Here is a 72089-nt window from a genome sequence, read left to right as displayed (position 1 = left end):
TGGAGGGAGGGGGCTGCGATGCCCCAGACAAAGGGAATTTTAAGGAGGGGGCAGAGGTGTGAGTTAGGGATGGAGAAGGGCCAGCACTGGGAGTCCTGTGACTTCGTCAGGGCTCCACCACCCTCCTCGTGATTATTACCCCATCGTTACAGCCGGGGAGAGGTGCCAGTGCAGCAGGGCCTTCCAGAGACCCCAGTTCCACAGGGTGCAGCCCCGGCAGGTGGAGCTCTTTCACTTCCACTCAGTCACATGTTTCCTTCCTGCCTGTCCCCCTCCTTACCCTCCTCACACTCCTGAGTTCCTGAGTTAGTCCTGCTCACCCAGGAGGAAGCCAGGCCCTTCTCTGCTGCATCCTGGTCCCTGGTCGAGGAGCCAAAGGTGTTTGCTGCTTTCCTTCTCCTTCCTCCCCTTCCCTCTCCTCCCTCTGGTCTGGCTGAGAGGAAGGTCCCGAGCTGGCTGCAGCGAGGGAAGGAAGTCCCAGGGCTGGCCGCCTGCCCGGCCGTTGCATATCCAGCTTCCACAGGCCAGAGGCCAAGTGCAGCGGTGAGCCAGCAAATGTGTGACAGGCGCTTGGGGCAAAAAGCCCTTGGTTGATAGAATTTATTGATTCCTGTGGTGTCAATATTCCCGCTGTGACCAATTTCAAGCTACCAACATGACGTCACCGAATGCAGACTTGGGACGAGACGTGTAAGTAACACACTCTCATGTAACATTCCCGCTGGATAGACACAATAGGTGTGGACAGCTTCAAGAGTGTGTGATCACAAAGGGTGGCAAATTAATTAGGAAGTGATGAAGTTTGAGTGTTTATTGCTTTTTAAGAGTATAACTTACTTTCTTGTAAGTATTTATAATGTAACTTTTAAAATAATGGCTGTTTAGGGGTGCCTGGGTGGCTCAGTTGTTTCAGCATCTGACTTCGGCTCAGGTGGTGATCGCACGGTTTGTGAGTTCAAGCCCCGCGTCGGGCTCTGTGCTGACAGCTCAGAGCCTGGAGCCTGTTTCAGATTCTGTGTCTCCCTCTCTCTCTGCCCCTCCCCCGTTCATGCTCTGTCTCTCTCTGTCTCAAAAATAAATAAACGTTAAAAAAATAATAATAAAAAAATAATAATAAAGTAATGTCTAACAACCACTTTGCCAAATTCTTGAACGTTTAACAATAAGCTTTGCAAGTAGTACAGATTGGCTCCAGCAACCACTAAATGCCACCGGGGCCATGAGAAAAGGGGGAGACTCCAAACCCCAAATTCTAGGGGGTGACATTTCCATGGATGTGGATCTCCTCTGGCATTCTTTCCCTGTCCAGGCTGTGGGCAATGTCAGTCTGGATGGCAGGAGGTGGGCAGTGAGCCTCAGCGTCCCTGTTTACAGTAAGACCCAGAGGAGCAGAGCCCGGCCATGGGCACCCCTCCTGCCTGCAGACTTGTGCTTTCCTGGCCTGGATCCCTGGACCCTGTGTCTGCCCAGGTCCCAGCCTCTGGACACCTACCCTGGCAGCCCGGAGCCAGGAAATTTGAGTGGAGCCATGCCCTTCTCCTTTGAATGTGTGAAATCTTGTGAGGGTTGGAACTTCCACACTGGGGATGATTGGGCAAGACTGCTTTCTGAGCAATGACAAAAACAAAAGAGGACAGAGACTCTATTTCTTTACTCTGGGCTGCAATGCAATTGGGATAGTGCTGGGTGTGAACAAACAAGGGATAGAGGAGAGCTTCAGGGCTGCAACTCAACCCAGGCTCATTGAGAATGAAAAGCACTGATGAGTCTACTTGACACATTCTGAATGTGCCAGAGTTTGCACTAGGTCTTGGCGATGTCAAAGGTGGTGACACAGCGGCGAAAACTTTGTCTTGGCTACCCCAGGAAATGAGTTGGGTCTCTGGCTTGATGCTCCTGTGTTCCTGTCAATGACCATTGTGAAGGCTGGAGGAAAGAGGTCACCTTCCCACCACATCCCAAATATGCCTCAGGCCCTGGTTCATGTCTGTCCCTCATCTGAAGGTGCCTTCCCCTTGTCCATAACCGTAGCCCATCACAAGACAACCTATCACACCAGGCTTCCTCCTAGCTCCCTCTCAGATGAGCTGCCTCTACTTGTAGAGCTTCTGCATTCTCCCTTGGGTCTTCCTTTGGGTGTGGGGTTTATGTGCTCTGATTTCTAAGATCAGGAAGGCTGGGACCTTGTCATTCGCTCATTCATTCATTCTCATTCGTTCAGTGGGGAGCAGGGCTGGGGAGGAGAAGGAGGATAAAGGTCTGTCCAATACTAAGTGAGGGTCCAGCTCGAGGGGAGCATCCATTCTGAATGGAGGGACAAAGAGGGGCAGAGTGGGCAGGCTGCTCATCACCAACGGGGCCTCAGGGTTCAAACATGTTCACTCTTAGACACCATTTCCATCACAGCGGGTGGGCTGGTTTCCCTCGAGGTTTCTGAGACCCACCAAGTCAGTTTTAAGCAATCATAAACTATAACTAATAAAAGACAAAACAAAAAGGAATAATGAAGAGGAGGTGGAAAAACACCTATAACCCCCTGACAAATCCCTGTTCTGCTGTCATTTCAGACCCTGTGCTGGTACTTATTCTCTTTTTTATCTGCCTGCAGGTTACTCTCAGAGGGTGTTTCCATGGATTCTGCTTGGTGCCCGCCTGCCTGAGGACAGCCCCACCCCTGCCTTTCTGCTTTGTGGTAAAGACCTTTTCTATTCCTTTTTTCTGAGCAAAAAAGATTAATGTGTTGTTTCCTCCAAGAAACAAAGTTCCATCTGTATTCTGTGTAACTGCATAGTGGTTTAAATTTTCTCTTTCATTTCTCTCTCTTTAATATTGCTTACTTGTAAAATGCAATTTGGGGAGATTTAGCGGAAATTCAGGCAGTCGGCGGAAGGCTCAGGTGTGAGACTCGGGCGCCATCTGCTGGTCACTTCTGAGTATGACAAAATTGAATTTGCCTTGAGCCTCTGGTGTGTACAGGTGAAAATGAGTTGATTTGAAACTTAAAGATGGAAAAGGTGTGTGCAACAACACGTGTAACCAACAAAGCGTTTGTGTCAGAATCCGTAAAGAACTCTTAAAAGTTAACATAAAGAATGCAATAAATAGAGGGGCGCCTGGGTGCTCAATGAGTTGAGCCCCTGACTCTGATTTCTGCTTGGGTCATGATCCCAAGGTTGTGGGATCAAGCTCTGTGTCTGGCTCAGCGCTGAGCATGGAACCTGCTTAAGATTCTGTCTCCCTCTGCCCCTCTACCTTCTAGCGTTCATCGTCTCTCTCTCTCTCTCTCTCTCTCTCTCTCTCTCTCTCTCAGAAAAAAAAAAAGAATGCAATAGAAAAAGGAGCAAGAGTCTTGTAAAGAGGCACTTAGTAAAAAAGGATATCCCATGGACAGTGAATTTATGAAAAATGGTCAACTTCTTATTCTTAGACTCTTGGAGGAGGAAGAGAGGTGGAGAAAGGCCAAGGTATGGTGGAAGCCTGAAAACTAAAATAAAACAAAACAAAACAAAAAACCCCAGTCTCCCAAGTCATTCAGATTTTACCCACTAGGAAGAAAAAACTTCACCTCAGTTTAATTTGCATTAGGGAAGATGGAAAATCTTTTGCTGTGAACGTAAAACTGCTCTAGGAAAAAATAAAGCCTTAAGAAAAACCCTTGCCCATTCAGTGAAGAGTCAGCTAAACAAAAGCCTGAGGGAGTGCTAGGCTTGCCGGCCTGAAAAATCAGTGAACAGAGAGCACTGTGTGTGCTCTGCAGGGTGGGGAGACAAATCGGGGAGTAGGTTCTGGAAGAAGACACCCAAGGAGCTAAAACAGGTGGTTACTGATTGGGGGGAGACAGATATTTGCCGTGTGTCTTTCTATCTGGCTTTAATGTTTGAAGCATATGCCGGTTTATGTATTGAAAATAAAGAGAAAGCTTGAAACCTAGTAACTTAAAAGGCTGAAATATGTTCAGTGGTGATGTCACTTGAAAGAGCACTGGTGACCTTGGGGGATAGATTTGGTCAAGAGGGGGCAGTAAAATCCAAAGTCTAATAAGTTTGGGCAAAAAGGAGAAGAAGCGGGGACAGACTCCCCACACTTGCCTGATTTTGCTTGCGAGGGAGGGAAGGAGGGCAGCAGCCAGACTTGGGGCCAGGATCCAAAAGGAGGCTTACTTTGTTTCTCAGGAGAGAGATGTGAGGTATTCACTGAGGGCAAAGGGGTGAAAGAGAAGGCGTCCCAGGGGAGGGAAGGTGAAGGCCAGGAGGCCGGTGGAGCACAGTGGATGGAATGAAGAGCTTGGTGAGAACCGCCCTGGGGCTAAGCACGTTGCAGGGCGAGCCCCGTGTACTTGCGAGGCCACAGGAACAGTCCAGGAATTTTGCAGCAGCTTTATGGTCTGGTGGCGGGTTGTGCAGATGGCTTCTGAGGCCCCCACGCATCCGATTTTCTTATTCCAGAGCAGCGCCGTGCAACAGACTTTCTGCATGGAAAGTTCTGTCTGTTTGCTGTCCAGTGAGGTAGCCATAAGCCACATAAAGCTATTGAGTGCTTGAAATGTGGCCAAAGTGACTTAGGAACTGAATTTTAGTTTTATTGAAGTTTTTTTAACACTCGATTTTAATTGAGATATAATTGACAATGTCCTCTGCACATGTTTAAAAAGTACAACCGAATAATATTTGGTATGTGTATACACCTGTGCAACAATCACCACAGCTGAGACAGGGAGCCTCTCTCTCAGCCCAGGGTTTCCTCATGTGCCTTTGTAATCCTTCCCTCTCACCCTTCCCTCTTCCCACACAGAAAACCACTGATCTGCTTTCAGTCAGTATTTCAGTCACTATAGATTAGTTTGAATTTTATACAAGTGGAATTACACAATATTATTTTTTGTCTATGTTATTTGCTCAGCAGAGTTATTTAGAGATTCCTCCATGTTGTGTGTATCAATAGTTCATTCCTTTTTGTCACTCAGTAGTATTTCATTGTATGGATATACCACACTTGTTTTTATCCCTTCATCTGTGGATGAACATTTGCTTCTTTTCTCCAGTTTTTAGCCAATACACATAAAGTTGCTATGAAGATCATTATACAAATCTCTGTGTGGATCTATGCTTCCATTTTTCTTAGGTATATATCTAGGAATGCTGTGGCTGGAATATATGGTAGTTGTAACTTTACAGTGTTATTTAATTTTTTTTAAATATAATTTATTGTCGGGATGCCTGGGTGGCTCAGTCGGTTGGACGTCCGACTTCGGCTCAGGTCGTGATCTCGCGGTCCATGAGTTCGAGCCCTGCGTCGGGCTCTCTGCTGACAGCTCAGAGCCTGGAGCCTGTTCCAGATTCTGTGTCTCCCTCTCTCTGACCCTCCCCCATTCATGCTCTGTCTCTCTCTGTCTCAAAAATAAATAAACGTTAAAAAAAATTTAAAAAAATATAATTTATTGTCAAATTGGCTAACATACAGTGTATGAAGTGTGCTCTTGGTTTTTTGGGTAGATTCCCGTGGGTCATCGCTTATGTGTAACACCCAGTGCTCATCCCAACAGGTGCTTTCCGCAATGCCCATCACCTATTTTCCCTCTCCCCCACCCTCCCATCCACCCTCAGTTTGTTCTCCGTATTTAAGGGTCTCTTATGGTTTGGCTCCCTCCCTCCTCTGTAACTATTTTTTCCCCTTCCCTTCCCCCATGGTCTTCTGTTCAGTTTCTCAAGATCCACATATGAATGAAAACATATGATACCTGTCTTTCTCTGACTGACTTACTTCACTCAGCATGATACCTTCCAGTTCCATCCACATTGCTGCAAATGGCATGATTTCATTCTTTCTCATCATCAAATAGTATTCTTTTGTATGTATAAATCACGTCTTCTTTATCCATTCATCCATTGATGGACATTTAGGCTCTTTCCATAATTTGGCTATTGTTGAGAGTGCTGCTATAAACATTCAAGTGCTATGAATCAGCACTCCTGGATCCTTTGGATAAATTCCTACTAGTCCTATTGCTGGGTCATAGGGTAGTTCTATTTTTAATTTTTTGAGGAACCTCCACACTGTTTTCCAGAGCGGCTACACCAGTTTGCATTCCCGCCAACAGTGCAAGAGGGTTCCTGTTTCTCTGCATCCTCGCCAGCATCTGTAGTTTCCTGAGTTGTTCGTTTTAGCCGCTCTGACTGGTGTGAGGTGGTATCTCAGTGTGGCTGTGATTTGTGTTTCCCTGATGATGAGTGATGTTGAGCATCATTTCATTTGTTGGCCATCTGGATGTCTTCTTTGGAAAAGGGTCTATTCATGTCTTCTGCCCATTTCTTCCCTGGATTATTTGTTTTTTGGGTGTTGAGTTTGGTGAGTTCTTTATAGATTTTGGATACTAGCCCTTTGTCTAAGATGTCATTTGCAAATATCTTTTCCAATTCCATCGGTTGCCTTTTAGTTTTGTTGATTGTTTCCTTTGCAGTGCAGAAGCTTTTTATCTGGATGAGGTCCCAAAAGTTCATTTTTGCTTTTAATTCCCTTGCCTTTGGAGATGTGTCAAACAAGAAATTGCCGTGGCCAAGGTCAAAGAGGTTGTTGCCTGCTTTCTTTTCTAGGGTTTTGATGGTTTCCTGTCTCACGTTTAGGTCTTTCATCCCTTTTGAGTTTATTTTTGTGAGTTAATTTTGTTTATTTAATTTTAATTAATATTAATTAAAATTTAGGGGAACCTGGATGGCTCAGTCGGTTAAGTGTCCAACTCTTGATTTCAGCTCAGCTCATGATCCCAGGGTTGTGAAATTGAGCTCCAAATCGGGATCTGAGCTGACAGTGCGGACCCTGCTTAGGATTCTCTCTCTTCCTCTCTCTCTGCCCCTCCCCCACTCACGCTCGCATACATGCGTGCTCTCTCTCTCTCTCTCAAAATAAACATTAAAAAATATAGTAATTAAATTTAAATGGCCAAATGTAGCTAGTGGCTCCCATATTGGGCAGCACAGTTCTAGAATGTATTTATTACTCCAGTGATTTTGTACCAGGGAGAGACTTTCACTCCTGCTCTAATCTCGGAATATATTCATTCCTCATTCATTCAGTGAAGATCTATTGAGACTCACTTTGTGCCGCTCATTTTGCTAGACACTAAGGATGGGATGGGGCAAAATGGATACAGACCCTGCCCTTAAGATACTTACATTCTAGTGGACTCAGTCTGGTTGCCTATGGGTGTACTAAGTCCACTGGGGAATGAGAGGACGAATCCAGTGTGATTATACAGTAGAGTAGTTCAAGTCTGTGTAGGTGTTGGGATGGCCCCAGGAGTGGTATGGGCTTAGGGTGAGGGATGAAGCCTCTCCCTCTCCTAGTGATATAACCTGTGAAAATAAGAACCAGGTACAGAGATGGTGGTATGTTTAGAGAATAGAGGTGCAGTTGGTGAATTTGGTGTTTCAGGCAGTTTTTTTTGGGGGGGGAGGACATTTGCTGTGAAGGGGAGGGAGAAGGAGACACATGCTGTGTTAGGACTAGTTGTGCCTGTCCCAGGAACGTGGTGGGTGCACCATGCTCATTGGAACTCCCCAGAGTCTAAGCCCTCACTCGGTCACTGTGACAGTATACACACATCTCTACTTATGTTTCCCTCTGGAGAAAAACTAGTTTAGGCCCTGAGTTAGTGGCTGTGGGTGTACTGAGCCAAGAATCTTCCTAAGAATTTTTAGGTCGTTCTGCTCATGACTCACAGATTCTGCCTGTGGATACTTTGCCAGAAGCAGCCCCCAGCCCAGGACGTTGGTGGAAGGAAGTGCAAGCATAGTAAGATGTCATCTTTGCACTGACAGCATGACCTGTGCTGGGGTGGTTATGAATGAGTCATTTGGGGAGCAGGTCCTGCCCCTCAATTGTGTATTTAAGTTATGACGTTGGTGTTCTTTTCAGGGTGTCAGGAAAGCTTCTAGTGAGGCCAGGGAAGCTCAGGAAACCAAAATGGGAATAATGGCAGCTGCAGCCACCACTCAGGAGCACCTGGCATGCACCAGGCACTTGGCATGCATCACCTCGTGTAATCCTCCCAACAGTCCTGGGGTCAGGTGACATTTATGACCCCCATTTTACCGGTGAAAGAACTGAGCCCAAAGAGGTCAAATAATTTACCTTAGTTCATACCGACAGAACCTGAACATACACTTAGGGGTCACTTCTGCCCCAGTGAGAAGAAGCTGATAGGTTTGAAATGACTTGACATAAAATCTCAGATGTTAGTTTCTTTCCATCCTTCCGTTACTCCTTGGTATAAGAGGCTTCCTGAATTATACAAGTAGATAGGTCCAGTGGCGACACTTGCGATTTCTCAGTCACGGAGTGGGGAGCGGGAGGAGGAGATGACAATGTATTGATCTGCAAGCACCACACTAGACATTTTATGGACATCATGGTAGTTCACCCCTAAAGCAAACCTGTGACATCCAGGGTGTTACCTTGTGCAGCTGAGAGGGCTAGGTGCAGGCTCAGATCACCCAGCTATTAAGTTCATAGAGCCGAATTTGAGCCCTCACAGGTTGGATCCAAACTTTCTCCTCATCACATCATACTGCCTGTCTTTAGTGTCTCAACAACAAAACACATAAGAGAAGAGGCTGTAAGAGCATAGCCCCTCGGGGTCTTTATTGACAAAAAATGTCAGTAAGCCTCAGGCAGTTCTGGGAGAGATGAGGTCAGAGTTAAGGTAACCTGTCCATCCAGTTGGGCAATTATTATTTTTTTAATGTTTATTTATTTTCAGAGAGACCGAGAGAGAGAATGTGCATGTGTGTGCATGAGCAGGGTATGGGCCGAGAGAGAGAGAGAATCCCAAGCAGGCTCCGCACTGTCATTGTAGAGCCCGAAGTGGGGCTTGATCTCACAAACCAAGAGATCAAGACCTGAGCTGAGATCAAGAGTCAGACGCTTAACCCACTGGGCCACCCAGGCGCCCCTCCTGAGAAGCCTTTAGAACACTGCTCGGCATGTACAGGGCTAAGCATTCAATCAATGTTTTATTATTATTAACTATACAGACAGCCAGGCTGAGTCCCGGCAAAACAGAGTAACTTGTCCAATGAGACACACCTAGCAAAGCTGAGACCAGAATCGGTTCTTCTGCCTCCTACTCCAGGGTACATCTGTCTGTTTGGTATTATGTTTTAGCCGTGAGAATAAAGGGTGATTAGGTTGCTGGAGGGGTTGTGGCTGGGGGGAGGGGCTAAATGGGCAAGGGGCATTAAGGAAGACACTTGGTGGGATGAGCACTGGGTGTTACATGTAGGGGATAAGTTACTGGAATCTTCTCCTGACATCATGATTGCACCACATAACTGAGTTAGTTACATACTAAGTAACTTGGATGTAAATTAAAAAGAAAAAAATTAATTAGTTTTAAAAAAATGAGTGATTTAGGGGTGCCTGGGTGTCTCAGTCACTTAAGCATCTGACTCCATTCAGGTCAGGTCATGATCTCATGATTTGAGTTCGAGCCCTGCGTCGGGCTCTGTGCTGACAGCTCAGATCCTGGAGCCTGCTTGTGATTCTGTGTCTCCCTCTCTCTGCCCCTCCCCTGCTTACACTCTGTCTCTTTCTAAATAAATAAATAAATAAATAAATAAATAAATAAATAAAACATTAGATATAAAATCTTTCTTTGAGGTTTATTTATTTTGAGAGAGTGCAAGCAGGGGAGGGGCAAGAAGAGAGGGGGACAGAGGATCTGAAGTGGGCCCTGGGGCACCTGGGTGGCTCAGTTGGTTAAGCAACTCACTTCAGCTCAGGTCATGATCTTGCAGTTTGTGGGTTCGAGCCCTGTGCTGACAGCTCAGAGCCTGGAGCCTGCTTCGGATTCTGTGTCTCCCTCTCTCTCTCTCTCTGCCCCTGCTCTGCTTGTGCTCTGTCTCTGTCTCTCAAAAAATGAATAAACATTAAAAAATATATATATTTAAAAAATGAGTGATTTCAACTCCATCAGTACTTTCAAAGTAGTGTAAGCTGTCCCCCAGCTTCAAGCTGAAAATAGTTACTATTCATCTTCTAAAAATAAAGTGTCTTTTGTAAAACAAACAAGCTGTTATCAGCAAGATAGGAATTGACAAGCACTAGCTTGGTGCTACTAAGGAGGGGCTCCGGGAGAGATTATCAGGTTCTGTAAGTGATAATAGCTACTGGCTGTTAATACCAATTTAGTTGCAATTAATTGTGTAATTGTCTGGGATGTTTCAGAAATGGGTCTAATTTCTGTTGTAATCTTTTTAAAGAGATACAGAAAATAACCAGAAATTCTTGAATAGCTATACTATAATTACACATACCCAAGTATAAAAAAACCCAATTCTTTGTTATTGGGAGATAGCCAATCTGGAACATTTTTTCAGAGAAGCAATTTTATGATAGGGTTTCAGTTACATTATGGAAAAGAGATTACAGCATTGACAGTGAGGATTCTTAGGGCTCCTTAAAAAATTTCCATGCAAAAATAGATATTTAGTGGGGCACCTGGGTGGCTCAGTTGGGTACGCGGCTGACTGGCTCAGGTCATGATGTCACGGTTTGTGAGTCACACCTCAGGCTCTGCACTGACAGCTCGGAGCCTGGAGCCTTCTTCGGATTCTGTGTCTACTTCTGTTCCTCCCCCACTCATGCTCACTCTCTCTCTCTCTCTCTCTCTCACTCTCTCGCTCTCTCAAAAACAAACATTAAAAAAAAGATATTTAGTGTATGTATGGTTTCTAACTGTGGGAATATTCACACAGCCCTTCTGTGTCTCTAACACTAGATATTCAAAGAAAACACCTAGGTCCCTCCCCCAAGGGCTTGTGGGTAATCAGACAGTGGTGGCTCCCACAGTGACCAAATGAGGGAGGGAGGTAGGCACAGAAGAAGGGCTCCTAATTCACATAGGGAGGGAAAGGAAGGCTTTTTGGAGGAGATGATACCTGAGGAGAATCTTTAAGGATGACTTGGTTTTTATGAGGTAAAGAAGCTGGGGAAATGATTTTCCAGATAAAGAAGGGGCAAAGGAGCAGAGGATAAGAAAATTTGCCTCGTTCTGGGAGCTATAAGACTGGCACTGCTCAATTAGCCAAGTAAAAAAATAATAGGCAGTGCCTTTGTGAAGAAATTAACTTGTAGTAATAATGACGTGTTCCCAGCACTTTCTTTATGTAGCTCATTTAATCCTCATAAAAGTCACATGAGGCAGGAACAGTTAATATTTTTATTTTGTGGACAGAGAAACCGAGCACAGAGAAGTTCAAAAAGTTTCCCCAAATCTCAATGTTAGAAAGGGAGGGGAGGGCCAGGATGGAAACCTAGGCAGTCTGCTCTGAGTCCATACCTCTGTGTGAGCTCACAATGAAAGCATCTATTTGGTTTGGAGCTACCTAGTAACTAACCCAGATATCTACTACATCTTACCCACTCCCAACCAAGATGAGATCAGCTTTAACCCATAATTCCATGGCTTGTGGGAAGTTCATTGACTTCCTGGAAATATCTATGAATTACTGGAGGCTTGTGTTTTTTGTTTCCCATGGGTTCACAGTCTGTATGTAATATTTCTGAGCTGTTTCTTTGTCTTGATCCTGTCTTGGTAAGGATTCAATGGTGGGCACAACCCTTTCTGCTTGTTTTAGCCACCTTTCCCTCCCCTCCCCCACCCCCAAGCAATGTAAACATTGACTTAAGATTTGGGGGATTGTTGGGGCACCTGGGTGGCTCAGTCGGTTGAGCGTCCGACTTCAGCCCGGGTCACGATCTCGTGGTCCGTGAGTTCGAGCCCCGCGTCAGGCTCTGGGCTGATGGCTCAGAGCCTGAAGCCTGCTTCCGATTCTGTGTCTCCCTCTCTCTCTTCCCCTCCCCTGTTCATGCTCTGTCTCTCTCTGTCTCAAGAATAAATAAACGTTAAAAAAAAATTAAAAAAAAAAAAAAAAAAGATTTGGGGGATTGTTGTGCCCGGGGGTCCCATGGTATGTTGACTGTAACGTGGACTAGCCCCTCCCCTTCACAAACAAGACCAGTTGTGGGCACAGAAGTGCATTGTCCTGAGAGCAAAGCAGTGGCTGGCTATTGAAGAAATGGCAGAAGGAGCCTGGCCCTTGTGGCTTGGGTCCCAACGCTTCCCAGTCATGGCTATGAGGACTGAGGAATGAAGAAAGGAAAGGCTAGTGAGAACATGCTGAAACCTGATTTAGCACTATCCTGGTGCCTCAAAAAACAAGAACTCAATTAAGAAATAGAGTAAACTTTTGGCTACTTTTTTGCTAAGCATGTATATAAATTATGGAAAGTTGTGTCTTCCTAAACTATTATACTTCCATTATTTGTATACATCTATGGTCTAATGGTTGTGATTTTGACTACAGTAGTCTACACTGGATCCCTTTTATATTGTTTACTAGTTATAACTATATTTAAGAAATGTCTGTGACCTTCTCTTTCTACATGACTACCTATGTGACTTTCAGCACGGCAGTTAACTTCTCCTGGTCTCAGTTTCTTCATTTGTAAAGTGAAGATTATAATATTTATCAAAATACCATCATGAGAATTACACAATTAAGTATATAGCAGTGTCTGAAAGGCAGTAAAGGTTCAATAAATGTTAGCAATTATTTCCCCCGTTAACCAAAATTGGACTGTGGTTTGGTATGGCTGAAGCATGGGAGATAGGATAGTGGTTGTAGAAAGGGTGGAATTGTGGGTGGAGAAGTGAGCAGTCACCAAACCAGAAGGATTTTGTACGTCGTTACCGAGAGGATGGACTTTATCCTACAGGCCAGTTTCTCAAGCCATCTGTAATGGGAGTGTGATCTTCTATTTGTAGGAGTGAGGGTATGACCCAAGACGCTCTCCAAAAACATAATCATTTCCTGTTTAATTTTTAAAAATACACAGGAATTTTTTGTTCTAGTCCACAACATATTCAGTGGTAGGGAGGTGGCCTTCACAGATCATTTCTTGGTTAAATGATTGTAAAATGAATTCACATCTGGAGGTAGTCTCAATATACCTTATTAAAGTCCAACCTACTGAACCAATTCTTTGAGATGTCCCAATTTCAGTATTATGGTATCTTAAAGATGAGAATGCTTCTCAAACCAAGTATGTAGATCTCAATGGCTAAAACACTGAATTATATAATATTTCTTAGAATTTTAACAAATATGCAGGACTTTGGAAAATATTCTTACACAAAAAAGCAAAGCAACAATGGTACAGGCTTGTGTTCAGATACTGCTGAAACTTCAGTCAGACCGTAAAGTGATTAAGAGCCTGTTGGAACTAGGATTTGCCAGTAGCCTTCACAGGGAACTGATTTAACGAATGGAAGTCCAGGAAACTCTCCTCTTCACCCCACTTCTTCATTCCTTGACTAGGCCAGATATCCACTACAATCACTGTCCTGAGGCAAGTGTCCCTGTAACCATTTATGTTGTTAGGATTCCTCTGGGGAGGAAGTAGAAGAAAGAATAATGAGGGAGGGTGGGAGCAGATCTTCAATCCTAGGAAAGTCAAGGGAACAGAGGTGGTCTGTCTTGCTTTCAGGTTGGCTTTGCGTTCATGGGGTCTCTGAAAATTTCCATTAAAAAAAAAAATCCTACTTTCTTCCCAAGAAATAGTTCAGTATATTTTGTAGAAAAACCAACTCACACACATTTTCCCCATGGCGCCAGCATTTTGTTAAAGTTAACAAAAGTGTTAAAAAAACAAAAAACAAAAAACACCAAAACCCAAAACACACCAAAACCCCACAAACCAATATGCAGAAGCTGGCAAGTAAAACAAACGGGAATTTCAAGTCAAACCAGAACAAATTTTTGAAAAGTTCACAGAAGGAATTTGGTAACTTACAAAGTATCATCTTCATGTTTATTGGCCAAACTTTATGTTCTGTAAAAGTCACATAGAGCCTTAAACCAGAATTCTGCCTGAAAATTTCACTGAGGCTGGATTTTTAAAGCTCCTAATCTTAAACACATGATTTACGTAAAGATGATATTTAGTCAGAAGGCTTCATACTTCCTATTTATGCTTAGGTATATTCTAGCTTAAAGAAAATTACTATATCATAGCTGGAATTATAACCAAAAATATTATCCAACTAATACATAAAATAAAATGGGAAGTTTGGCATAAGTAAGAGTTTGTAAGTCTAATTTATAATTTATTATAAAGTAAATTCGAATTCATTTTGGCATCTGACAAAGACGAAAAAAATGACACATCAAAATAGATATACAGCTAGGTAAGTAATCAAATTATATGTTAACATCTCACTACTATAACTTACCTAAAACTATATTTTATTACTATTTTCAAAAATAGAGGAGTCTTTCTCTAGGTGACTGGGAAACTTTAAAGAACATGTTACTTTTATTTTTATTTATTTTTTTAAATTTTTTTTAACGTTTTTATTTATTTTTGAGACAGAGAGAGACAGAGCATGAATGGGGGAGGGGCAGAGAGAGAAGGAGACACAGAATCGGAAGCAGGCTCCAGGCTCTGAGCCATCAGCCCAGAGCCCAACGCGGGGCTTGAACTCACAGACCGTGAGATCGTGACCTGAGCCGAAGTCGGATGCTTAACCTACTGAGCCACCCAGGCGCCCCAAGAACATGTTATTTTTAAAGCCCAATAACCAAATTTCGTCTTAGCAGATAAAATGGTATTTTTCATTCGTGAGCGCCCATTTGGCACAAGCTGCATAGGGTACTCAACACACATAGGGTACTTTAACGCATGTTTGTTAAAGTTCTAAGAAATATTATATAATTCAGTGTTTTAGCCACTGAGATCTACATACTTGGTTTGAGAAGCATTCTCATCTTTAAGATACCATAATACTGAAATTGGGACATCTCAGAGAATTGGTTCAGTAGGTTGGACATTTTCTTTATTTTTTGTCATAACTTAAGTGAAAATTAAAAAATCCAGTAAACCTGTATATTGAAAAGTATTCTGAAATGATCCTGGTGTTAGGGGGTAGAAAACTGCTTTGCTAGTAAACTTAGAGAGTATATGGCACATAGACGGTGTTTGAAATCCTGCTCCTCTTCTCCTCTATCTCTGCCTCAAACTTCCGAGGAAGACAGACAAAAGAAAAAAAGGTAAGGGAGGGGAAGAAGCTTTGACAGCGCAGGTGGCCTTCAGACTGGCCAGTCACAGAAACTTCCGAGCAGGCTCCAGAAAAGCCTGCCGCATCCATCTGCGCTGTTAAGAGCCTTGAAACCATACGACAGTGTATACCAAGGGCGGGCAAACTTCGCCTACAAATGGTCAGACAGTAAATATTTTATATCTGTCCCAACTACTCAACTCTGCCACCGTGGCACGAAAGCAGCCACAGGTAACCATACGTGATGAAATGAGTGTGGCTGTGTTTGAGGAATACTTTATTTACACTGAAGTTTAAAGTTCAACGTAATTTTCACATATCATTCTTCTGATTTTTTTTTTTTAACCATTAAAAAATACAAAAACCATTTTCAGCTCCATGGGCAACGCAAAACGGGCTGCAGGCCAGACTCGGCCCATGAGGCACAGTGTGCTGACCCCCCCCTGTCTGTACCATCGGAGGGTCACCAGGTCATTCCTCTCAGACTTCACAAAGGCCCTCACCAATCTTACTTTCACGGGAGCATCTCTTTCCTTTCTGCCATTGTTGCTGGGCCTGCAGGAATATTAAAAGCGACTTGTAGAAAAAGTTATAGATTCTTTTAATAGCTCTTTTTTTCTTTATCTGGAAGGTTTTTCCCAGGTTTAGTTCTTAAACACCTTAAACAGGGCATTACAGTCTGAGTTTATAAAACTAGGTTATCATCTATTTTCCAATGCTTTTTAAGATTATTACTATGTTTTAAGGTCTGCTATTGCTCAATAAAGCAGCCCAGAAATTTCAGGATTATATATTTTCATTTTTTAATAAACCACACGGCAAAACAATACTTTATTTAATAAATGTATAGGAAATTACAATTTGAAAATTGCAAATACAGTACATATACATATACTATACCTTGATCTTAAATTATATGGAGAAACACCAGCTTCAAAATCTTCCTAAAATCAATCGTATGCAAAATACTTGGTTTCTGAAAGGGCAAATGGAAAAGTATATACAATTTCTTAAACTGTGATATGGCTTAATAACATATATTTTTAGAGAAGCATAAGCTTTCCAAATATAAGGTATCTTCCAGGTGCAAAGCTGACATACTGGCCATTTCAATTTTTCAGAATATACTTAACTTCAATATTTAAATTGATGCTGTCATAGATGTAATTGGGAAAGTCTCCGTAAATGTTTTCCAGTCTTACCAAAAATCAGAAAATATTGGTCTTTACAATACGATCGGAAGAATAACGTAACAGAGTAAACCCTTTGTAAGCAGGAATTCAAGGATTGGATGGCCTGAACGCACATACACAATTCAATACTGAGGAATTCCCACGACAATTTCTTCTAATTTGCGGGCTCCTACGAACGTAACAAAAAATATCCCTGATTGGTGAGCTGTAAAACAAATCTGATGTCCTTTCCAGCAAGATTCCCGTGGCAGATCTGTAGTTAGAGTTTGCAAATCACGTTTTGGTTAGAGACAAAAAAAACTTAATCATTTGGAAATCAGACTCACCTCCCCTCAACACAGCATATAGCAAGGTGTCACTATTCTTTGGGACTAATACTCAACTGGCTCATGAGCTAAGCTTGGTTTAAAAAGAAACCAAGCCAAAGGAACTAATCTTACATCTATTAACACATTCTGTAACTTTAAATTTACTATATGTAAGGTAGAGTCAACAGGAAAATTGCCTAAAATCTTATTCCAACGGGGCTCAGATTCTGTAAAAACACACCTTATTCATTATGGTGAACCAATTCACATAAATTCATAAAAAGAAAATAAATTTACCTCATTGTGCTTGTTTCAAAAGTGAATGACTATCTCTTCTAAAGTGGTGAGAGTAGTTGTTTAAGAAACACAATCCAGTCTTATTAGAGAGAATCTTCATTTATGGTTGTATAGTGTAGTCTATTTCTATCATACTTATACTGTAAAGTTCAGTGTCCAAGAGAAATCTGGATCAAGAACAATCAGCTGTTTAAAAAAAGGGTTCTTCCTCACGAAGAAAAAGTTTATAAGTGGTGCTTTGTTTCTGAAAGATGGTTTTCCTCACATTTAAACAAAAGGGAAGCTCATGTATCTGATCTTGCCTGTGTCTATTCTGGGAAAATTCTACTAAAAACAAACACTGTCAGTGAGGACACCTGGGTTCAAGACACAGAACCAGAACACTGAGACTTTTAAGAGCAGGAAACTTAGTTTTAGAAAATGGAAATAAAGTACCCAAACTTGAAACGAAAACAGTAAAATAAGAGAGCCTGTGATTTGGCAAACAATACTGACAGGAGCTGCAAGCTGCGAAAATCTGGGCTCACATTACACAAGGCACAGCTAATGGGAAGTGTATGTGGGAATTCTATTTGAAATGGTTCTACATTTCAAAGCTCTCTGAAAGATGCCCTATTCAACTATATTCCTCACATTAGGTTTGTAAGGCAGCATGGTCGTTAATGAAAAATAGGTCTTTTCCTAAAATAAATCAAAATGCTGCCTCTGGCCAGAGTTTTGACAGGTTTATATATACAAGTAACTCTGATTATTTGCAAATGTTAATTAAAATACATCAAACTGGGGGCACCTGGGTGCATGAGTTGATTAACTGTCCAATTCTTGATGTCAGCTCAGGTCTCGATCTCAGGGATGGGAGTTCAAGCCTGGCACTGGGCTCCATGCTTTGTGGAGCTTACTTAAAAAAAACAAACAAAAAAAACATCACACTGAAGAACTGCCCAGTTTTTAGGTTGTGATCTGTTTTCTCAGTGCAAAATTAACAATGCAAAGTGTTTATCCAAAATTACCCAGTGCCTGTGTCAGGACAGTGGAGAACTCTTCCTGTGAGAGCTGAGGGGTGTGACTCAGGGTTGCAGCTCAGCAGGGTAGGGACAGACCCAAGGCTCTGTGGCTTCCGTCGTTGTGCAGTCCCTGGCCCTAACTGCTAAGTTCAAGTTCACATCGTCCTGTGTGGGTTTTGTCAAGTTACAAAAAGTGAAATCTATCAATTTTCAATCTCAGCCCCAGGAAAGCACAAGTACAAAATGTGTAGTCCTTGCTACAAAAGACAAAGCACAGGGAATTTCATGTGTACCTCACTTAAACAAAGCACACTCACTAAAATTTACAAAAGTTTTCACTGTTTCTGCATTTTACAAAAAATCCTTTTCAATCCTCAAATGAATTTCAGACTGTTTTATCACATAACTTTTTCAAGGAACAGGTTGATATGAAAAGTAAGATATGCCTATTTAGGATAAAGGAAAGTTTACAAGAAACAAGCTCAGTGGACACATGGGAAACACCTGCAAATACAGGGAAAGCCATTAGCATACAATGCATGTTCTTTTCCTTTCTCTTGCTAGGTACCCAAAGTCCGTAATGCCAAGATGTCCACTGAAATGCTTCTCATTTATTCTTATTTGCCTTCCACATTTAAGAGAATTTTGACTTAAACTATGTATGTACTACTCAAATTTTTGAAAAATTCAAATCATTTTAAATGGATTCACAGCAAGAACCGCATAAGGTTAATTTTCAATTCAATAAACACTGGGTTTTACTAGATACCATTAACCCTCATCAACCCTTTTTTGGGGGATACCATCAACTCTTAATCATCTTTTAGGGAACTTCAGGTTTTATCTTAGGTTTACTTACAGTGAGGTACTTGGTAGAAACACGAAATCTGTTTCCTCTCCTTCTTTGATATTGTAAGTCATCTGCATGTTTATCTAGGCTTCTAATTCACAACTTGCCTAGTAATTGTACTCTGATTCTCTGAGAACCTCAAGAACCATATCCATTCTTGGTTAAGAAACTGTCCCTGTGAAAATAGACTTCTAAAGTGCATAAAGATAATCACAAAACCAACAGTTGCAAAATGAAACCTGATTATTCACAGCTACCCCTTTAACACAACTGGTACCAATTAGGTTGCATTTGGTTTGGAAAGTTTCAGGTTTAGCCTCCCTACAACACAGATTGAATGTCCATCCCAATTCCTGTGTTTCAAACAACACAAATACAAGGTCAAAAACCCTTGATGTTTTCTTTCTTTTTAAATGTCTTCTCCCTATCTCTCTGGGCATTTCTGCTATGGTATTATTGGAAAACCTCAAAATTATATCTTAGGGTTTCTGGAGTCCGTGGAGAATCCCTAACCCATATCATCAAACAAATTCTCTCTGGAGGAATGTGGTTAATCTACATGTGAAAGATAGGCATTACAAACTGAACCACAGCTCTCCAGAGTTTTACCCTGAAGGGGCACAGACTAACTGGTATGGAGGCAGGAAGCAAGGTACCAAGCACACTTTCAGTTCTTACAAGGACAGAGGATCATTGTTTACATTTTGCAGTCTCCTGCTATTCTTAAGATAATTCCATGAAGAATAAAAGTGACTGCAGGAAGACTTAAATCTGACATTCCACACTCCATCCTCACTCCTATATTTTAAATCACCATATAGTAATTTAAGATTAACTTCTGCCATTTAGAATAGTATTGAAAATATTTCCTAAATATTCCTAATGACAGTGACCACCACAACATGTAAAGATTTGGTTCTGATTAAGATTACAAATAACCAAAATGATAACTTTGAGATTCAAAACCCTGTAACATCTGGAAAAAGTTGTTTATAAAGTATAACTATAACAATAACATTATTTGTGAAATAAAACATTTCTGAAACACTTAGGAATACATGCTTATTCCACTATCTGGATAATTTCTAGTATTCTCTGAAATCTGTTGAGAAATAATTTCTGTAAAAACATAACTGGGTGTCAAATTCCAGAAGCTGGCTGTCAAGATTACCTAATAAAAAAAAAAATCAGTTTTCCAGCACTAGCTTGATAAAAAATGGTCCTTAAAAAGGATTTTTAAATGCAAATACTGAATTCTTGATGCTCCCTTTAAGACATGTACTCTGTCACAGTTAGTGAAATGTGGTCTTGGATTGTCTTCTTTGAGGTATCCGTAGAGTCACGTCTCATTCTATAAATAGTGTTTTGGAAACATCTTCATCTGAAAACCATGGTGAAGTCTCCTTTTACCATTAAACAGAAAGTAGCACTCTCAGGCTAGAGTGATTGTTTTGAGAGACAGGTGCTTGATATGGACACAGCTGTCAGGGATTCCATTTTCTCTTTCAGGTGTGCACATTTATTGCTCTCAGGTCTGTGACTGCAGGATAAATAAGGCAGTGGTCCCCAAAACATATAAAATTAGGAACTGGAACTCTGACAATGTGCACAAGTTCTGTCCACTTCTTGCCTGTAACTCTGAAGCTGAATAGTACATTTATACATGCCAAATGTGTTCAATAACACATGCTTTGCTTTGGACTGTACTTCTTCCCATTTAGATGAACTTCCAGGAACTGCAATGTCAAGAAAATATCATTACTATTCATTGTACAAAGTTACAATGACACAGGGAAATAACAAATTTCATATACAGTGAACCTATTTTTATTAGTTTGATTTCTCCCCTCTTGAAGCTCCTCTCTTGGAGAAGCACACCGGCTTAAAAAGCCAGGATGGCTTGTCATTATTCCAATCCCTCTAGTCCACTCTCAGAGAAAGAATACTGGACATCAGTTGCAAGTCTTCTGTACTTTTAAAAAAAATAAACCACATGCATGTATTATTTTGGTAAACAAAAAGCATCAATCTGTGAAATGACCTAAAGAAATAAAAACAGATCCAGCTTTTCTTATGTAGAAATACAGCATGGTAGAGACACTTCATGCTTTAATCTGAAAGCAAAAATCAATTTGTAATGTCTCATCTTAAAGAGATTGAAAATTATTGCTCGGCTGCCATTATTGATCTGCAACTCACCTTTTGAAAAGTCTGAACCCTCCCTTAAAGCAAATCTTTCCAGCAGAAACAATTTTCCTACTTATTTAAAAGCAAAAATGTTAAATTCAATTCCAAAGACAAAGTCCACCAATCCCAGGATTTACCGTCAGCAACATACTTAGCTGTATGTGTACTATGGCAGTAGGTTTTCCTGAAGTGAGAGACCAGATATTTAAATCTTCCACTGAATATACATCTTCTATTTTCATCAAGGCTTCTTTGATGTAGTCTACATTCAAATGGCTTGGTACACCTATTAGTTTAGAATATATCATTTATAAGTAAAGTTTATTTGGGGGAAAAAGTTATACATAACTGATAGAATTTTTTTTTCCAAAGAACTCAAATGGCTTTACCAAATTCAGATTAAATGAATACTTTAAAATATCTTAATATTTTAAGACAAGGATGCACCTGGGTGGCTCAGTTGGTTAAGCATCCAAGTCTTGATTTTGGCTCAGGTTATGATCCCACATGAGATTGAGCCCCACGATGGGTTGGGTGCTGTCTCTCTCTCTCTGCCCCTCCCCCACCTGCGCTTGGCACACGTGTACATGTACTCTCTCTCTCAAAATAAATCAACTTAAAAATATATATATCAAACCTGAATACTTCATTTAACAAATAAGCTAGGATAGAGGCACCTGGTGGTTTAGTCAGTTAAGTGTCTGACTCTTGATTTTGGCTCAGGTCATGATCTCACAGTTCATGGGTTCGAGCCCTGCTGATAGCACAGAGCCTGCTTGGGATTCTGTGTCTCCCTCTCTCTCTGCCCTTCCGCAGCTTGCACTCTCATGCTGTCTCTCTCAAAAATAAACAAACATTAAAAAAAAAAAGCCAGGATAGACAGAAAAAAAATGAAAAAAAGGGAACATCCAATGATAATGAACGTACTGTTGAAAATATAGGCATATACTTAATATAAGTAGGGATGTAGGAAATATAACAAAATAGCAAGTTAAATGGGAATTAAGGAATTAATAAGTAAACCAGTAGACATAATTGTATTAAGACTCGAAAGAGTTGCATCTTTGTCCTAGCTCCATAGTTTATTTATTAGCAGCATTATCTTAATTAAGCAAGTTATGTTACCCCTCTGAACCTCAATTTCCTTGTTGGTAAATAGGGATAATAATGTCTACCTTACCTACCTTTCTCAGTGATTATAAGGATCGAATAGGTAACAGATGGGAGAGCACATCAATTCTTATATTTTATATACACATAAAGTGGTGTTACTATAACCTATAAGCATCTGTAAAAAGAAAAGACAGGACTCCTACCTACCCTAGAGTGCCCCGCCCACCCCCAATCTGATTTAGGGAAGTAATAAACCCACAACGGGGGATATTAGTGAGATCTTACCTTCTAGTATTATAACTATTGTGTCCCATATGATACGAAATGTTGTGAAAGCCACAAGTAATGAAAATACATATGTACAGATGGGATCGGCAATCTTGTATTCTGGCTGAAAGGTGACAGAGCAAAATTGTATGATTAAGTACAGACTGACATAAAACAGACTATAAAGCAAAACAAGCCATACTCTGTCCCCATGTCCTCCATTCTTTAGCTGCCTTTGCCAGGACAGAAGAATACCTTTAAATTTAGATACTGTGACTCTTTCCTGGATTGTTTAAATACCTTTCCTCGTAAGACCTATTTCCAGAGGTTTAATCATTTGTTCTACTGCTTTCCTCTGTGCCTTCCCTAAATCTTCCAACCAGAACCAGAGAATATCAGAGCTCAAACGAGTTTTAGCAGCCACTTATCTGATCTAGAGGGGTTCCTGGATGGCTCAGTTGGTTGTCTGACTCTTGATTTTAGCTCAGGTCATGATCTCATGGTCATGGGATAGTGCCCTGCGTCAGGCTCTGTGCTGAGTGAGGAGACTGAGTTTCTCGCTCACTTGCTCTCTCTCTCTCTCATTGCCCTTCCCCTACTCGTGCACGTGTGTGCCTGTGTGCACTCTCTCAAAATAAATAAACCTAATAAATAAGAGTTTAGAGTTAAGGGACTTACTTGCTCAATACTTGCTCAAAGTATTAATGGCAGAGCCAAGACTAGAACAGAAATCTCTGGATTTCTAGTCCAGCACACATGCCAGTACCTAGCAGTTCAGAGACAAGGCTTAAACTTGAGTGAAGGTGGTGCTGAAGCCAGCTACAGATTGTTACTCTGTAAAATGATACTACTGTGTTTAGTGTTAGCAAAAGAGCTATACTGGTGGCTCAGTTAAGCTTCCCTAAATGCAAAATGAGTAAGACTAGCTTTGGTGTCCAATATACTGATAAAAGACAATTACGTTTAGTTTTAATATTGAAATTAAGTATATTTTAAAATAGAAAAATTAGCAATCCTATTACCTTGAATCGTATGATGTATGCAGCTATTAGTACACCAACACTCTGTACCAAATCCCCCAAGGCATGTACAAATGCAGCTCTCACTGCTAGGCTGTCCTGCCCATGGTTGTGTCTGCATCCAGAACCTACGGTAGGAGAATTCGAAGGCAGAGAGTGGGAATGGGCGTGGTGACCAGACTGGTTCAATAGAAACCCCATTCTGTCAAAAATAAAAGAAAACATTATTATTCTTCCTAGCAGTATTGATAAAAAAATTTATTGCTAATCAGACACTAATGAGACAACATGGAACTCATTCATTTAATATATATCTGAGCACCTATTGCGTAGCAGGTACTATTCTAGGTGCTAGGGTCAAAACAGTGAATCAGACAGACCTATCCCTATCCCCATGCTAGCAGTAGAAGCTCTACTAGCTTCTGTTCTAGTAGAGAAGGCAGAGAATTCAACAAATCAATACAGAAAATACTGCCAGGCAATGCAACTATTCTGAAGAAAAGTAAGGCACTTCGAGGGATGGAGAGTGCTAGGGTCGGGGGTCGGGGGGTGGTCGGTCAGACAATGTCTCTCTGAGATTCCTTCTCAGCAGAGACTCGAATCAAGTCAAGAAGCAGGTGGTGGTGAAAGGGTGGTTCTAGGCAGAAGGAATACCAGGGCAAAGGCCTTTGTATGAAAATGTGCTCTACGTGTTTCAAAAAAGCAAGATAACCATTGTTGCTAAAGTGAGCAAGAATGCTAGGATATGAGTTAGAGAGGTACACAGGATCTTATCAAAAAGGTGATGGTAAGGATTTTGATTTTATTTTAAGTAGGAATGGAAGCCAGGGCAGGGATTGGCAAACCATGGTCTGTAAAGCGTATGTGGCCCAATGCCCGGTTTTGTACACAAAGTTTTACTGGGACACAGCCATGCTCATTTGTTTATATATTACACGTTGCTGCTTTTGTTCTGTAACAGCAGAGTTGAGCAGCTGCAAAAGAGACTGCATGGCTCTCAAAGCCTAAAATATTTACTGTCTGGCCCTTTACAAGAAAGTTTGCTGACTGCTGATCCAAATGATTAAGTATAAACCTAAAAATTTCATAATTCTTAGGGAAAAAAGCTTGTAGTTAAAAATATTAATACAAAAGTATTATAAAATAAAAGTTAAAAAAAACTTTGTCCCACTTAAATTCCTCATTGTTGGTCAAACTTCAGCATAATTGAGCAAACTAGTGAGGAATTTATAATTCCAAGTGTTTTATTAGCATAAGAAAAATTACATATTTAACATATATAATTTTAAAATACATAAAAATACCACTGCACATTACTGAATGCATGTATAAAAATCTCTCAGTTCACAGTACTTAAAAATATCGATGTGAAAACAATATAGAGTGTGTGACACCTTAATGTCCAAACCCAAAGAATATTCAACACCAAGAATGAATGAACCCAAATGTAAACTAGGGACACCGTGTGGTGATGTGCTCATGTTGGTTCATCAACTGTAACACATGCATAACTCTGCTGAAGGATGCTGATAATGCTGAAGCCACACATGTTTGAAGGCAGGGGATATATGGGAAATCTCTATGCCTTCTGCTCAATTTTTGCTGTGAACCTAAAACTAGTCTAAAAAATAAAGCTATTACATTAAAAAAAAATAGAGCTTACATTACATTAACAGCAACTCCAACAGCTGCAGTGATGAGCATTATATCTCCATTTATTTCATATTTCATATGGATAGTTCTTTGGACAGCTTCATATAGGAGGAATCCCATAAGTATATACACCAAGAGCACACTAATCATAGCTGATAAAACCTCTGGAGGGAAAAATATAAAAAAGTGATATATCTGTGTGTTGTTACACTTCATACAAACTGAACACTTCACAATCTTTTATTTATATCTTTCCTCTAAAGAGACAAAAACACTGTATCATTTCTGTCATGTTATTTTCCTTATTTAAAATGTGTTTAGTAGTTTTCTCTGGATCTTCCACTAATTCATTCCCAGCACTCTCCACCTTTCCCTCATCTCTTTAGGGTCCAAACTGTGTATATTTAACAGAACATACACATGGTAAAAACTGAAAAACTGAGAAAAAATTATTTCTAACATACATGATCACAGACTACTTCCTAATAGAAGACTACACTTACAAATCACTACCAAAGTGAACAACCCATAACAAAAATGTGTAAAGGACACAAATATTAACACATAGAAAATTAACAGAAATGACCAACTTATCATAATACAAGAAGTTCAAATAAGAATATGATTGTGTTTTGTCATTTACTAAACACATAAAGATGAAAAAGTTTTGATCTTACTAACCAGAGTTAGCAAGGATATACTGGTGGACGTATCGAGTGGAACTATCTTTTTGGAGAGTTTATAAAATGAATCAATATTTAAAATGCATGTATTCCTTGATTCAAGGAATCTATTCAATAGAACGAACACATGATATGTATGCAAATACATGTATCTACATGGTTCTTCACTGTAACCTCACTAGTATCAAAAAATATCTGGAGACATCTTAAATGTCCACCAATCAGGAACTTACTGGATGAAGTATGATATATCCATATACTGGAATATCATAAAGCCATTTATGTTTAAAAAGACAAGGAAAAAAAAAGAAAAATGAGTATTAGGCAAGTTGATAATCACAAGAAAGACAACAAAGTGTTACATCTAGGAAGTGGGGCTAGAAGCTTGGAGAACTTATTTTTCATTTTATTCTTTTCAGTAAGGTTTTAAGTTTTACCACAGATATGTATTACCTTTAAAGAAAAACAATTAGACATAAAACAATAAGACATTCAACTATTCGTGAATACAATTTGACGCAGAAATTCTTCTTGCAATGATATACACATTCATGCTAATTGAGTTGCACATGTGCAAAATGAGATGTTATGAAGCTGTTCATCAGGCACTGTATATAACAGCAAGCAACTGAAAACAATAAAGTGATTAGTAGGGGCCTTGTAACACGAAATAATATGCAGCTGCTCTTTATGTTCTGATAAGGAGTAATCTCTAAGATACAGTGTTACATAAAAAAAGCAAAGTACACAAGAGTGCATATGGTATGTTACTATGTGAAAAGAAAAAAGAATATATAATAATATCTGTACATGTAATCTCTTAAAGGATATATAAAATATTGACAAAAAACTGGTTATGAAAAGAATGGGTGGCTGGGAGACAGGGATGACTGCACTATATATGCTTTTATATCATATAAACTTTTTACCATGTGAGTATACAGTAGAAATAATTTTATAGCTTTTCAAGATAACACAAATAGGGCAATGGGAAGTACTTACATTTTTAAATAATTAACCAACATTATAATATAAAACAACTGTTGATAATCAAAACAATAAAAGCAAGAAAATACTTGTGAAGAAAATTTTTCCTTTAGAGAAACCAGGCAATCTTGTTAAAGGTAAAACAATCTGGGAAACTGTTATCTGAGTCAACTCATTGCTCAAAGGTTCCTCAGGCAGTTCAAATCTGTTGAACTTTGATACATTTTTATTCTGATGCATAAGTTACAGCACAGAAAAATTATCTAGTAGTTGTTTTAAGCTGTTTCCTGAACACCTCTCATTAATGTAGACAAAATTCCAATAAAATCCTGTGCATCAGCCGAACAAATGTTGGAATAAGACAACATACAGTTCCTATTCAAAACCATGCTACGCCTATTTCTGACATACTAATCATCACACTTCAAAAGAGACAGGGGGTTAAGAAGACAGAGAAAGGGGCGCCTGGGTGGCGCAGTCGGTTAAGCGTCCGACTTCAGCCAGGTCATGATCTTGCGGTCCGTGAGTTCGAGCCCCACGTCAGGCTCTGGGCTGATGGCTCAGAGCCTGGAGCCTGTTTCCGATTCTGTGTCTCCCTCTCTCTCTGCCCCTTCCCCATTCATGCTCTGTCTCTCTCTGTCCCAAAAATAAATAAACGTTGAAAAAAAAAATTTAAAAAAAAAAAAAAAAGAAGACAGAGAAAAACAATGTGAAATATACAAAGCTGTGGAGAGACTACCACATCAAGTGCACACTCTCAGCAGCCTGAGGACAGGACCAGTTTCCTCCCATGTCACATTTACTATAGCACTCAGCAGAGTAGTTGTCATGTAGCAAATATCTATGGGTGGATTTGCAAAATGAAGTTAGGTTGAGCAAGGGCAGATGATAAAAGGCTATGAAATTAAGAAGGGTGAGCTAAATGTGAATAATAGGTTATTTACTATATCCCCCAAAACAAGAAGTACACAGGTTAGAAGAGAAGAATTAAGTCAAATACAAGACAGAAAACATAGAGAATTTCTTCTCTTAAGTTATAACTGCTGATAGTAAAATACACATATATATAATAAAAAGAAGTAATTAAAATATCCTTAAACCATAATTTCATGTACTTAGTGGTGGCCTCATTTAACTCACAAAGTAAGAGAATTTTATCTTTAGAATTCATATTTAATCCCAATTCTGGCATGCCTGGGTGGCTCGGACGGTGGAGCATGCAACTCTTGATCTTGGGGTCATGAGTTTGAGCCCCATGTTGGCTTTAGAGTTTACTTAAAAAAATACCAGGGGACCTAAGATGGCTAAGTCAGTTAAGCATCCAATTCTTGATTTTGGTTCAGGTCATGATCTCGCAGTTTTGTGAGTCTGAGCCCCATATCTGGTTCCGTGCTGACAGCTCAGGGCCTGTTTGGGATTCTCTCTCTCTCTCTCTCTCTCTCTCTCTCTCTCTCTCTTCCTCCCCTGCTCCCACTCACTCATTCACTCACTCAATAAATAAAACCAATTCTTCTCAAACTCTTCCCCCAACACCTTCCCAAAAAAGAGAACTTCAATCATGTGTCAAGATGCCTTAGTCATATTTCTTAATATAAAATTATAAAGCAATACACTTTACATTTATAAAGATTCATAGTAATACAAGTTAATGACATAAAGATGTGATTGCTTATGAAAATCTAAAACCAGTAATCAAAAATCCTTTCAGAACCTCTTATAATTAGGCTGACAATACTTTATAGTTTTCTTGGGATAGTCCCAATATGTCTGTTGTCCTGGCAAAATTATTAAAAGTGCTCCACTTTACTCTCAAAAGTGTCCTGGTTTGGATGGTAAATGATACAGTTACACTAGTAGGTATGCCAGATAAAAAACACTGAATGTCTAGTTAAATTTGCATTTCAAATAAACAACAAATAATTTTTTAGTATAAGTATGTCCCATGCAATTTTTCAGACATACTGGGTGTCTTGAAAGAATGTGTGTATGCACATAACACATGCTAAATCTGGCAACCCCACCTCCCAGTGATAATTTTCCTAAACACTTAAAATTACCTTGCTGTGAACTTTCAGATAAGGCAAAAACACATTGAAAATAAAGTAAAATGGAGGCACCTGAGTAGCTCATTCAGTTGCGCATCCAACTCCTGATTTCAGCTCAGGTCATGATCTCATGGTTGGTGAGACTGAGCCCCATGTCCCTCTGGCTCTGCACTGACAGCACAGAACCTGCTTGGGGTTCTCTCTCCCTCCTCTCTGCCCCTCCCCTGCTCACACTTGCACTTTCTCTCAAAATAAATAAATAAACTTAAAAAAAAAATAAAGTGAGGGGCGCCTGGGTGGCTCAGTCAGTTAAACATCCACTTCGGCCCAGGTCATGATCTCACAGTTTGTGAGTTCGAGCCCTGCTTTGGTGTATGGGTTGACAGCTCAGAGCCTGGAGACTGCTTCGGATTCTGTGTCTCCCTCCCTCCCTCTCTCTCTCTCTCTCTGCCTCTCCCCCCACTCTCAGAAATAAACATTGAAAAATAAATAAATAAATGAAGTGAAAGTCAAACTAAAGCATGACCAGATTTTTGGTAGGGAGGATTCCCATACTTAGAAGGCCCACTAGGGTTCCTGCCACGGAACACACAGTTCTCCATACCAGTTTTCACCCATGTGAGCAGCATAAAAGGGATCCCAATGCTTGCCCACAGTTAAGAGTAATGGAATCCAGCTGATTCCTGGAACTTTCCAAAATAACATATTAGGATCCTGGTATTAATATCTCTTTTCCAGTAATCAGTAAGGAATGGCCTCATGTCTAGTTCCCTTGGTGAAAAGCAAAGACATCCATCTGTTATTTTTAATTTTTTTTTTAATGTTTATTTAGTTTTGAGACAGAGACAGAGCATGAACGGGGAGGGTCAGAGAGAGAGAGGGAGACACAGAATCCGAAGCAGACTCCAGGCTCCGACCTGTCAGCACAGAGCCCAACGCGGGGCTCGAACCCACAAGCTGTGAGATCATGACCTGAGCAGAAGTCGGACGCTTAACCGACTGAGCCACCCAGGCGCCCCTCATCTGTTATTTTTTATTCTAATCACCTGTCAAAATGTCTTCTAGACAGGATACCGATAACTGCAAAAGGAGAAAAAGAAAACCTGAAATAGATTTTTAGGGCTGAGATTTATAACTGAGAAGTATAAGGCACAGATGATAGTATATAGCTAAAAATCCTAATAGTACTACTATGATCATTTCTTTTGATAAAAGCTCTTTCACTATGAATAAATGAGATTTTGGTGAAATATCAAGAATGGGAGGAATGAGCGTTTAAGATTTTTTTCCCCATAGTATCTTTAACATGATGGAATGCAGATAAACATAGGCAAGATTTTTGCCCCCCAACAATTAAGAGAGAGGGAAGCTTTCCATCAACAACCACATTATGACTTGCTCTACTCCTCTCATTCTTGCTCTGGGTTAGTTTCTGGTCACATAACATACAATAAAGGTTTTCAACAAAAAAAGAGTACATAACATATGGATTTTTCATCTTTGAAGGGAGACCCAGGAACTTTCACAATTGAAACCCCAGATTTCTGGGGCGCCTGGGTGGCTCAGGTTAAGCCTCCGACTTTAGCTCAGGTCATGATCTCATGGTTCGTGAGTTCAAGCCCCACGTCGAGCTCTGTGCTGACAGCTGAGAGCCTGGAGCCTGCTTCGGATTCTGTGTCTCCCTCCCTCTCTCTGCCCCTCCCCTGTTCATGCTGTCTCTCTCTGTCTCTCTCAGAAATAAATAAACATTAAAAAAAATTTTTTTAATAAAAATAAACAAAAACAAAAACCCAGATTTCTGTGAAAGTTACTACCCCGGTAACTTTAGGTAAACTTGACTAAATGGAAATGTATCATAAATTAAAAACTCTTGAAAGATTTTTATGGAAATTCTAGAAAACCTATTATTATAGTAGTTCTAACATATTTTGCTACTTTACACACAAATAATTAACTCACTCCACCTGACTGAAATGTAGCACTGGAAGAGGAAGGTGAGTGAATACATGTTATTATTACATCACTTAGGTCTTTTAAAATATACCCTGAATTTCACACACAGAGAATAAACAGTTTTGGTTTGAATGGCTAATAAATGTTAAGAAAAAAAAATCAAATGGGAGAAAACACAGATGATCATCAAGTTTTGACAGCACTATAAAGTGTGAAAAATGCATATTTTAACACATCTATAAATTGCCAAAACTAGAGGTTTTCAAGGTTCATATGAAAAACACTGAGTCCTTCCTTCTCTGTCCTCCAGTTATTCTCCATCATAGTACCATATTCATTTGCTCCATAGCATTTAAATTTTTTTTTTAATGTTTATTCATTTTTGAGAGAGACAGACACAGCACGAGCAGGGGAGGGGCAGGGAGAGAAGGAGACACAGAATCAGAAACAGGCTCCAGGCTCTGAGCTGTCAGCACAGAGCCCGACGTGGGGCTCGAACCCACAAGCTGTGAGATCATGACCAGAGCTGAAGTCGGACATTTAATCAATTGAGCCACCCAGGTGCCCCTACTTCATAGCATTTAACATAATTTATAATTATGTTGTATTTGTGTATATATTTACTGCTGGTCTCCCCAAGGTATACTACTATTCATTCAATTAACCTGTTGAGCATCGATTCAGTGAATGATTAACAATCTGCTTCAACTATGTAAACCAAACTCAACCCAAGCATACTTTGTTTTCTATGAGTGTGGCCAGATGTACTGGCCTATAATAACTGCTAACTTTTCTAATGCTATGAAGCCAATAATGAATAGATTTCCTTCAAATTATATAATGTTTGTCTTTCTATTGCCTCAAAAAATTATAGCAAACATCTAAAGACAGGTTTCAGAGGTTTACAAAAACGAACAGGGAAGGAGAATGGAGACACATTGTCTCTTGTATTTCCTTTTATGCTACTACCTTCTTCCAACAAAAGATAGGAAGGAAACAGAAGGAAAATCAGTAGGCTGTGCTGGATTTGGCTAAAATTTCCAAACGTGTATTTGAATTTCAACTTAATCACAGACAGCCCTACTGCATTCAGGCTAAGGCATTTTTCAGTGGCCCACTGTTGCCACCAGAACACCAAGCTAAACTGCGAAGTTCATCTTTGGATCCTTTCAACTGCTATTCTCAACTCTCTTCTATTTCCTGCCTTCTCACCACTCCCTCTACCCCACACCCAAGGTACCCAGCACTGTCAAAGTGACGTTTGGCTGTCCAACATTGACCACCTCACTCATGGCTTCCTTCAGCCGTAGTAAAAACTCCCATTCTAGGACACACCTATTCTTTTCCAGATGTTCAGGTGATATGAATTAATTCTAAGATGTGAATAATTAATAGGCATAATTCTTGTCAGGGGTGGGAGGAAGCTGTTAAAATGAATCACTAAGGAGAAGAGATGATGTTTTTTTTGCTGCATGTATGGGGGAAGAGATTTTTTAGCTGAAAACTTTCTGCTCCTTTAGCATCAGGGAATAAAATAACAAACTACACAGAATTAACATTACAACTATATACCTACCTTAGGATAACCATCATCTAGCCAGATCTGCCAAGGTCTTTGCTGAGTGGAACCACACACTGCTACACTCCTACACTGTCACTTTGCCATTAACCTAGGCTGATGATTCGCATTGCCAAAATGTAAATCTTGCTTTTTTTATTTCAAATACAGACAACTCTGCTTACTATAGTCCTTTCATATTATCTCTATCTTTATCTAAGCCATGCAGCTTCTTAAGCCCAAGAAGTGACAGAAAAGCCATAAATAAGAGTCAATTATGCTCATAATCCATAGAGAAGGATAAAAGTAGAAAGCAAGCAAGGGTTTTCACAGTTTTCTTTAGAACAGCATTTCCCCTTGTCTGGCAGATAGTGCTATTCCTCCTAAGGATTTGTGGGATTTCTCCTATAGTATGTTTCATTAAGTTCTAAGGTTTTTAACTTCCAGAAAAAGAGGACATACCCACAGTCAAATAAATCCAAGCATTTAAAAATAGCTCATTTAATGGTTCCTAGCCAACTCTCCCTTTTCCCACAAAAGAATTGCCACTGTAATGTAATAAAAGAAAAAAAAGAAAAACAGAAAAGCCTGAATGATTTTACACAATCTCTGAGTTCACATGAAGGAAAGGAATGTATCACCAGAATGGAATTGACTCCTGGGATGGCCACTTGCTTTTCTCCTGAAACTAAAACCACTTTTCTCTCACCTTCACTAAATGATTTTTGCTAAAATAAATTTTATATTGCCAAAAGTGCTACAAAAGACCTGAGTTAAATACTGCATCTTTAAAAACTGTTGTTTAGGGGCGCCTGGGTGGCTCAGTTGGTTAAGCATCCAAGTTCGCTCAGGTCATGATCTCATGGTTCATGGGTTCAAGCCCCATGTCAGGCTCTGTGCTGACAGTTCGAGCCTTGAGCCTGATTTGGATTCTGTGTTCCTCTCTCTCTCTCTCTTCCTCCCCCACTCACACTGTCTCTCTCTCAAAAATAAATAAAAGATTAAAAAAATTTTTAAACTGTTGCTTAATCATCAGGATGAATCACCTTTCTTTTCTCCTACCTAGCTTAGACAGTTACACAAAGAGAAGAATTCCAATTAGCAGGGAGGGAAGGCAGGCAATTTGGGGGCGTGGACCATTTTCAAAGATATGAAAAGTGTGGGTAAGTGTGGGCAGGGAGAAGAGGGAAGGAAAAGAAGATTGGAACTAACTTTTATTGGGAATTTACTCTGTGCCAGGTAGCAGGTTAGGTAGGTACTTATACCTTACCACCTTAATGTATTTTTTACAATTCTGCAGTGGAAGTATTATCATTCCTATTTTACAGAAAAAAAAAAAAACAAACACAAAAATTTGTGTTTACTAGGTCTTAATAGCTAGTAAAACTGCAGATCTCTGATCTGAACCAAAGACAATTTATTCACAAAACTCTAAAAGTGGTAAAAAACAAACAGGGCTGCCCCGACTGACACCAAGAAGAAACACTCTTTTGACTAATTTCTTACTACGTCAAAGGGATCTAGAAGTCAGTACTCAGTTATGTTATGGATCATATAAATTTTTATAGTGTAGTTTGTGAACATGACCACAGTTTCAGAATTACAGATAAATGTTTTCAAGTCCCAAATATATTAGTCCCCAAATTTCAAAAATATCCCTATTCCTAGTTTGGAAACTGGCTTAATGCACCCCAAACACAATGATTTGAGGTTCATGAGCTATACTAAATAATCTGTTTCACAGTTTTCATGTCCTTATTTACTCAGCCTGACTATGCAACAATTAATAATCTCTTATACTGCACTTACAGAGTTTTTAATATTACGTTTCCATTCCTACTTCATTCATGGTCTAGGAGATATGGTTTCATAAAAAACAGCTATAAAAATGTGATAAATGCTATTAGGCATACATAAAATGTGATGAGCAAACAAAAAGGAAATATATTTAAGGAATGGTACTACTAATATCTGACTATCGTTCACAGGCACCCACCTCTAGGTCTAGAACAGGGTACACAGTATGCTGCCTTTTGCATAAGAAAGGGTGACAGGTAACAGGATATGAACATGTATGAAAAACACATAAAGTAGGGTGGTGAGGTATATGTATATATTCTCCTGTACTTTCAAAAGGAAATGCTGGAAGGATAGGTCAGAAACAAATTTAAAATCATTAATGGGGCGCCTGGGTGGCTCAGTCGGTTAAGCGTCCGACTTCAGCTCAGGTCACCATCTCACGGTCCGTAAGTTCGAGCCGCGCGTCGGGCTCTGGGCTGATGGCTCAGAGCCTGGAGCCTGCTTCGGACTCTGTGTCTCCCTCTCTCTCTGCCCCTCCCCCGTTCATGGTCTGTCTCTCCCTGTCTCAAAAATAAATAAACGTTAAAAAAAAAATTAAAAAATCATTAATAAGGAGTGGGATTAGAGGAAGGGATGGAGGGGACAGAATGAAAACAAGGCTTCTCTGAGGAAATCCTTTGTATTAGAAATTAATTGTTTATTTTTGCAACACATAAACTTTACATATTTACAAGACAGATCAACAAAGAAAAAAAACAACTCCTGTCTTACCCCCTCCCCCTACCCTGCATCAAAACAAAATTCAACGACAGTTAACACACCAGAAGGGGATTCCTTCTGCAGCGTTTTTTTAGGACCTGAATCCCTAAGACACATGAGGCACACTACTTAAAAGTGTCCAATATAAACATACGTTCTCCTACAGAACGTGAAGAGATTACTCATGAAGCAATATATTTTGTGGAACACAGGACAGCCACTGCTTTGTTTTACAGCCTTATTCAATTCTACATATCCTTGTCTTTTTAGTCCTCCCCCAAAGAGCAGAATAAGTGAAGTAAGTTCTATATCTAGATATAGCCTCATAAAATTTTGGAATGCAAAGAAGAAAATGAAGATCCCAAAAGGCCCTTCTAGTGAAGATTTGAGTCCCTCTGTACCTTTGGGAAATACTCATCTACCTAGATTTTAACAACTCTTTTTTTTTTAGATGACTTTTAAAAACTTCAGACAAAATTCACCATTTCAACAATTTAAAGTGCCCAAGTCAGTGGCTTTTAGTATAGGCACAAGGTTGTGCAACAGTTTCCCATTTATAGCCATTCAATTAATTGTGCTTATTTTCAGCCCCAGTTCTCCCTCCTACTCATCTCTGTCCCTGGCTCTTCTTTGGAGATCTGCTGGGCTGATCCAGGTCCTGGCTCAGTGTACTCTAGGCTACAGCTTCCCTGTTTCTTTCTCCAACCCACTCCCATCTATCTTCCAACTTCCAGAAATTTCTTGCTTATTGGTGACCCAATCCCTTGCTTCTCTTTGTTGTTTTTATTTCAAGGAACTCTCAGGAGAGACAGGAGTCAAATGCTGATATCTAGGCCACAAGTGTGAACTTTGTACTTTTAAGGAAAAAGGAAGATTCAACTCTCCACAGAAACTTGCAGAGATAAATAGAACAGCGAGTTCTGTTTTCTCTCATGTTTTCATAGTGCTTGTTATCTATGATGAAACAAAGTGACTACCTAGAGAAACACTAAGTACTACTTTGATATCTAACAGAATTTTCATGATCATGGGTTCTTATTATATGTGGGACTTTCTATATTCTGTTATTGCATGTTTCTGGGGGAGAACTCCACCATTTTCATTAGCATTCCAAATGCTCTATAACCTAAAAGGTTAAGAGCCACAGGACAAAATGAAATGCACTCTTCCAAATAGTAGTGGAAGGTAAAAACCCCCATTCCATAATGCTGTGTTTGAGTGTCAGATCTTAAATTGAAGGCGTTTAAATCACAAGAAATTAAAGTTTGAAAATAATCTTAAAGTTTTTTAAAGGTCCAAGGCAATCAGGTAACAAATGAGCATATAGTATGTTGGTAAACAGTGGGGTGTGTTTTAGGAACACATCCCAATGTACGCTATGCAGTGGCTTAACAAACAACAGAAACACCTCACTCAGGGCATCAGCTCTCCTGTACAGCAAGCAGCTAAGGGGAAGGGATGCCAAATAATTTCCTAATCTGATAATCAGGATAGCTCCTTGAAATATATAGCCTTTAAGGCACAATGTCAAGTTTTACACAGAAGGCCCAGGGACTAAATTTTAGAAGACCTAGAGCTTAGTTAAGATTACGCTAAAAAGTAACCAAGAAGGGGAAGAACTGATTGATATATTAGCAGTGTCAGTGACAGCAGATATACTGATATATTAGAGTGTCAGTGTCTCTACAAAATTAAACTACAAGTTGTTAATTCTGGTTCTTTAAGATAGGTTTTGCTTAAGCCACCTAAATGTCAATTTTTGGGTTCTAAGCAAATGACATCTGGATATATGGCATTTCACATATTAGTTCAAGTAACTGCCTTATACATATTTTAAAAATAAGTAAAAAATCTAAAAACACAGTAACACAGGAAAGAGTTGTATGGATAACAATGTATGATTTTAACTCTCAATTCTTATTTGCTCAAAATAGTAAAATAAAAATATGTGTACAGTGAAAGAAAAAAATTTTAATGACACTTGTCAACACATGGTAAAGAAGACTTTATTCAGGGATAGGAAGCTACCAAGATAGGTTACATGACCACTGTAACAGAACTCTGCAGTGGGGGAAGAGATTGGGCTCAACGCTGAATACTGAATAAGCAAGGGGGAATTTACAGCCATGGAGCAAGGTGGGAGTCAGTGGATGGAAAATTACTAAGGGGAAACATCAGGAGTATGGGGACTCTGGCTAAACGGACATAACAGAATTCTCGCTAGACACAAGCCAGTGCAATGAGACATCGCCTAGGGGATAATCCATCAGACATTAAGAGTGGGGGTGCTGTTAAATTGGCTTAGAAGGGTTTTTGCTAAAATAAGATTTTATAAGGAAGTGCACAGATGGGCTTGGGAGAAGGTTCAGGAGACTGACTAAACTTTGGTCAAGCAAAGAATCTTTGTCAGCACTTACAGAATTATATTGATACAGTGGCAGCAGTGAAGGTCAGCCACACAGTATATGTTATACCTATGACAGTACTGCTTAAGATCTGGGCTACAGTAGCTTTGGTTAGAACACCTGAAGTGAAAGAAAAAAGTTAATATACATTAACAAACCCATGTAGTTTTGCCTGGTTGAATAAAATGAAGGTATTCTGATAACATCTTCAGGAAATAGGGAACAACACTTAAAGATTAATGATTACCATATAATTTTACATGTGTAAGCAGTTTAGCTGACTAGGCTGAATGTACCCTGGAATATATGTATCTGAATAAATCTTGTTCATCTGTTGTCATTTGCTTTTTTCAAATAGGTTATCACCAGAAATATTTCAGTTAATCAAAGGTTAGTTATAGTTCATTGTGGTTTTACTATAAAACTTGATAAACCAAAAGAAACTCCAATTACCTACCTAAGCGATGAAATCCAAAGGTGAATCTTTTGGTTGGAGATTTTGAGGACAGCCACAAAGCAAGCAGGGTCAGTATGATAGCACTTAGGTCAGTTAACATATGAAGTGCATCTGTCATGATTGCTAGGCTATTTGCAATGTATCCACCTTGGAGTAAGGGTGAGAGAGAAGAAGGAATACGTTAGTTAAAATAATAAACATAAGCAATCAAACCAAAAATATGTAACATCCTACAAAACATCAACTTTCAATTAAATATTTATCCAATCACAATTAAATCAAGGTATTCTGAAATTTTATACAGAACACTAAATATGTATATATTTTTGTGATGAAAACATCCCTTTCATGGGGCGCCTGGATGGCTCAGTTGGTTAAGTCCGAGTTCAGCTCAGGTCATGATCTCACAGTTATGAGTTCCAGCCCCCCATCCGACTCTGCTGACAGCTCAGAACCTGGGGCCTGCTTTGGATTCCGTTTCTCCTTCTCTCTTTGCCCCTTTCCTGCTTGCTCACTCTCTCAAAAATAAATAAACATTAAAAACAATTAAAAAAAAGAAAATTTTCATTTCTAAGAACAGATTCTCTGAGGAGTCAATGACCTTAAAAAATTACCACTAAATTGGAGGCTAACACACAGAAATTTTTGTGGTTTAGCACTGCAGCTTTTACTCAAACTACTAATCCTATTAGACACTGAAATTAATAACCACAATATGTAAATATTACAAAAAAGGTAAAGGTAGATACTCACTTGTTGTGAGGGTTTGAACACAAAATTAAATGGAAGACATTTTTTTAATGTACATGAGTACATTAACTAATTAGTACCTTAACTGATTCCCTTGGTTATAGACAGCAATGTTTCAGAAGGATTAAACATGGTATTTAGAGTACAATTTTTAACACTGATTTTCCAGCCATTATATGTATATGTAGCATGTAAAATTCATTTCATAGATGTGTATGTGTGTGTATACATATATGTATGTTGTTCTATTATGGTGAATCAATTTTCCTAGCACCATTCATTAAATAAGCTTTTTTATGCCAAGCATTCAAACTTTTGTGTATCAGAATCACCTGGAAGATTTGTTAAACTGCAGATTGCTTGCCCCACTCCCAGAATTTCTAATTCAATAGAGCTGGATGAGGCTTGAGAATCTCTATTTTTAACATGTTCCCAAGGTGACATCGACGCTTCTAGTCTTGGTACCTCTGAGAATCACTGTTACAATGAACTTCATGGTCAGGGTATTGTGACACATAAGTGTGCTGAGCCACTGTTCCCTCTCTTTCTGGGATGAGTGTGCACAGCCAAGAGCAGCAGGACACAAGCTGGCGATCTTGAAATCACATCCATTTACTTCAGTGTGCTCTATACAAATACCAGTTTTTATGTATTCCCTTGACATTAAAAAGCTAAAATCACTAAGAGAAAGTATAACTTGGTAGTTAATAATATGAGATTTTAGACTCTCTGAAACTCTCAGCCAGTTAGTTAATACTTTTGAGCCTCAGTTTCTTTATAAAATAAAAATAATACCTCAAAGTTGTATTGTCCATTAACTTTCTGAGATGATGAAAATATTCTATGTATGCTGTCCAGTAGAGTAGACACTAGTCACATGTAACTTTTGAGCATTTGAAATATGGCTAGTGCAACTGAGGAGTTGAATTTATTTAATTTTAGTTAACATATTTAAAGAGCCACGTGTTGATAATGATCAGCAAAACTAGCAAACTAAGGACCTCTGAAAATAATCTCCACAAAAGCTGGGAGAATATGTGCAAAAATGGTCCAAATCAGCTTTTTCAGAACCCTGGAAATTAACCAAAGGCTGACACAGGAAGTATTAATTCAAGGAAAATGACTGAATCTTTATAAGAACAGTGAGCTCTGTGGCATTCTAATTTGCCTTGGACCCATCTCCCTCTCTCCAGTTCTGTGGTAGCCCTGAAAACCAACAAGCACAGTGAAAATATCAGTCTGGCAGCCACTGCAAGGTATCAAATGGGGTTAGAGCTCCTAAAAAGCCCAATCCCAAAGAACTAGCATTATTGGATCTGTCTGGTAGTTCCCTGGAAGGCCATACTAGCAAGTCTGTTTTCACTGGACTTGACTTGGGGATCTGCCCTATGCAAACCCTAAGGAAGGTTTGTCAAAAACAATCACAGGGAATTGTTCAACACTGCAGCTGCCTGAGGCAACAGATAACAAAGTGTTCCCTGTATTCTGAAATTTCACAAAGATACGCCTTGGTGTGGGTTTATTTTCACCCAACTTGCTGGGTTTTTGTTGACTGTTTTAATCTGGAAATGTACACCCTTCAGTTCTGGAGAAATTTCTTAAACTATATTGTTGGTAATTTCTTTTCTTCTGCTTTCTCTATTCCTCAAACTCCTATTACTTGGAGTTTGGATTGACACACTAATTTTCTTATGTTTTTTCTCTTATCTTTTTGCTCTACTCTCTAAGAGATTACCTTAATTCATCTTCTCTTCTTTTATGAAGTTTAAAAATTTTGTTTTTATTGTTGAAAAGCTCTTTACCCTGATTTTCTTTTTTACAACAGCTCATTCTTTTTTCTAATCTTTTTTTTTTTAAGTTTGTTTTGAGAGACAGAGAAAGTGGGGTAGGGGTAGGGAGAGGGGGTAGTTAGGATCGCAAGTGGGCTCTGTGCTGACAGCAGAAGAGCCTGATGTGGGGCTCAAACACATGATTGTGAGATTGTAACCTGATCAGAAGTCAGACGCTCAACCAACAGAGCCACCTAGCTGCCCTAGCCTATTCTTGTTGATAAATAATCTATTTCTCTGGATAGGAATTATATTATTATATCCGACTGGCTCTTAAACAGGGTTTAACTAGCTTCCTTAGTCTTCCTCTTTACCCACACTCCTAGGGGTATCTGGTGCAAACAATTCTGGGCCTACTGAGGCTTCTGAAGTGCAGTAGTTAGTTCTCAGTATGGTTCCTAGATCAGCAGTATCAGCATCCCCTGGGAACTTGTTAGAAAAGCAAATTCTCAGGCCCTATCCCAGACCTACGAAATTAGAAACTCTCCCCCAGCAATTTGTGTTTTATTTAATAAATTCTCTAGGTGTGGGGCACCTGGGTGGCTCAGTTGGTTAGGCGTCCAATTCTTGATTTCAGTTCAGATCATGATCTTACGGGCCCTGCATCAGGTTCCACGCTGTCCGTGTAGAGCCTGCTTGGAATTCTGTCTCTCTTTCTCTCTCTGCCTCTCCTCAACTCGTGCTCTCTCTATATACATAAATAAATAAACTTACAAATAAATTCTCTAGGTATTTCTGATGAATTCTGATGAATTAGGTTGCTTCTTGGCTGTCCCCAACTGCTTGCTTAGGAGCTGGCTTCCTAGGGTCTATTAAGTCAGTTACTTCTTTCATCCATCTCTAGTTTCCCAAATTTATCTTGTCTCTAGTTTTCCCAATCTTTGTGGATATACATACATACACATACACATATGGATGGATATACGGTTTTGTGTGTGTATTTAAAATTCCCTTTATTATAGTTTAAGAGAGGCTTCAGGAGAAAGTACATTTAGATACAAGAGTTCATTTGCTATCTTTATCTGGAAGTCTGTTTGCATTCATTCATTCAAGCTTTTTCACTCCCAATAAAAATGCAGTTGTTAATCAATAACCATTACTAAATCCAAAGGATATTTTAGTTCTCATCTTATTAGACCTTTCAGCAGCTTCAATTTACTTCCACTTGGAAATACTCTATTTTCTGAGATTCTGGAATACCTGTTTGTCTTCTGCCTGACTTCCAAAGTTGGAGTTCCCCAAAACCTGGGTTTTCTAGGTGGTTTTTCACATTCTGATGGCATTACACACTGTATCTCTTAACTTGACCTCTCTTCTGGACTACTGACTCATATGTAACAGTTCACTAGGCATCTTTACTTGGCTATTTTACATACAATTGATAATTAAAATGTCTGAAACAACCCTTGAGCCGATGCCTATATCCTGCTCTGTATTTCCTCCGTGCTTCATAAATGACATACATTTCCCTACACTCAGATGCTTAAATGAGAAACTTCAGAATCATTCCTGATGCTGCTCTCCCATTAATCCCCATATCTAAACCATTAGTAAGTTTTGTTAATGTTACCTCTAGAATGATTCTTAACCAGTTCATTTTTCTCCATCCACACTAATCCAAGCCATAATCATTTCTTGTCTGGACCCCTGCAATAGTTTACTTGCTTCCATTCTTGCACTCTCCAATCCATCTCCACATAAGAGCCACAATAGTATTTTAAAAAGATAAATCCCATCATGTCATTCTCCATTTAAAAGGTTCCACTGGCTTTTCGTTGTACTTATAACTAAAAACTGCACTCTTGGGGCACCTGAGTGGCTCAGTCGGTAAAGCTTCTGACTTCAGCTCCGGTCATGATCTCGCGACTTGTGAGTTCGAGCCCCGCATCGGGCTCTGTGCTGACAGCTCAGAGCCTGGAGCCTGCTTCTGATTCTGTCTCCCTCTCTCTGCTCCTCCCCTGTTCACTCTCTCTCTCTCTTTCTCTCAAAATTGAATAAACTTAAAAAAAAAAACAAACTGCACTCTTAACATGGTCTATCAGAACCAACCTGACCTGACGCTCCTGTCTCTTTTCCTTTTTTCTTACTATATTCGAGCCAAACTTGCCTTCTTTTTAGGTCCTTTTAAAAAATTGGAGGCTTTTAGGACCTTTGTACATGCTGTTCTCTTCACTTGGAAAACTCCTCTACTCCTTTTGCTTGGATAACTCCTACCATTCTTTTTTTTTGGTTTAACTATACCTGGCTCATACATAAACTATGTCCCCTTGGTTACAATGTCTTATACTACCTAATTTTTCTTCTTCATAATACTTAAGTCCATATGAATTTTAAATTTATTTATGTATTTAATATCTGTGCCCTATATTAGACTAAGTACTTCAAACAGTAGGGATTATAATAGTTTTGTCTGCATTGCATACCACAATACATAATACGGTGCCTGGCATAGAGTTAAGTACTCAAAAAATACTTGCTGAATGAAAGAAGAATAGACCTGTCTAAAGTCTCAGAGCAAATTAGTGCAATGCCAAGATTCAAAATCAAGTCTTCTCTTTCAGATCTTTAAATTACTTCATTTTTTAAATTATTCCATACTTCCTATATAAGATACGTTATTTCTAAGTGTTTTTGATACACTTTAATAAATGCTCTACTATATACAATTTAACTCTATCTAATATTCTGAATATTTGTTAATGCTTATCCTAAGTATTAGCATTTCTGTATTAACAAAAGATTTTTCTATTTGAAAATAAATATTTGAGGGGTGCCTGGGTGGTGCAGTCGGTTAAGCGTCCGACTTCAGCCAGGTCACGATCTCGCGGTCCGGGAGTTCGAGCCCCGCGTCGGGCTCTGGGCTGATGGCTCAGAGCCTGGAGCCTGTTTCCGATTCTGTGTCTCCCTCTCTCTCTGCCCCTCCCCCGTTCATGCTCTGTCTCTCTCTGTCCCAAAAATAAATAAAAAATGTTGGAAAAAAAAAAAAAAAAAAGAAAATAAATATTTGAAAGAAAATACTTATTGTGGCTTTCACAAAACCACATTTACCAAATAAAAGATTTTAAAAATTGTATGTCAGAACAATTTTATCTTAATTTTTACTTAGGTAAAATAATTTTAAGGGGGAAAATTGTGATTAATGTGACTTTAACTTCAAATATTAAATATTAACTTCAAGAATCACTAAGTCTGACTGACTCAACTTTCTAGCTGTGTGAATTTGGGCAAGTCATTGAATCTTAGTCTGCTGAGGCCATGCCTTATCAGCTACAGCTTAACTCCTTTTAAAATTTCTTGGGGCGCCTTGGTGGCACAGTCGGTTAAGCGTCCGACTTCAGCCAGGTCACGATCTCGCGGTCCGTGAGTTCGAGCCCCGCGTCAGGCTCTGGACTGATGGCTCAGAGCCTGGAGCCTGTTTCCGATGCTGTGTCTCCCTCTCTCTCTGCCCCTCCCCCGTTCATGCTCTGTCTCTCTCTGTCCCAAAAATAAATAAACGTTGAAAAAAAAAATTAAAAAAAAAATTTCTTTACAGCTTAAGCATTTATAATTCTCTAACACAATAAAAATTAATTCAGCACAAATTTATTGAGTGTCAACTCTGTGCCAGTCATTGTTTTAGGTGCTGAGAACACAGCTTACATTTCAGCAGAAAAGAGATATTAAGTGAATATACAAACAAGATAATCTCATGCTTTGGGCTTTTAAAGTTGGGGACAGAACAGGAGAGAGGAGATGTTTACTTTAGTCAGTCAGAAAAGGTCTCTCAGAGGTATCTTTTGGAGTAAGATATGAATGTCAAGACACCAGTCAAGAGAAGATTTGGGAAAAGCCACTTAAGGTTAAGCAGTGTTTTTCAAACTGCAAGCCCTGATCTATTTTGTGGAACATGAAATCAATTAAGTGGGCTGGGGGGATAACTGAAAAAATATTAGAATGCATCACAAGAAATAAGACTTTTGTCTTAATTATACATATATATGCTATATAATACGTGTGTGTGTGTGTGTGTGTGTGTACACATACATGCCTACATATGTATGCATGCATGCCCAACCAGGCACAGTGTTAAGTGTATTTCTTACTATATAGTGAGATCAAAAAAGTTTGAGAGCCACTGAGGTAGAGGGATCAGCTAGTCTGAAGGCCTTAGGGACAGTAAAGAGCTTTGTAAGCCATAGGGACAAAGAAGGCCAGCATGGCTGAAGTGAGGACTGGGGAGGAGGTATAAAATGAAGTAGGAAATGTATATAATTTTCCCACATACAACCTCCAGCCAGCATCTTAATCTGGACTGCCACCTCTATTCTCATCATGGGTCCTCGTTAAGAAACATGGCAGAATAACATCCTTGCTTTTATGTCACTTTGTAAACTGTCACTAAGAGAAGTTAGCAATTACACTAATGTGACTGTGAAATTAATCTCTAAGAATGTATTTTATAGTGAGAATGTATTACTTGAGTAATTAAAAAGTGAAAAAACCAAGTTCATAAACCCTGGGGGAGCCGTCTGTTTCCTTTCAGATCCTCACTATAATGAAACACTTTAAAGGTTAGTAGTATCTAATTCTGAAAATCTCTTGGCTATAAATACAAAAGGAAAGAGTATGAAGAGACCCCTGAGGTCAAATGCAGACACACACACACACACACACACACACACACACACACACACACAAAATAGAGACCGGGACTGTAGATGTGGCTCTTTCACTAACCAGCTAAGTGTCCTCACAACTTATTTACACCTCTTTTGGGCCCTCAGATTCCTTAAGTGTGAAAAAGAAAGTAAAGCAGGTGTTCAGTAAGGTCACTTCATACCTTCATAATTTTATGATTCTAAGTTATTCTAGGTCATTTACTATTTTTAAAGGTTGCAAAAATTAACCTGGCGATTATTATTTTTAAAAATTTTTTTTAAAGAGGAAGTTAAATGATATACGATGAAGCTCATGTCCTTAGCTTTACAGTAGATGTCACGGTGTTTGGAGAACTGGAAGAAAATGTCAGTTATCTCTGAAAGTTTATGTTGTACTTAGGTTGATCTGCACTTTGGAACCGTGTGGCCTTTCCATATCACCAGATCGGTATACTGATAAATAACAAACTTCCCGAAAAGAACGTTTAAACCTCAAATCCTGTGTAGCTAAAGCTTGACAACAACCCTCCGGACAAGGTAAATGGAAAGTGAGTTGGCCACACAACTCACCTACAAGTTCTCCAATCATGAAAAGCAAGTAAAGAACGGCAGCAATGGTCAACCTGGTTTTCACCTTTCTCTGCTTCAGTAACTCTCGCTGTCTGCTGCAGTTGTCACAGGGGTCCACCTTCAGACTCAGCTGACTGTTGGTCAAAGGTAAGTCCTGGTCCAGTAAGGAATCATCGTCGGCCTGGAGGGCCGGGTGCGCCCCGTTAACAGGCCTTTCTGGGATTTCAGAACCATCATCGGCCACCACAACTCGAAGTTTGTTAAACCGAGAAAGCCCCTCGTCCCCCACCTCGTCCGAGAAGTCAAAGGCGCTGGTGTCATTTAAAAACAGCGGCGCATCATCCTTCCGTAGCAGAGATTTGAGACGCTTCCACGCGCCGGATCCGGCCATGGCAGAGGCTGAGCGGCCGCGGCGCGGAATGGCTCGGTGCAGGCGGCCGGCCGGCGGCTCCTACTTCACCGGAGAGCCAGTTCCCGATGGCACTGCCGCGCGTCCCTCCCCATCCTGTGGAAAACGAAACACGCTATAAATTAAAGGCGCCCCAATACTGCCCACAAGTTCCGAAGCCCGGGGCGGCGGGGGGCGCCAGGCCGGCCCGGAGGCTCCGGGGCTCCGCGAGGGGGCGGCGCATCTACCTGGGGCGCTGCCGCGGGGCCGCCGCTCATCTCCCCGCCCCCGGCCGGCCGGCTCGGCGGGGCCGACTCGCGCAGCTCGGCCCGGGGCCGGGCGGGGAGCGGGGCCGTCCTCGCGCCTGCCGCGCCCGCAACTCCAGGCCGGCTTCCCGAGTCTGACAGGTTCGGGGCCGGCCGCCGGGGGCCGCCGCCTCTCCCCGCCCTGCGCGAGGCCGCGCGCGTGCGCCGCAGCGGCCGCAGGCGAGGAGCGCGAAGGAGGGGTCCGCACGAGCCCACGCAGGCCCGCGGCGCAGGGCTGCGGCGCCCGCAAAGGGGCGGGGCAGGGGCTCGTGCCGCATCCAGTCCTCCGCCTCCCGCCCGTAGCCCCAGTCTCGGCTGCGGAGCCCCGCGCGCCCGGCTCTGCCCGAGGGGCACTCACAGGGAAGCCCCAGTCTCTGGTGCCGCACTGTCGCCTCCCCAGGCGGAGAGCCGCTAGCGGATGGAGCCGGGGCCTGCGGTCCGAGTGGGTAGATTCGAACGGTCCCGCCCGCCTGGGGCTGGGCGTTGCTGCGGGAGGTCGCTCCACCCTAGAGGGCCTCAGGAATCTCGGGGCAGGATCTCTGTTGCGGATCCTGGGCAGAAAACGAATTTGTGCTTTCTTGCTAAGTGAGAAACTAAGCAGCTTGCTTTCTTCGAGTTGCTGCTTCTCTGGCAAGTTGACAAAATTTGCTGCACGGGTGAGAGGGCAAGCAAAGCTTATGGTCAGCAGTTCTATGGCCTGCTTTAGATTTACTATTGCTTTTCAGCAAGTATGTGTTATCCTGTGTGTTCGCTTAGTGTCCCTTCTCCCTCCATATAACATAGACTAAACCCAAGCAGAAAATCTAGTAGGGGTGTTCGTTTTGGCCTTTGGTTCTGTTAACAACCACAAATTTAAAAGAAGTTCTGAGAAGCAGTTTCTGATTTAGATTTAAGTTTTGGGGCGTCTGGGTGTGGCTCAGTTAAGCGTCTGACTTCAGCTCAGCTCAGGATCTCTCGGATGATCTCGTGGTTCCTGGGCTCCAGCCCTGCTTAGGGCTCTGTGCTGACAGCTGAGCCTGGAGCCTGCTTCAGGTTCTGTGACTCCCTCTGTCTCTGCCCATCCCCTGCTCACACTCATGCGCTCTTTCTCTCTCTCTCTCTCAAAAATAAATATCTAAAAAAAAAATTTTTTTTTAAAGATTTAACTTTTAATAGTAACATGGAGGGGTGCCTGGGCGGCTCAGTGGGTTAAGCCTGACTTCAGCTCACGTCATGAGCTTGGAGTTTCAGACCCGTGTTGGGCTCTGTGCTGACAGCTCTGAGCCTGGAGCTGCTTTGGATTCTGTGTCTCCCTCTCTCTGCCCCTCCTGCTCATGCTCTGTCCCTCTGTCTCGCTCTCTCTCTCTCAAATAAATAAACTTTAAAAAATAATAGCAGAATGGAATGGCAATAGGCCTCCCCACTCCTCTTCTCCCTTGAAAGTCTAAGAGATTCTTAATCCAGAGCCCTTGAATGGGTTTTAGGGGCTTCTGGAAGCCTTAAATTCATGTGCAAAATATTGTGGCTTATATGGGTTTTCTTGAGTCAAGTCCCCTAGCTTTCATCATGTTCTAAATGGGTTTAAGACTCAAGTAAGATTTAAAACAGCAACACTGTCAGGAGAACTCATAGATCAACCCCCTAGCTTCCACTCAGAGTTGACTTGTAGTGCAAACTCCTCTATTTATCCTGTGTTAATGGATGTCATATTTGGATAGTAGTCTACATGGATTGCCAAATTTCAAGTTACAAAATCTGCAATAAAAGTCACATGGAACATCATTTCCCTCTGAAGATTTAGAATGCACTTTCGAATCTTGCATGCCTTGGGTGCAAGAGCACCAACTGCCTTTGAACTCCCCAGCAATCCTTTCACTTTTGAATGCCCACCATATCCCCACAGAGCTTCAGCCATGGGAGTCAGGTTAGGAAACCTGGATCAGAGATCCCATGGTTCCCAAGACCCGGGAGGGAAGTCTTACCTAGGAAATTATTCAATAATCAGGGCCCTCAGTTCATTATCAGCTGAAGGGAGAGTGCTTAGTGAGTAGTGCTTTCCTAACCCCAAATATCTTAATCCACCCAATTTGGGAGTAGGTTAGTGGTTTTTCATTTGTTATACTGCTTGAAATTCTGCTAGTGAGAAAGATAAATGAACAAAGCAACTATGTCAGGAGTGTGATTGCTCTCTCTTTAGTATGAGTTCTTCAAATAGGATTCCATCCAAGGAAAGGGGATAGATGTTTTCAAGGAAAGTTGAGGCAGGAGCATGGATTGTTTTGGGTACTTACAGTAAGCTTTGTTGGGAAGGGGTGCAGTTCTGCGTCCCCATTTATTTTTACTATTTTGTATCGCTGGGTATCTGGACAGAGTGATGGGTGGATAACAAAAACTATATAGTGATTTTAATGTATGTTCACAAATTCAGATACTTGTCCCATCCAGAGGTAGAGCTTAATCTCCCTCCCAGTGAATGTGAGCTGCTCTTATTGAATAGCATAATGGCTTACAAGGAATAGAATGTGACATAAGTGACAGTAGATGACTTAAAAGACTAGGTCATAAGAGGCACTGTAGTTGCCTGCTTGTTCTCTCTTGGATCACTTGCACTGGGAGAAGCCAGAGTTACCATGTCACGAGGAACTCAAGCAGCCCCAAGGAAAGGCCCATGTGATGAGAATGGAGACCTCCTGCCAGCAGCGATGTGAATGAGCCGTACTGGAAGCAGGTCCTCCACCCTAGTTAAACCTTCAGATGTTTTTAGCCCAGGAGATGTTGACTGAAACCCCATGAGAGATCCTGAGCAGAAGCTCCCATCTAAGCCACTCCCAGATGACCCACAGAGACTGAGATAATAATGTTCATTGTTTTAGTATGGTAAGTTTGGGGATAATTCGTTACACAGCAATAGATAATGAATATACTCAATCTCAACTTTGCTCTGTACCAGGAAAGACACTTTTCTTATTCTTTTATCACGCGCGCCCTTGTTCCTAGGCCTGTCCTTGGGCTAGTGGCATGATTTCTATCACTGAACTTTAAAATGGGCTAAATAAATAGACTTCTGTGAATAGTCTTGGAATTTGCAACCTTATTTCTATGTATTCAGAATTTATAACAACAGACAAATGAACTTTTGAAAAATAATCCATTTATAATCTGGGTACTGCCTGCAATTCAGCTAGCTATTCCTCACCATGCCATTCTTTTATAAGAGACTTAATACTTCTTTCCAGTTGAAGAACTTTTTTGCATGGGCAAATAGAAAAAGTTGCCAACCATTTATCCTATTTCTTACCCAGGTAACTCCTAACACACAAACTGTTTAGGTAATACCAGAAGTCTGACATTTGCAAGACACACACTCCAGCAGTCAACGAGAATAGCCCCCAAATATCCTTTCTCAAAACCTGTTTTGTGGCCCAGATATCTCTTGGGACAAATGACAATGTTGAAAATAATACCACAGCTAACATTTACTTGGGGCTTGTTTATGCACCAAGCACCTCTGCAGGGGACCTGATTTCCATTAGAGGGGAAGTTAAGAATTCAAAGCATGGGTCTTAAAGTCTGACCATATTTGTATCCTGGTTTCACCATTTAGTTATATCATCTCTGGAAAACTAACCAATCTGTGCTTCAATTTTCTTACATATAAAATGGAGATGATAAGAGTACCCACTTCACGAGGCTGTGGTGAGGATTCAATGAGATGATGCATGTAAAGCATGTAAAACATAGCATATGTAGTTCCTAGCACATAGTAAGTGCTCAATCGATGACAGCTCATATTTTTTTTAAGTAGATGAAGACATAGAGTCTCAGGGAAGTGAAGTAAATTGACTGGAGTCATGCAGCTAAAAAACAGAGCAGGAGTTCAATTCCAGATCAGTTTGGTTTCAGAGCTCAAGCTCTCAACCACTAGCCTGCACTGTCCTCTCAGTTTCACACACAAATGGAATGATGTGCAGAAAAGCACCTAGACTCCTTCAGGTGTGCTGGGAGAAATCCCTGTTCCATATATCAAAGACTTGCCAGCACCTTGAGACTTCAACATCACCCTGTGAAATCCTTCTTGGAAAGGAAAGGAAAAAGTGGAAAAGTTTTTAAAAATCGAGGTATGGGGAAAGGTGCCACTTACTTGACAGGCTCACATGTTGCATATTCCCAACCTGAGAATTCCTTTCTCCATTGGAATAGATGATTGTAGGAGATTTCCAAAGGATGCATTTGGAATGTGACTCCTTATCTTTTTCAGGAGGGGTTGAAAGCTATCAGATACAAATGGACAAGGGCTAGTGATGTGATACACAACTATGGGGAGTATAATAATTTCTTCTTTCTATGGAGTGCTATGCTAACAGAGTGGCTGGAGAGTCAGTTTAACCCCTCCTCCAGGGGAAGAGAAGGATGCAAAGTAGGTAAGAGAATTGCCCAAGGACAGGCAAGTTGCCTTCTTGGACAGTGAGTAGATAAAGGAGAGGGTCTCTGGGCCACACCCATGTATCTGTCAGGAAAACCAACCTGTGAGCTAAAACAATCAAGTTCATTGTTTTCATACCTTTGCTTTGTCTTTCTTTACTTTTTAAAGGAAATGTACCTGTGAATTTCTCTAACCATATCTGGCTAAAATTAGAGGGAATAGGAGCTGGGATGGGTTTAAGACATAAGCACACCCGCCCTGGAGTCTGGAGGTAACAGCTTGAAGGTGAGGGTGGAACGCTGATTTTGGACATGCTTTAGGAATCCATCACAGACAAGAGAAGTTCCTTCAGCCTCTAATTTTGCCATCTTTTCACAGTGATCCCCAGCACCATACTGTTGCTGAACTCATTTTCTTGGCTGTAAAAGTGGAAAATAGTATTTGTCCTACCTCTGTCACAGGAACACTGTAAGAATCCAATGAAATTTTGCATGTGAAAACATTCCCTTACTTTACTAGAGAGAGCTATTAAAAACCATACCATCTGGGGCACCTGGGTGCCTCAGTCATTTAAGCATCTGCTCTGGATTTTGGCTCAGGTCATGATCTTGCGGTTCATGGGATCGAGCCCGCCATTGGGTTCGACACTCACAGCGTCAAACCTGCTTGGGATTTTCTTTCTCTCTCTCTCTCTGCCTCTCCCTAGTTCGTGCTCTCTCTCAAAATAAATAAACATTAAAAAAAGAAAGAAAGAAAGAAAAAAGAAAGAAAGAAAAAATACTTTAATCATAGTTCATTCATAACTTTAAATTCCCCTCTAAAAAACATTTGTATTTCTTGAAACTGATGTTTAATTTCTAAGAAATTCTTAGTGGTGAGATTAATCTGTCTCATACTGATTGGAGATGATTAAAACACTAATACTCAGTTTATACTTACAGTAGACTTATTTCAGAGAACATTATAACCTTTATGAATTAAACCAAGACAGAGAAGCAACTGCGGACAAAGTGACTCTTGTGACCTCTTAGAACTGGTGGCTTTAAACAATGAAGGCCATTGTATAAAAACTCCCTCCCAGGGTTATTGTGAGGATTAATTAGATTAAAATCTGCAAAGTGCTTTGAGTTTTTCCCAGAATTCCTTTATAAATAAAGGTGGCATTAATTATTTTTTTTAGAAGTATCCTTATATGGATCTTCCCAGAATCAAATGTAATAAATTCACCTGTTGTTTAACTTGTATTCCCTGAAGCAAAAAACCCAAGACCAAGCCAACCTAAATGACCTCTAATGGTTTTAAAATGACTATAGATAGGAGCATGCTTGAATGAGCAGATGTTAGTACCCTAATCACAAAGATCTTGGTGTATGTTTTACATGACCGGGTAATGCCTCATAATCACTATGCCATATGGTAATTAGGTATAAATTACTGTAATTATTAAAATTTTTTTTTTTCAACGTTTATTTATTTTTGGGACAGAGAGAGACAGAGCATGAACGGGGGAGGGGCAGAGAGAGAGGGAGACACAGAATTGGAAACAGGCTCCAGGCTCTGAGCCATCAGCCCAGAGCCCGATGTGGGGCTCGAACTCACGGACCGCGAGATCGTGACCTGGCTGAAGTCGGACACTTAACCGACGGCGCCACCCAGGCGCCCCTAAATTACTGTAATTATTACAGCTGTTTTATACTGATCAACCAAGTTTTACTCTCCTCTTTGTTATTTATATTTTACTAACTCACATTCTACTCACTTACAAATAGGCTTTAAGGCAGTCTTCCCATTAGTAGGCCTTCCTCACCTCAGAATACTGGAAACGATGAGAATGAGAGTTTTTTCCTGATACTAGATACTGTCTAATCCTCATTGTATGCACAGAAACAAATAGACACAGACGAAAGACAGGTGTCTTAACAACCAACTCTCCAGCAGCTGAGGTTCCTTGGGAACCCCTTCTCAGTTTCCCAGTCTCTGATCTTAATCCTGTTCCCAGTGACCCACCCAGCCCACACTGTGAGCTTCCCCCCCACACCCCAAGAAGGAGCTACTCTGAATATTCTGAGTGTGGGTGTGGGGCAACCCAATTGGGTGGAGGCCTGTGATGTGGGTGGTGAAAGAATTCACCCTGGGCAGAACAAAGGAGATAGAAGTTTATTAAATACACCGCAAGGGAGCTACAGGCAGGACAGCAAAGGAGAGACTGTTTGATAGGGGGCTGTGGGTGGGGGGGTGGGGTGTAGTTAAGGGGGGAAGGTGGGGAGGTATGAGAATGTGTGGAATTTTGGTACCTTTTTTTTGGTACCTGTGCCCCATTGTAAGTAGCTCAGTTGTCAACTAGGTCTTAAGGCTATTTTGAGGGGGGTCACCTAATGGGCCTATTTGCATTTAGCCTAGTGGTCACTGTGGGCCCTTTTACCTTACTGAGGTTTCCATTGCTCAGGCATGTTGCCTAAAAGCTGCCTCTACAGTGGGCTTAAGGTAGCAGAAACTCTGGAGCAGGTCCAGGTGAAGTCTGGGGAACAGTAGGGTAAGAAGCCCATTGTAAATGAGGAACCGGTCTGGCAGGCAACCAGCTGTCCTGATTTACTCGGGATGGAGGGTATTTCCAAGACCTGAGACCACAGTTTACTGGGATGAGTTTACCTTGTAGCAAGAATAGATTCTGTAACTGTGATATTGCTGGGCAGGGAGAGTATCTTACCTGGGCAAGACACCTTATTCCTGTTGGGCCCTGCAGCACACTGGGCTGGGTGTTCTCAGGGAATTCTCAGGATGTGACTCCTGTTACAGTGAAATGGAAGAGGTCAAAGGTGTCTGAGAGGGAGGCCAACCACCTCAGATAGGACCCCCAAGGTACCATGACCCTGTTAGAGCCGTGGAGTTCCCAAGTCAGTTCTGTAACTTTGCAGGTATGGAAACTCTGCCTGAGGGTGAGGCTGGGGAAGTCAGTGTATGCCAGACTGCCCCAAGAGACTGAGTAAATTACTGTGTGGTTGATTGCTTAATTATCCTGGGTACAACTCTCTTACTGCCCTGGATGCCCTCTTCACAGGACCAGTGAATATGAGAAACCAAGTTACCTTACAGCTAGAACAAAGGTGGCTGGGGGGTTTCAGTGACATCATTTACAGGCCTCATGGCCTCTCCTGGCCTTTTGTGTTCCTTTTTCCCTGCTGGGGTGTTCTTCCTCCTTCTCAGTGTCTGGCTAACTGCCATTCAGCTTTCAAACCCAATGGATTCTGCCCAATTTCCCTCCTTCTTTCCCTCTTTCCTCCTCTCCTTCCCTTCTTTCTTCCCTCCCTTTTGTTTTTAAACTTAAAAAAGTTTATTTTTGAGAGAGAGTGCACATACACACACATGTGCATGAGTGGGGGAGGGGCAGAGAGAGAGGGGCACAGAGGACCTGAAGCAGGCAGCACTGACAGCAGAGAGCCGGATGTGGGGCTCAAACTGGCAGATGGCAAGATCATGACCTGAGCCAAAGTTGGACACTTAACCAACTGAGCCTCTCAGGTGCCCCTTCCTTCCCTTTCCTCTTTCCTTCTTCTCTTTCTTTCTTCCCTTCCACAAATGTTATTTGAGTGTTTATCATATGCCAGTCACTAAAGTAGGCACTGAAGCTATAGAATTGGATAAGACAAAGTCTAGATGATAACCCACCCCTGATTAGTCCTGTATATACAGCATAAGTTCTAATTCTTTATTACTAATCCCCCCCCCCCCCCAGATTCCATACAGGCTGTTGATATCTATATATAACTTTCGAGCGAAAGTGAAAAGAATATAGCCTTTCTTCTTGGTTCAATTTTAGTTTAGTCTTTCTGAAATCATTCCCCAGGCCCCCATCTGGTAAAGTCTTCAGATAACCACTTCCATCCATGGCGTGCTGATTTTTATCACTTAGTATTACTGTTACTGCCTTTAGTTCTCCCAGTTGTGCTTAGTTCTGAGTTGTGACCTCGCAGCTCAGAGCCCTGTCTTCATTTTATAAATAGTCGGGATATTTTTATCCCAAAGTGCATTACTTTGCACTTGTTCCCACTAAAGCTCACTTGTCAGTTGTCTGACCACAGAGTCAGATTTATAGGCTCTTCTGACTAGCCCAAGGATTGGCAAACTTTTTCTATAAAGGGCCAGATAATAAATAATTTCCAGTTTGCAGCAATACCTTGGTGCTGGTCGAATTTGCTCACTTCTGCCCTTGTGAAAGCAGCCGTAGGTGATAATAAGCAAATGAGTATGGCTATGTTCCCATAAAACACTGGACACTGAAATGTGAATTTCGTATACTTTTCACCTGCCACAAAATATTAGTCTTGTTTCGATTTTTGTCAACCATTTAAAAATGGAGAAACCATTCTTAGCTCAAGGGATGCACAAAAACAGGTGTAGGCTGGATTTGGCTTGTGGGCTGTAGTTTGCTGGCCATGATCTAGACTCATCACTAGTTAGAAGTGTTGTTCGAGATTTCACTGCTCATTCCCTCCTCCTGATCACTTATACATATAAGTGATATACATTGTAATTGCAGTTGCCTTATATGGCATGGTTTTTTTCACCACTCCTTTACCTACTCAATTCTAGATAAAGTCTAGAGCCACTCTCCCCCATGGCATCCATCCCACCCCAAGTCTAGACAAGTCCATTTGTTACATATGCTCATGTCTCACTTTGTAAATTTATCTTCATTAGTGGCATTATTTGACTAGTGGCTGCTTCTCACTCCCTTGTTAGGCTTTATGCTCCATGAGACTGGGGGCTATCTTTGCTCATATCTCCTGCACCTGACCCTGTGCCTGGCACGCAGTAGGTGCTCAATAAAGCATTTGTTGAACAGAGGAACCAGATCCACAGCAGACCTCAGCTTATTGGCTGGGCATTGTTGTCTATAATAGCTCCCTCCCCTTATTAGCAGAGAGACCTTGAATTTTAAGATCTCTTTGAGCTTCAGTTTCCTTCTCTGTCAAACGGAGATAAGAGTTACTATCAGTGGGTTGTGGTGACTTAAATGAGAAGATGTAACTGGCACATGGCTTGCTCCAGTCACTGTTAGATTAATGTCAGGCTCCTTCCCCACTTCGTCTCATTGCTGTCAACTCTATGGTTGTCTGATGTCTAACTACCACTTGCTCAGATATCCCAAGTGCATAGGACTCCACCTGCCTGAAGAGAACTGCACTGTTTCCTTCGAGAAACCCAGAATTAGAAATATGATGAGCACACCCTTCATATATCTGCTGCCTTTCTAAGACCTGTCACTTGGGCCCTCTAGTTCCCTCCCCTGGCTGGAATCAACAGGCTCCACCCATTGTTTTTGCTTCCTTATGTTTGCTTATGTTTGCTTAGTTCCTTATGGCCTCACAAAACATTCCAATCTTATGTGACTTTTATTTCAGCCTCTCCTTTGGAAATCTGTCAAAGGTTTTTTAAGGTGTTAAGGTAGAAAATATAAAGCAGTTCCCTTTTACCTACACACTATTTACTTCCTCAAAAATTAAGTAAATTAATTTTTCTTTTTACAGATACCATTTGACCATCTTTGTCTAAAGTTAACTTTAAGTGTTTACCATGCTTATTTCACAAATAAACCATAACTTCCTAGGTTCTCTCCAGAGATTTCTTAATGATAATAATTATCATGTCATAAAAATTACAAGATTTTGAGCCCAAAATGTGTTAAGCACTGTGCTAGGAACTTTAATTAAATACATCATTTAATTTAATCCTTATAACAGCCTTGCATAGTGGATACTATTATCCCCATTTTATACATGGGATAAATGAAATTTTTTTTGAGAGAGAGAGAGTGTGTGTGTGTATGAGAGCAGAGTAGGGGGAGGAGCAGGGACACAAGAGAGAGAGAGAGAGAGGGAGAGAGAGAGACTCTCAAGCAGACTGTATGCCCAGCACAGAGCCCCATGCAGGGCTCTGTCCCATGACCCTGAGATCATGACCCGAGCCAGATTCAACAGCCGGATACTTAACCTACTGAACTACGCAGGCACCCAAGGATAAATGAAGTCTTTTAAATAATTTATTGAAAGCCACGTTATTAGAAGATGGTGGACTCAAGGTTTGCATTCAGGTTTCCCCCAGCCCAGTGCCCATCATCTTTCCATCCTGACATTTTCTTCCCTTCTTATGCTTGGTAGCTGATGGTGCTGGGAAAGGCACGTGTATCACATTTTCACTCTTGTAACCTCCTGAGTGAACAGCTAGCTATGATGACTAGTTGCCCATTTTGGCTAATGGCTCCTCAGTGTCATAGCAAAGTTCCATCAGAACTCATGTGGGTTTTAAAGTATTACCCTTTCGCTTAAAACCACTCATTATCCGTCCATCCAGCCAATATGCCTATTTTTTTAAGTTTGTTTGTTTGTTTGTTTGTTTGTTTGTTTTTGAGAGAGAGATAGAGAGCAAGCAGGAGGGGCAGAGAGAGAGAGGGAGACAGAAGAATCTCAAGCAGGCTCCGCACCATTGGCACAGAGTCGGATGTGGGGCTTGAACTAGACACTTAACCTACTGAGCCACCCAGGTGCCCCTAACCAATATTTCTCAACAGGCTATCTCACTCCGTTTGGGCTGCTATAACAAAATACCACAGGCTGGGTGTCATAGAAACAGCAGAAATCTACTTCTCACAGTTCTGGAGGCTTAGAAGTCCTAGATCAAGGGGCACCTGGGTGGCTCAGTCAGTTGACCATCTGACTCTTGGTTTCAGTTCAGGTCATGACCTCACGGTTCATGGGTTCAAGCCCCATGTCAGGCTCTATGCTGACAGTGCAGAGCCTGCTTGGGATTCTCTCTCTCTGCCCTTCCCCTGCTTGCTCTCGCTCTCTCTCTCTCTCTCTCTCTCTCTCAAAATAAATAAATAAACAAACAAAAAAAAGTCCAAGATGAAGGCACTAGCAGGGTCATCTTCTGGTGAGGACCCTCTTCCCGATTCATAGCCATTGCTTTTTCACTGTGTCCTCACAGAGTAGGGAGGGTAGGGAGGTCTGTGGGACCTCCTTTGTAAGAACATGAATCCCATTCATGAGGGCTTGTGTCATAATCACCTCCCAAAATCTCCATCTTGTAACATCATCACTTCGGCATTAGGATTCCAACTGGTGACTTTTGGGGGACACACACATTCAGATCATAGCAGAGATTGTATACCAGACACTGTGCTATGTGTTGAATGTGTCTTAGGCCAAAGAAATGTGTCTTTAGTGCTTAAAATTAGTTTAAAATGAAGACATTGGGGGTGGGGGGGTGCACCTGGGTGGCTCAGTCGTTCAAGCTTCTGAGTCTTGATTTCGGCTCACGTCATGATCTCACAGTCTGTAAAGTTGAGCCCTGTGTCAGGCTCTGCACTGACAGTGTGGGGCTGCTTGGAATTCTCTTCCCTCTCTCTGCCCCTCCCCCACTTACACACATGTGCGCACTTTTTCTCTCTCTCTCTCAAATAAAATTAAAGAAAGAAAGAAAGAAATAATAAAATTAAGGCACTGGGTAGTTAATAGAAGAGGCATTTGGAGAGGAGGACTTGGAGGTAGGGAAGATGGAGAGAAAGGATGGGAAAGAGAAGAACTTCCTATGAAATCACTGCCTTGGGGACCCATGGGTCAGGAGGAGGCCAGTGGGTATGGCGAGGAAGGCAAGGGAAGATGAATGAGATTCTCACACACCAGGATAGAAGTGATAAGGTGGAACCAGCAGAATTTCTCTCTGGCATGACATACTGCCTCTGTTAGTGTGGCTTATGGTTTTCGGTTCCCTTTCCAACAGCCAGTACTTTCCTAGCTCTCTGACATTCTTGTTTTCTCTTTCCCAAGCCATCATAGATGATACCTTTGCATTGGTGTTCTCTGTCTGGGTAGCATCCCCATTTATCTTGATGGCCTACCAGAATTGCAGCAGTGACAGCCTGTTTCACTGTGTAGAAGGCGCTTACTTCATTTCTGCTTTAGTTTTATGTGTGTGTGTCTGTGTGTCTGTGTATGCACAGTGTGTGCGTGTGTAGCCACATGAGAAGTGAGAGTGCCTGGATTGTTGTAGTTCAGACCATGCTCACACAAAGGGATCCTGGTGACCAGAAGAGTCCTCACAGGCACATCCACCTCAGTGCGTTCGCTGTGCATCAGAGTCAGAAACTTGATTTTGTTGACACCCTGAGAATATATTCATCTCCTATTAACTAGCTCACAGAGAGTAATAAATACAAGGCAGAATATTGAGGGTATGTAGGAAAGTGTACATATGTTTCATTTATTTATTTTTTAAAATTTTTTTTAACATTTTATTTATTTTTGAGACAGAGAGAGACAGAGCATGAACGGGGGAGGGGCAGAGAGAGAGGGAGACACGGAATCGGAGGCAGGCTCCAGGCTCTGAGCCACCAGCCCAGAGCCCGACGCGGGGCTCGAACTCACGGACCGCGAGATCGTGACCTGAGCTGAAGTCGGACGCTTAACCGACTGAGCCACCCAGGTGCCCCATGTACATATGTTTTAAAGATCCATACTGAAATGAGTAGGGATGAAATGACTTGGGTCTATCTATCTGCTTTAAAATATTTTAGTTTTGGGGCACCTGGGTGGCTCAGTCAGTTAAGTGTCTGACTTCCATTCAGGTCATGGTCTCACAGTTTGTGGGTTCGAGCCCTGCATCAGGCTCTGTGTTGACAGCTCAGAGCCTGCAGCCTGCTTCAGATTCTGTGTCTCCCTCTCTCTCTGCCCCTCCCCTGCTCATACTCACTCTCTCTCTCTCTCTCTCAAAAATAAATAAACATTTAAAAAAATTTTTAAGTGAAGCAGGTGTGGGAAAATCTTGATAATAATGATTGAATTTGGTTAATGGGTATTTTATACTATTTGTACATTACATATGTTATATACTAATTATATTATTTCCCTACTTCTGTGTGTTTGAAATTTTTCTTAACATGAAAATTAAAACAATAAAGGAAATGACAATAATTTACAGAAAGAAATATAAAATCGTCAGCTTACCTCGTGCAAGTTAAGTTAACGAGGAATCCAAGGCGGAGAGCTAAGTCGATGTAAGACTGTTGGGTCACCAAGGACAATGACATATTCCTGTCTGCAACCAGGCGCTTCTGCTCTCATGTCCCGGGACCTAATTCCTGGGACTATCTCAGAAACTTAGAAATCTGATTCCTACATCCACGGCTGCTCCCATCGCACTCCCTGTCCCCTGTCAGATACTTAAATCCTGCTCCAGGCTGAGGGGATTGGTGCCTCTATTGCTACCACCCCTGGCAACAGGCATCTATCTCTCCTGCTTGCAGCTTCTAGTTTTGCTTTAGGACTTCCCATTCTTGGGGTACATGAGAGACCCTGCTAACTCAAACGCTGGTTCAGTTTCCACTCCTGCTGGCACCCCCATCCCATCAGATCTCTTAGGGGCTTGAAACCTGAGAAGCAGCAAGGCATGGGCACAGGGAGGATTCCTGACCTCGCGGCCTGACCTATCTGCCAGGCTCTGCCGTGTTTGCCGGGCACCAGCTCCAGGAATGGCACAGATGGCTAAAGGGAAAGGCACTAAGGATGCCTCATTTTCAAAAGCACAATTTATTTAATTTGATTCTTATTCAGATCTGTGAGATATAGTTATCATTCCTACTTGAAGAGATAGGGAACTAGGGCACTGTGAGGTTTGGCAATGTGTTTACAGTCACAGAGTTAATCTGCAGCAGGACCATGGTGTGAACTGAGGCGTTCCCGTCCCCTGAAGGAGTTTATCGGTGTCTAAATCCAAGTTATTACTAAACTACTGTATTTCTCAAATTAAACTAGTGTTTGTAGCAACCAGGTTGTGTTACCGCAAAAGATGATTCGTTATTAGCAGCAGGTTGGAATTATTCAACAGCTAAATGCCGTATTCCATTTTCATCCATGTGTTGAATTTACTAATTTTTACAAAATGTTTATTTATTTATTTTGAGAGAGAAAGAGCAGGGGAGGGGCAGAGAGAGAGAATCCCAAACAGGCTCGACAATCAGCGTGGAGCCTGACTCAGGGCTTGATCCCAGGACCAACCATGAGATCATGGCCTGAGCCAAAATCAAAAGTCGGATGCTTAACTGACTGAGCCACCCAGGCACCCCTGAATTTACAAATTTAAATAAAACGGTCCTGATTTTTCATTATGAGGAGTTAATAACTAATATCTATAGTTGATAAATCAAGAAAAAAGGGTGTAAATATATTACATATAGTTTCAGTGGTAAACAGTAGTAGAATTTAAAACAGAAACTATTGGGGCCCCTGGGTGGCTCAGTGGGTTAAGCATCTGACTTCAGCTCAGGTCATGATCTCACTGCTCGAGAGTTTGAGCCCCACTTGGGGCTCTGTGCTGACAGCTCAGAGCCTGGAGCCTGTTTTGGATTGTGTGTCTCCCTTTCTCTCTGCCCCTCTCCTGCTCACACTGTGTCTCTTTCTCTCAAAAATAAATAAATGTTAAAAAAAATTTAAACCCCCCCACCAAAAAAAGTATTGATAAAAAACCTCTGAGTAATGGGTGTGGCAGTGATGTGGTTGGTGGGGATGAGAGGTAGGAGATGTTTTTGTTTCTCATTTTACACACATCTATATGGTCTGAATTTTTAAAAATATGGGCAAGTTTTACTTGTATAGATTAAAAATAATAGTTTAAAAATATAAAAAAGAAGTGAAATACAATGAAACGTATCCCCTCAATGAGTGCTGAAATTGTCATATGTAATACTATGTAGCCAATAGAAATTTTAAGTAGGAAAGGCAAATCAAGAATGATATGGTTAGGATAATACCTAATCATGTATATACTGCGTGTAGGTATATGTACATACAAACAGGAAGGATACATATCAAAGTGATACCAAAGTGTAGGGATGAGGGGTGAGGAGGAGAGGAGGATTCTGATGATTAACTGCATTCACTTCTATATACGGCTTGATTTTTTTTGAGGGGCATGTACTGAATATGAAAGTGTGCAGAATATTTTGCAGGTTCAAAGCTACAGCGATTCTGAGTGTTCCCTCTTTTCCTCTTTGCCACAGAACAGCCAAATGTGATTGCACTGTGTTACATATAAGTGTCAGGATCTTACACTTGATTTATAGTGAAGAAATTCACTGTTCCTAAATATTGTTACAAAAGAGAAGTTTGTGAATTGCATTATTCCACTCTCAGGCCTTAATGTCACCACAGAGCTGACCAAGTCTGATTCATGGTTTTTTTTGGTTTTTTGTTTCTTTGTTTTTGTATTGTTACATTTCCTTCCTTTGCTTGGTTTTGACCAAGGGTGTGTGGGGTTTAAATCTCCAAATCCAGTATCTCATGGCTATAACAAGGTATGTATCCCACACTTTAGAGTCCTGGACTTGGAGTCTTTAACCCTGATACTTGATAGAATCCTTCTGATGAAAAGAAGCAGGGGAAGAGGAAGCAGTATGTCCATGGAGGTCCCCAAGGCAGCCTCCATGGAGGAGTAGAAGGCAATGGAAGATAAAGTGACGAGTCCAGAGAAAGCCGAGGAAGCAAAATTAAAACCAAGGTATCGTCATCTGGGACAAAAGCCTGGAGGTTTAGATTTCTTAAGGAAACTATTGCAGAAAGGGCAAAAATACTTTGATGCCAGGGATTACAACCTGGCTAAAACACAACTGAAGAGCAAGCAGCTTCCTACTGCAGCTCTAAGACAAGTCACTGGTGACCGCATTCCCACTCCACAGAAACTTCCTCCACAGAAACCATCCCTTGCTGCCAGCAAGCTGGCTGGCTGATTAAAAGAGCTGAACTGCATGAATCTTCTAATTCTCATTATTTCTCCTTGTTATTTCTCTGCTTTTCATTTCCTTTCATTCACTAAGTCATTTGAGAATGAGAGCTTTGCAGGTAGCAGTAGTGTGTGCTGCTATTGTAAGGAAATATTCGCGTGGAGAGTTTTTGATTAGTTTAACAGTGCGCTGATAAAGAGAACGTGTTTGAGCAACATAAAGTAATCTGCTTGAAAATAATTGTGTATATTACCTAACTCCTAGTGTAGGACTGGTTCCAACAAGTAACAAGCAAGTTTTATGATTGTAATGTTTTGGCTTTCTTTAATTCATCTTAATTCAGCCCTGTATGTTACTCTTATTTGAAATAACCACGGGGTGTCTAGGTGGCTCAGTAGGTTAAGCCTCCGACTTCAGCTCAGGTTATGATCTCACAGCTCCTGAGTTCAAGCCCCAAGTCGGGGTCTGTGCTGACAGCTCAGAGCCTGGAGCCTGCTTCGGATTCTGTATCTCCCTCTCTCTCTCTGCCCCTCTCCACCCATTTTTTTTTTTCTCTCTGTCTCTCTCAAAAAATAAACATTAGGGGCGCCTGGGTGGCGCAGTCGGTTAAGTGTCCGACTTCAGCCAGGTCACGATCTCACGGTCTGTGAGTTCGAGCCCCGCGTCAGGCTCTGGGCTGATGGCTCAGAGTCTGGAGCCTGTTTCCGATTCTGTGTCTCCCTCTCTCTCTGCCCCTCCCCCGTTCATGCTCTGTCTCTCTCTGTCCCAAAAATAAATAAAAGTTGAAAAAAAAATTAAAAAATAAATAAATAAATAAATAAAATAAACATTAAAAAAATAAAATAAATAAAATAACCTCTATTGTATTAATTTCTTTTGCATTTTCCTTTTGGATTTTTTTAAATTTTTTTTAATGTTTATTTATTATTGAGAGACAGAGCGTGAGCAGGGGAGGGGCAGAGAGAGAGGGAGACACAGAGTCTGAAGCAGGTTCCAGGCTCTGAGCTGGCAGCACAGAGCCCCTGGCGGGGCTTGAACTCACAAACTGTGAGATCATGACCTGAGCCAAAGTCAGACACTTAACTGACTGAGCCACCCAGGTGCCCCTCCTTTTGGATTTTGTAAAACAGAAGTTTAAGACCACAAGTTGGAAGAAAGGTCACATTCTTCAAACAAAAATAGATGGGGCTCTGAAAGATTTGTATCTCTGTGCTTGAACTTGAATGTCCTTAAACCTGTTTCAGCTCTAACAATAGAATTTTACTTGGGCAATATTTGCCTGATCTGGTGTAACTTATATGACTCTAGTGCTTAACAGCTGCTGTTCTTATTCAGTTCTATAGTGTTAGAATATCTTTTGTTAAAGAGATGAATAAAACACTCGTGTGCATCGACTGTTGAATTCACTTTTGTGCCATTTTTGTAAATACAATAGTTTTGCGCGCACACACACACACACACAAAGAATCCTTTTGGTGATTCAATTTTTTTTTGTATTTTACTTTATCGTGGAAAGAACAGTTAACATAAGATTTACCCTCCTAACAAATATTTTGTGATTTTTTTAATGTTTATTTTTGAGACACACACACACACACACACACACACACACACACACACACAATGTGTGAGCAGGGGAGGGGCAGAGAGAGAGGGAGACACAGAATCTGAAGCAGGCTCCAGGCTCTGAGTTCTCAGCACAGAGCCTGACACAGGGCTTGAACTCACGAACAGTGAGATCATGGCCTGAGCCAAAGTCAGATGTTTAACCAGCTGAGCCACCTAGTTGCCCCTACCTTCCTAACAACTTTTTAAGCGTTGATATATTATTGTTGACTATAGGTACAGTGTTGTATGGTAGTTCTATAGAACTTACTCATTTTTTTAAATGTTCATTTATTTATTTATTTTGAGAGAGAAAGAGAGAGAGTGTGGATGGAGGAGTGGCAGAAAGAGGAGAGAGAGAATCCCTCTCATAGGGATTGAGCCTGACATAGGGCTTGATCTCACAACCCTGGGATCATGACTCAAGCCAAAATCAAAAGAGTAAGATGCTCAACTGACTGAGCCACCCAGGTGCTTCATCATCTTTGCTTTTAATAAAAGAAGTTAAATTTATAAATACTTAAGATAACTTGGGAAATGTATAGTAAAAACTAACGAAATCCACAAATTACAGAGGTTTTGCTAAAATGCAAACTGTCGGCAAACTGCCAGCAAACTGCAAAATTTGTCATATCCAATGTATTTAATCTGAGTGGTAATTTTTCTAACAAAACTCAGTTGGAGGACAGCTGATATATCAATGCTCTTGATGGAAATAACAAGTGTGGTATTGTGGCTAAGAAAGGAGAATGCGAGTGGGTGCATGTTTTCATCATACAAATCTTCTGGTTGATCCTCTTTATCTCCATCAGGAAAATATATAGGGAATGGTAGCTTTTTATTTTTTAATCTTTTTAATGTTTATTTATTTTTGAGAGAGAGACACCCACACAGAGTACGAGTGGAGGAGGGGCAGAGAGAGAGGGAGACACAGAATCCAAAGCAGGCTCCAGGCTCTGAGCTGTCAGCACAGAGCCCGACGAGGGGCTCAAACTCGAACTGTGAGATTATGACCTGAGCTGAAGTCGGAGACATAACCAACTGAGCCACCCAGGCACCCCGGAAATGGTAGATTTTTACAGAAATACTTAGATGAAGACAATTTAGAATCTCTGATAGTCACTGAGCTGTTGTTATGTCCTGGTAGAGAGTCATTTACATAGATTATATTGTGTGTTGTGTCCACACTTAGGGTCCATATGCTGTTCATCTATGCTTCCCATTTGTCCAGACTGTTTTAGTTCCAGGCCAGAATGGAAGCGTTCTTGTTTGAAAGAGCTCCAAGTCTCCTGTGGATTTTCATTTAATGATAAGTAGCAGGCTGGTCTTCAAATCCCCATCTTTTCATGGCACCTTGAAGCCTTCACCAATAGTTTTTACTGTGGCATTCACATACTGTCCTGGGTGAAGGTGAGCAGCATGAAGAGGAATGCCTGGCTTAATTACAGCTGATTGCTATGGCTGGAACTTCCAGTACTAGGTTGAATCAAAGTGGTGAGAGTGGACATCCTTGTCTTGGAGGAAAAACTCTCGATTTTCCACCATTGAGTATGATGTTAGCTTTGAGGTTTTCATATATGGTCTTTAGTATGTTGATGTATGCTCCCTCTAGCCCTACTTTGTTGAGAGTTTTTATCATGGGTGGACGTTGTACTTTGCTTTTTTTAACAAGTGGTTTTTCTGCATCTATTGAGATAATTATATGGTTTTTATCCTTCCTCTTGTTAATGTGATGTATCACATTGATTGATTTGCAAGTATTGAACCACCCTTACATCCCTGGAATAAATCCCACTTGATGATGGTGAATGATTTTATTTTAAGTGCTGTTGGATTCAGGGGCAACTGGGTGGCTCAGTTGGTTAAGATAGGGCTCTGCACTGATAGCACAGAGCCTGCTTGGGATTCTCACTCTCTCTCTCTCTCTGCCCCACCCCCTTCCTCTCCCCTCCCCCACTTTGTGTGCGCACACTCTCTGTCTCAAAATCAATAAATAAACTTAAAGAAAGAAGTACTGTTGGATTCAGTTTGTTAATATTTTGTTGAGGATTTTTGCATCTATGTTCACGAGAGATATTGGCCTGTAGCTTTCTTTTTTTGTAATGTCTTTTGGTATCAGGGTAATGCTGGTCACATAGAATGAATTTGGAAGCTTTTCTTTGTCTTTTGTTTTTTGCAATAGTTTGAGAAGAGTAGGTATTGACTCTTCTTTAAATGTTCAATAGAATTCACCTGTGAAGCCATCTGGTCCTGGACTTTTGTTTGTTGGGAGCTTTTTTTGGTCTTCTTTGTTGGGAGTTTTTCTTTTGAGAATTTTTTTGGGGTGCCTGGGTGGCTCAGTCAATTAAGTGTCTGACTCTTGATTCTGGCTCAGGTCATGATCTGGCGGTTGGTGAGTTCAAGCCCCATTTCAGGCTCTGCACTAACAGCATGGAGCCTGCTTGGGATTCTCTCTCTCTCTTTCTCTCTCTGCACCACCCCCCCCCCCCCCCGCCACTGCTCATGCTCTCTTTCTCTCTCTCTCAAAGTAAATAAATAAATGAACATTTTTTTTTTAAAGCCAAAATGGAGAGTCACACACTTAACCGACTGAGCTACCCAGGCACCCCTGCTGGGAGTTTTGATTACTGATTCAATCTCATTGCTAGTAATTAGTCTGTTCAAATTTTCTATTTCTTTCTGATTTTGTTTTGGAAGATTAGATGTTTCTAGGAATTTATTCATTACTTCTAAGTTGTCCAATTCATTGGCATATAATTTTTCATAATAGTCTCATAATCTTTTCTATTTCTGTGCTTTCAGTTGTTATTTTGCCTCTCATTTCTGATTTTATTTGAGTCTTTCTTTGTTATATTACTTAGTCAAAGGGCTTGTCAATTTCGTTTTTCATTTCAAAATATCTACTGTTAATTTTGTTGATTTTTTCCCATTTCTTTTTTTTTTATTTATTTCTGCTCTAATTTTTGCTGTTTCCAGACTTTTGCTAAATTTGGGCTTAATCTTTTTCTTTTTCCAGCTCTTTGTGGTACAAATTACTTACTTGAGATTTTTCTTCTTTTTTAATATAGGCGTTTATTGCTATCAACTTCCCTCTCAGCACTGCTTTTGCTACATCCCTTAAGTTTTGGTAGGTTGGGTTTTTATTTTTCTTTGTCTTGAGGTATTTTCTAATTTCCTTTTTGACTTATTCTTTGAACCAGTGGTTGCTTGAGAGTTGTTTAACTTCCACATATTTGTGAATTTCCCAATTTTCCTTTTGATGTTGATTTCCAGTTTTATTCTATTGTGATTAGAAAAGATACTTGGTATGGTTTCAGTCTTCTTAATTTGTTAAGACTTGTTTTGTGACCTGACATGTGATCTCACCTGGAGAGAGACCCATGTGCCCTTGAGAAGATTATGTGTTTTTCTGCTGTTGGCTGGAATGTTCAGTAGGTATCTGTTAGGTCCATTTGGTCTATAGTGTTTTTCACTTATAGTGATCTTCTATCTGGATGTTCTGTTCATTATTGAAAATGGGGATTAAAGTCTCCTACTGTGATTGTATTCCTGTCTATTTCTCCCTTCAGATTTGTCAGTTTGCTTGATATATTTGGATGCTTTGATGTTGAGTGCATATATACTTGAAATTGTTTTATCTTCGTGGTATATTGACCCTTTTCTCACTGTATAATGTCCTTCTTTGTCTCCTGTGACAATTTTTAATTTAAATTCTATTTTGTCTGATGTCAACATAGCCACTCTAGTTAACAGTTTCCACTTAGCCTGGATTTCTAGCCAAAATACTAGACATGTGTGTGAAGCCATCTTGGATGCCCCAGACCACTCCATCTGCCATATGAATATCAAGTTGTCCTCCATGATGCTTCGTGGAACAGATTTCTCCAGCTAAGTCATGCTTAAATTCATGACCCATACTTTTATTTTGCAGTAGTTTGTTACACAGCACTCGCTAGCCAGAACAGGAACAACTGATCCCTGTTATCCCCATTTTAGCCCAGCTTTTGGGCAGATTAAGTACCATTATGGAGTAATTCATCTTCCTTTACTTCTCTTTTTTCCTTTGGACAGAACTTCAGATATACGAACATTCTGATCCTTTTGACTAACAGTAAATATACATATATTTTTACCTAGTTGTGATATCTTTATGCTTATTATTTTCTTCTCCTTTATACTTTAATTTTATCTGATATTTTCATTAAGTCAATAGCTACTGGTCTGTTTTAAACAGCAACAGCATATTCCAGATGTCATAGTAGGCTTAACATCCCTTTTTTGTTGGATTTTGAGAGGTCCCTACCCCTGGGGTTGGGGTGTTTCCACACAGACTGCTCATTTCTTGTTAGTATCCATGTCATTATCTTTGTCCTCTTTTCTTGGCTGGGGCAAACAGCTTGCAGTTAGGTGAGGCCTTCTCCCTGAGTTCTGGCCAATAAAATGTAAACAAACTGATACGTGCCCTTCCAGCCTGCCCCATAAAAAATACTAGTAATAGAGGAAGGCACAGCCATTCAGTGGAAGGAGCAGAGCTCCCACAACCTGCTGACCTCCACAGGACTGTATGGGGAAGGAGCAATGCACTTCGGTTAATGCTTGGAGATTCTAGGGTGCATCTGTTAGAGCAGCTGGCATTATTTACCTTAACTAATAAGGGTATTTTAAATGCCTCTGTTATCAGCATGTACATTAACCCAGCTGACAGAGTGTGACAGTAATTACTACTGACTCCTTCAAGTAATTACTACATTTTGTTTACTTTCAGTAAGTGAATTTCAGGGGTCCTGCTAGCATTTAGAATTTTGAAAGAAAAATTTTACTGGCTTGTCAAAGCTATATCTCTATAGTATCTATATGCAAAACAAAACAAAAAAAGCCTTAAAAATTGTGTCTTAAAAATAGGGCTGTTAGAGTTACTGTAGAATAGAGATACTAGTGTGTATTCTCTGAAGTCAGACAGTCAAGTGCTTCTACCATTTGCTAGTTCGTTCATTCATTCATTCATTCATTCATTTATATAATCAATTTGTGCTGGACTTTGGTAACCCAAAGATGAAAGAGACAGATTCATTTCTTTTAGCCATGGTATGTATAATCATGAATTTACCTGGGTGACCATGGGCAAACTCTCTTTACTTAATCCATTTGTAAAATGAAGGAAATATTACTGTTGTATTCACTGCTAGGATTTTGGTGGCACCTAAATGAGATGAACCACATAACACAGTGCCTGTCATATACTAAGTGCTCAATAAATATCCTTTTTTTTTTTTTTTAAAGCTTACTAACCAATCTTGAGTTAGTTAAGCTGAGTAGTTAAGGACAAACATTTCCAAAGAGGGACCCTTAGCTTTAATTCTTCCCCCAAATAAGCAGCACCAGAACATTCCTTGTTGTCATCTTCCTGAGGGCTTTCCTTGAATTAGGGCTACTGAGTCAATAACATTCTCCACAAAAAGAATTTTATAATATTCATAGATATCCATCATTTCTTTTAGGGAAATGCCTAACAGAATTTCTAGGTTATGGGAGTGTTACATGTATAACTTGATAATAAACCTCCAGCTTTCCAAAGTGTTTATACCATTTTATACCTCCATTAGGAAAGTATAAGAGGTTACTGCTAATCCTCACCAACATGGGGTATTGTCAGGGTTTCTTTTCATTTAATTTTGTTGAATTCTGATTTACCTATTTTCTTTTTTTGTTTGTGTTTTTGGTGTCAGAGCTAAGAAATCATTGCCTAATCCAAAGTTACAAATATTTACATCTATTTTTTTCTGTTAGGAGTTCTGTAGCTTTATCTTTTACATATAAATTTATAATCCGAGGTGCCTGGGTGGCTCAGTTGGTTAAGCATCTGAGTTTTGATTTCAGCTCGGGTCACGATCTCATGCTTTGTGGGTTTGAGCCCTGCACTGGGGCTCCATACGAATTCTCTCTCTCTCTCTCCATCTCTCTCCATCCCTCCCCCCACTCATGTCCTCCCCCCCCCCAAAATAAACATTTTAAAAAATCTATAATCCACTTTGAGTTAATTTTTGTGTATGGTGTGAAGGAAAGGCCCAAAATGCATCTTTTACCTGTGGATATCCAGATGTCCCAGCATCATTTGTTGAAAAGGCTATTCTCTTCATTGAATTGTCTTGGCTATTTTGTGGGAAAACAATTGACCACGAATGTGTGGGCTTATTTCTGGACTCTCAGTTCTGTTCCATTGATTTATATGCCTATCTTTGTGCATAGTTTTCATTGGAGTAATTCATTGTAGTTCTAACTTGCACTTTGTATGTATTTTCCTGATGACTAATAATTGTGCTGAAAAGTTTCATCTTGTTCATTCCAGTCAATCCCTTTCCTTATCCCCCATAACTAGCCATTGTTTTGATTAGTTTATGTCATAAATCAGTCTTTCCTGTTCTAGAACTTTATGTAAACACGGTATACATTGTTTAGTACAGGCTCCTTTCATTAAACACAATGTTTTTGAAATTCATCCATGTTATCGTGTGTTTCAATAGTAACCCAAAATTTTTTTATAGCAAAGATTTTCTAATTTATTTTAACTTACTTCTTTTTCATGTAATTTCTATGTGAAAAATTCTAGCCTACCAGGTGAATTTTTACAATTCTCATCCAATTGCTAATTCCTTTAATATTTGGTATAATTTTAAGTCTGTCCAGTTTTGGATCTCTGACTTTTCGCTTATTCTTGATTTTTGTCATTTGCATGTAGTTGCCTTCTTAAAGTCCCCTGAAGATTGTCCTATAGTCAAGGGTTATTTTATTCTTTCAAAACTCATATACACTGCCATCTTTTTACTAACTTGCTTATTAAAGTATGTATTTATCCAAACATCCTGTCTGAATTATATTCTTCCTATTGAATTATTCAAATATGCACTTAGTTTAGAATACCTACTAGTTTCTGGAAAATTTGCCAGAATTATCCATGGTATTTGGGGAAACACTCTAGATATAGAAGAAACTCAATTCCCTCTGATCATTCTTTTTTCTTTTTTTTTCTTTTCTCTTTTTCTTTCTTTCTTTTTTTCTTTCTTTCTTTTTTTTCTTCCTGCTTTCCTTCCTTTCTTTTTTTTCAGGTGCATTTGACTTTGCAGATGATTTGGAAGCATTAATTGCAAAGGTATACATTTACCTCTCTGGTTACACAAAGATATAGGAATGCACAAAGTAGCAAATGTGAACTTGTGGTGTTCCAAGGAATAACTTTCATACAATCTGCAGATTCAAGGTTCCATCAGAAAGTCAATACTCCTTCTCCACCCCCACTGCTGGCAATAATTAAAGCTGCTGAAGAAGAGTGAGTTTTTGGTGCAGTGTCCCCACCTTTCTTGCTTCCCTTACTTTGAACTCTCAGTGTCCTCTGGCTCCTGGGTTTTTTTTTGTTTGTTTGTTTTTGGGTTTTTTTTTTTTTTTTTTTTTTTTTTTGCCTTTTACTTTCCCCAAATACACCCTGCCTGGGGTAGAATTGTCAAATCAACTACCCTGTCAGCCCTCCCTTTGCTGTTCCTCTACCTTTATTCCTTCTGCAAGCCTCTCCCTGCCTATCCCCCTACCCCTAACTAATAAGACATTAATGCATGGAATTAGTTTATAGGACTGTGGTGGTCTGGCAAGGCACACTGGTAGGGTAGGCCATTAAGAAGAGCAGACTGTGACTCCTGGGCACCAGCTGAAGCTGTTCTGTACAGAGGAATTTCTTCTTCAGAGGAACCTCAGTTTTTCTTTTAAAACTCTTTAACTTATTGAGTCAGGCCCACCCAGATTATCTACAATAATCTCTCTTATTTAAAATCTACTGATTATAGAGTGCCTAGGTGGTGCAGTCAGTTAAACACCCGACTCTGGATCTTGGCTAAGGTCATGATCTTGGCTCAGGTCATGATCTCGGCTCAGGTCATGATCTCATAGTTCATGAGTTCAAGACCCACATCAGGTTCTGAGCTGATAGGGTGGAGCCTGCTTGGGATTCTGTCTCTCCTTCCATTTGTTCCTCCCCTGCTTGTGTGTATGCTCTCTCTCTCAAAATAAATAAACTTAAATTTTTTAAAATAAAATCAACTGGTTATGGATTTAATTCATATTCACAAAATACCTTCACTGTAACACTTAAATTAGTGTTTGATTGAGTAACTAGGGAGCTATAGTCTAAC

The 72089-nt window shown here is 40.6% G+C and overlaps 2 protein-coding genes across 7 annotated transcripts; one reads left to right on the top strand and one right to left on the bottom strand.

Moving 5' to 3' along the window:
* Nucleotides 1-15413: 15413 nt before the first annotated feature.
* SLC30A4 (solute carrier family 30 member 4) lies at nt 15414-46559 on the bottom strand. 6 transcript variants are annotated; one of them, XR_007152813.1, is made up of 9 exons: nt 46491-46559; nt 45440-45944; nt 37654-37800; nt 25017-25170; nt 23357-23555; nt 22353-22458; nt 21106-21240; nt 16016-20503; nt 15414-15670 (listed from the first exon to the last, which is right to left on the bottom strand). XR_007152813.1 is itself a non-coding variant. In XM_047861731.1 (8 exons), the coding sequence occupies exons 2-8, from the start codon at nt 45828-45830 to the stop codon at nt 20349-20351; spliced, it is 1287 nt and encodes a 428-aa protein (XP_047717687.1). In that variant the 5' UTR covers nt 45831-45944; nt 46076-46212; the 3' UTR covers nt 15698-20348. The 6 variants fall into 6 exon arrangements, 2 of the variants coding, with proteins under 2 accessions (XP_047717687.1, XP_047717688.1); XR_007152811.1 differs by lacking the exon at nt 46491-46559 and adding an exon at nt 46076-46212; XR_007152814.1 differs by lacking the exon at nt 46491-46559 and adding an exon at nt 46076-46212 and having other exon boundaries at nt 23357-23481.
* Nucleotides 46560-48675: 2116 nt separating this feature from the next.
* Nucleotides 48676-62319, top strand: LOC125167524 (cAMP-regulated phosphoprotein 19-like). Its single transcript, XM_047861734.1, has 2 exons — nt 48676-48988; nt 61902-62319. The coding sequence occupies exon 2, from the start codon at nt 62029-62031 to the stop codon at nt 62311-62313; it is 285 nt and encodes a 94-aa protein (XP_047717690.1). The 5' UTR covers nt 48676-48988; nt 61902-62028; the 3' UTR covers nt 62314-62319.
* Nucleotides 62320-72089: the final 9770 nt, after the last annotated feature.

This window comes from Prionailurus viverrinus, chromosome B3, assembly GCF_022837055.1.
Source record: "Prionailurus viverrinus isolate Anna chromosome B3, UM_Priviv_1.0, whole genome shotgun sequence".
Classification (NCBI taxonomy): Eukaryota; Metazoa; Chordata; class Mammalia; order Carnivora; family Felidae; genus Prionailurus; species Prionailurus viverrinus.
The sequence above is the reverse complement of the archived record's forward strand: the minus strand, read 5'-3'. Positions and strand labels throughout refer to the sequence as shown.

Coding starts and splice junctions, on each gene's coding strand:
- SLC30A4 (XM_047861731.1), bottom strand. CDS start 45,830: ATGGCCGGATCCGGCGCGTGGAAGCGTCTCAAATCTCTGCTACGGAAG. Junction 25,171..37,653: donor CTTTGGATTTCATCGCTTAG/GTAGGTAATTGG, acceptor TTTTCCCTCCAG/AGGTTTTATCAGCTATGATT. Junction 21,241..22,352: donor AATAGTTATAATACTAGAAG/GTAAGATCTCAC, acceptor CTAAACTAATAG/GTGTACCAAGCCATTTGAAT.
- LOC125167524 (XM_047861734.1), top strand. CDS start 62,029: ATGGAAGATAAAGTGACGAGTCCAGAGAAAGCCGAGGAAGCAAAATTA.